The following is a 54,641-nucleotide window of genomic DNA, read 5'->3' as shown; positions in this document are numbered from 1 at the left end:
AGCGATGCGACTGAGCAGCTTCCAGCAACGGATTTGGCCATTAAATACTGCTGTCAATTCTGGATGGCTACCGACCGACTCCTCACCTGTGACAGCCTTTCCATCTCTGCCACGCAGAAGGGTTCCCTGTCACGCGGCTGCCTCCTGCACCTTTCCTGCTGGCACCGGGCAGGAGATGCTCACTGGGAGCAGGGGACTGCGGGACAAGCGGCTCCCGGCCCCAGTAACAAGAGAAAGGGACACTATACGGAGGCACCCAGCTCCCTCCCTGAGGAGCAGGAGGTTGTTTTATAGACAGCCCCCACCCCCTGAGGCGATAATGCTCAGAGACGAGCCCTGTGCAGGCATCTCCGAGCAAGTGGACATCTCGGGACTTATCTTCATTTATTCCCCAAAACCCAATATATCACAAGAAGGCGCAGTCTCGCGGGGCAGCATTGCTGTCGGATCAGGAGAACACTTAGCGGTTAAGAGAAAGCACACATGCAAGTAGGCCGTGTATAGTACCGAGTAATATTTATTTTGTATTTAATTTTCTTTGACTATAAAGTGATGAGCTGCACTTTAGACAGCGGCGCTCTCAATATGTGCAAGATGATATTGTTTATTTCTTCCCAAAAGCGAGCGGGGGAATCTTAATCATAGAAGTCATCAAATTCGTCTGCTTCTGTGCTGTGAGTTTGTGGGCGCAAAGCGGCCTCAATCTCGGAGCTGCTGTCGTCAGATTCGCCCCAGAAAGCTGAGGGTGAAGAGAGAAAAAAAAAAATTATGAAATCTTTTCCATGTTTATGTTGTTTATGTCACAGACACGATCACTGTACAGCTCTCCAGAGGCAGCTAGACACCACGGCTTATGGAGAAGGTCAGAGTTTTGAAGATCGCGAGACCTAGGTGTGCGTTTGCGATACGGCGTGCTGTCAACACGTCATCGTCTCCGATACCGGAGCTGCTGCGGCCAAACAGTGGGCTCATTCAGAGGTCCCACTTCATTGTTCCTCAAGGTAGCTTGAGAGAACATTTCCACTCCAAGCAATTTACTTGACCAGCTGCCGCCTGAATTACAGCTTTGTCTATTATGTTCCACGTTCTCCCTCTACTTGACCCTGTGGTGAAGTCACAATCGGAGCATGACGTCACAGAGTTGGCATAAAAACAGCGATGACGTCACGAATGAAAAATCACCGCTTCGAGATAGGCAACACTGACTTCGAAGAACTGCATGGCTTTAACAAACAGCTCTGAGAATTAGACAATTTCACTGAAATAAACAGAATCACATTCAAATTCGGAGTGCCTGAGAGATTCCTCAATATGGAAATTCATTTGACTTCTGGGGGGAAGTGAAAAGCACGGCACACGGGGAAGCGTCAGTCAAGCCCACAGTCGTTTACGGAGCTGCGCCGTCTGCCTGTTCCTACTGCTGTTTGTCCCAAGCCGGCACGAGAGCCGCGATGCCCCAAACGAGGCGGAAGGCTCAGAAACAGGGATTCAGGCGGCAGGAGGGAGGAAGGCTGTCATACCTCCTACGGAAATTTCAGCTCATGTTTGACTGAGGCACCGTTAATGCGTTCAGTGCTTTTGATGGCACGAGCTATATAAACATCTTATCTACAAATGCAGCAGCCGCATCTTTCATCCTATATCCCCGGCCCCCTGGACTGCAGGTCCGCGCTCGACCGGGAACATCAGAGCGGCGCTGGCTGCACCCTGCGCTCCCTCCCACACTCAACACCTGGGAAGAGGCCGAACGTGCTGAAAGGCTCCGAAAAACAAAACTCCCCAGCAGAGAAGGAAACGGGGCTGGGGATGTGAGAGAGGCCTTTCAAATGCACCAAAGCAGCCATCGTTTATGGCATCCCTAAATCAGCTCAGATGCCACACCTCTGAAACACGTTCTGTACCGTTCGGGGCTGCGTAGCACCTAAAGCTGAGCTCCAGGCAAAGAGCTGCCTGCTCCCGGCGCTGACTTCGCTTACGGGAGGCTCCGTTAGAGGTGACTGTCGGACACCAGTGGTCCTTACGGTGGTTAAAAGAGAAAAATGAAACGCAGGGGAGAATGAAAACATGCAGGGCCCAAACAGCAATTTAAAAGAAAGCCCGCTTGCTCACAGAAAAAAATTGTTCCAGATTTTTTTGTTCCAGGTGCACGGGCACCTTTGTGCGCCTATGTGTTGTAAGTGTGCAAACACACGTGCTGCTGCCCACCCATTCTGCAACCTGTATTTCAAAGGGAAGATCAAGAAAACGTCAGGTTTTTCCTTCTCCAGGTTTTCTCCTACCTGCCGTTCGCTACTGTTTGATTTAAACCCTGAAGCAAAGGTCACTACTCCTTCCACACCGTATGCACTATGAAACATGTCCAGAATTTGTCGTTGTCAACTTATTTGCTGGCTCCTGTGTTGAGACAGGGAAATGCCACGCTTTCCCATCTCCTTACACCTGTATTTTATACAGTTCCATAATGTTGTCCTTAGAGGTTTTCTACAATGTAAATTACACTTAGAAAGACGTCTATTTCAAATAGCATAACATTGGTTTCTTACCTTTGGATTTTATTGCAGTTACCATTCCCTTTCTGGTTTCAGCCCTGTAAAAGAGAAAGATTTCAAATAATCAGCACAATGTCACAAAATTAAAAGAATATAAGTCGACTTTTTTTTTTTTAAAAACTGTGAGGCGGTTTAAAAAAAAAAATCAGTAACTTCTGTAACTACTTTTTTTTTTTTTTAAGTAACTGTTTTGTCAAGGGTTTCTTCACCTTTATGTCTTCTAAAAGGTGGAGAAATTAACATGCAGCAGGGACACTGGTCCAGATGTTCAGGCAGCGCGAACTGGAGTCATTCCTTGGTAATGGCGCCGATTTACACCAGCAGTGAATTAAGGGTACAAAGGATCAGAGCTCTGTCTATCTTTTGCAGCCTTTCAGATAACGCAAAGAAAGTGAAGGAAAAAAAAATCCAAACAAAAATAAAAGCACCCCCCGCTGATGCTCACTGAACTTCTTCGTTCCCCTTCCTGCCAGCGTACTCCTCCCGCCCAGCTACGGGGTTCCCATAGCATCATCCCCGTCCCTATGTAAATGTGCGATGGCCCAGCTGCCTTTGATCTACCTTGATGTGTATGCAGTTGCGACTCTGTCCTGGTAAATGATTGCTCTTGTGTCCAGAGCATCACAGGGCCCTTTTGAATCTCTCAAACAAGCTGGAATCATTTTGATCTTTTGTGTGCAGCGCGTGTATTGTGTTGCTGCTGTGAAATAATCGCACGGGGGCAATGATGTAGGAGAATTAACTGTTATATTAACAGTCCTGCAATAAGCTCTAAAAATAAAGCTTCAGCTGATTTTAATAAGGAGGCTCAAATAGGAGATATTTGTGACATTACTGTGCAAGCTAGGAAAATATAAGCAAGTGTCAAGCTGCAATCTGAAGCTGTTGTCACAGTCAAAACAGGACCCGATCAGCTGTCAAAAATTTCATACAATTTGCTGTGTTTCATTTAAAGACACGGCAGCTAATACATAATTGCTTGAAGTGGAAAATATTCTAACTACTATTGTGGAGGCATTTGTGAAGGAGATACAAGGGAAAAAGGCGGAGATGATTCACTGCTTGTCTTACACCACCGTGTTCAGTAAGAATTTGGGATTGCGGCTGGAAAGCAAACTTGAAGCAGGGGGAAGTTTCATGATGTTACAGATACCTATGTTACAGGAACTTCTCCTTTTAAATAAGGGAAAGCTCATACTGTTCAAATCATACTCCTTTTCTACAAGCTGTGCATGCCATTAGCACTCCCTCTTTGCAGATATACAAAAAATCGCAGAAATAGAATATTAAACATAGCCAAAGTTCAACCAAGATACCAAACTGAGGCTTAAGTACTAGTAACAAGTAATAGTACTAGCAGAGTATTAACAGTGACATAACTACTTATTAACATATCGTTTAAGTAAAAAACTTTAAAACGTTAGCCTTCAAATGTTTATCTGACGTTTTGTTAGCGTGCCATCCAAACGCCTTTCCGTTTTATTCAGAGTCAAACCCTACGCTGCGTTACACTTCAACTTCTCACTCAAATACATTTCCTCGACAGTATTTCCAGCAAGTATTTTAAGTCAGAGCCTCTAGGTTGAGTCCTGCGATGTGCGGAACGCCCTTAACTCTTGCTCACTTTGGTGAGATTTCATGACCCTCAGCATTTCCCAGGAGGTGCTCCACGTATCCCAGGCTGAGCCCGTAAAAATGCGCTCAAGAGGATGCAGCTCTGGCGGCGGCATCGTTCTTCCCCTGGGTGTAGAGCGACAAACCACTTGTTGCTGAGCTACAGATTGAGAGGTGACTCCTGTGGCAGACTGCACAAGAACCATTTTATCTTCAAGTAGTTCAGTAAAACAAGATCAGGCAGCTGGCAGCTACCGCTTCCACTGCCTGCTGCTTCATCTCCCATTATCAAGACGGGAGGCGTACGGGGTTTCGTTATTCAGCCGTGCTAGGAGGTCCCTAGAAGTGATTTTTTTTTTTTTTTGCTCCACTTCTCTCTGCGGTTCAAGCCCGGATCAAACACGAGAGGGTTGGTCATTTCGGCCCAGGGCCTCTGCCGTGCCGAGGACCACCGTGCACAACGTGGGACCACCGGTGGAGGACTGCCCAGGTCTCGGGCGGCTCGGTCCTCTTGCACAGCTCGAGGAGCTGCGAGGTGCTCCAGGTCCGGCTGAAGGCCAGCGGTCTCACGGAGAAGTTGCGGTGGACAAGGACCACCGTGGCTGTAAGAAGGTCTGGAAACCTTCCGTCTTCTACCCCAGCTTCCCATGAAGAAGAAGGTCAATGCTGACAGGAGAGAGGGGAAGACAGATACTTCTATTCTACCAAAACCCACCCATTTGCTGGGGTTCATCTTCCCAGGGCTAATCCACCGCGCGTAGAATGGGATTCACTCCCAGAACGGCACAGAGTGGTAGCGCTGCGCCCTGGGGAGCTGGGCTTTAGTGTGACACAGCAGTCCGTAAAGAGAGACGGGGAGCAGGGTGTCAGCAAAGGCTCAGCACGAAAGCTGTCGGCACACGGAGAAACGCCTGGGGAGATAGGGAAAACGGAGCTAGGACATCCGAAAGGCCAGATGAGAAACCGCAGCTCCGCCAAACCAAGCCTGGAAAATGGTGCAAGATAGCTTTGTAACAGGGAATGAAATTCTTGAATTACCTCTGAAGCGTTAGCCAAGGCTGCCAAGATGCAAGACCACCTCTACGTTGCAAAACGTTTGTATTCAGAAATCGGCAAATTCAATCGGTAAAGTTATCATCTGGTATACCGAAGCACACAATAACCACACAGACCGCCGCAGAGAAATTTTAGGAGTATAAATGAAGTAAGGCCAGTTTCACTGCCTCGACTAATCCCCCGTCGTGACCCTTCGATATCCATTTACACATTTGCTTCTTCCCTAAAATAATTCCAAACTGAACCCAGGCTCTAACAAAGAAAAAACCCAAACCAGTTTAACTTCAAAGGGCCTTTTAATCTCTCCTTTACTCTGATGAAACAGGCTTTTTGTATGGAAGATGCTGCAACAATAAGAAAGGAAAAAGCTCCAAGAACGTATTTTTCCCTCCGTGAAGAAAATTAATATTGAGAGGGAAAATACCAGACCAACAAGAGCCAAGTTAATAGAGGTGGCTCACTGAAAAACAGCAGCAAATGTTTACCTTAGCCTGAGTATCTTTTTGCTATAGCACCTGTTGAACCTCTGTGTTTTAGTGTCAAGTGAAAAGAGACACCCCAATGCCAAGGGGGAAAAAAAAAAAGACACCCAACTGCACCCCCCCCAAAAAAGACACAAAAAGAAAACTACCCAAACATCAAGGCGGTGAAAAAAGCCCCAAACCCAACAAAAACCCACCCAAGCACCAAGAGAAAAAACCACCACCCACATGCCAGGTTTTATCAGAAAAACAAACAAAATGCAAAGTGCAGCGGCCTCAGGAACACTGACACTCCGGCTAATCTTGTCGGAGGCTCGAAGCCTGCGCGCCTCCATCCTGCACGCGCGTCGCCGAGGCAGCACGCCGCGGACAAACAACAAATCCAGCATTGCTTTTTCGCGGGGTGGTGCTTACTAAGCCTCAGCGAGAGAAGCGACGAAGCTTCTCCCCAGCAATACGTGAGGATGCCGAGTCGCAGATCCATCTTGAGAAAGCATTTTTCGAAAACAGCTAAAAGCCTCTTGTAGTAAGCGAGCCAGGCTGCTCAGCGGCAGTGCCTCCGACGTGACGGTCTCAGCCGGGTATCCCCTGTGATCGCACGCTTTCCTGCCGGTTCCTGCAGAAGCCTGACGGCTCTATCATTTTCTGCTGATTGTTTACCAGAAATTGGGCATCACAGAAGTATTCCCTGCCCTGGAAAGTCAGCATAGACTAACCAATCCATTCATCATGCCAGAACTGGAGTAATGATATTGAATTTAAGTAATTAGACTGCTAATAGGATGACCTTTATTTTAGGATACAAAGATCTATATCGAGCTACGTTTAAGACCATTCTCTGTTTAGATATACCGCACTGAAGAAAAAAAAAAAAACAAACCACCAAACCATTCTTGCCTCGAGAAACTGCTGACACAAAGACTGCATCACAGCGCTGTGACGAAGCTGTCTCGGAAGAGCGTAGGGCATCGCTGCAAAAATCAACTCTATTTCCTCTGTACTACAAGGGCAACGTATTTAGGTGGTGTTGCCTCTCCCCACAAACCATTCCCCACCAATATTCGTAGAGCATCGCCACTACAACATTACTATTTCTGCAACAGCTGGATTAAGGTTTGGGAAACAAAGCTCACGGAAATATCCGTAATGTCAGAAAAACATGCTTGAATTTACAGTCAGCTTCTTACAGAAGCGATGTGACAACTGAAAGTACGGCAGGAGGATAAAACAATCGGGTAGGGCCGGTTTCTGGGTGCATCTCTCAGGAGGTCTGGAAACACGCTGTGCCGCTGGATTTCCTGGTAAATGCATCTCCTGACCGCTCCCAGCCCCAAACCTTTGGAGTCTCTCCTCAGAGCCCCGGCCAACCCCGGCGGTTTCCCCCCCAGTCAGCGAAGCAATGTCAGGACTGGGTTTGAAAGGGGGGCTGCGGGGGGGACGCGCAGAGCCGGAGTGCCCTCCGATGGCCAGCCCGCCTCGGCACGGAGAGCGGCAGCAACGGGCCCGGTGTTAAACATCACCCCCGAGAATAATTAAGAGGATGAATTATAATCTGCCAACTTTTATTTGCATGTCATTACATCTGTGTTTGGTAAAGGCGGCTTTTGACTAAAAAACAGCCTTCAGAGACCAGAGCGGATTACTTCCAGAAGACAGATTAATCAAAGTTTAAAATACTTTACACTGTGTTTATGTCCTGGCAAATTAAAATTGTTCTTTGGTTCTCAGTTGATAACGCATCTTTAATCTCCAGATTATTTTGAAACGAGACAGCGCAAACAAGTCAAAGAAAAAAAAAAACCTGCTTGCATCAAAAATTCGGAATTACCCAGAAAGCTAGTGACCTCCACTGGCTGCATCCATCGCTACAGGACCACAAAATGCCACACACATCGCCTGCTGCCTGCTCTTGCCGAGAGATTCAGTCCTGACTTCTGATACCTTTTCCCCCAAGTAATTGTATAATTCAGTGCGCTCTTTTCTGCTGCAAAACGCTAACTCCTCAAACGAAAGTTGCATCTCCGTGCGTGTAAATATTCCCTCGGTCAAGTAAACGAAGCCAGGAAAAAGTAGTTTTATAGCTAAACGTAGAGCAGGACGATATTTGTGGGAGAAGAGGAAGCTCTGGCATGCACCTCCGAACAAAAGGGAACAAGTGGTCTTTACTCTGAGAGCAGCTTCCTATTAAGACTCACTCCTTCGTACATTATGCCTTTCATCCCCACTCAACCACAAAATGATTTTGCTGTAGGAAATACAATGGCAGAAAAAGATTTACATTGAAAGAATCTTTAATAATAAACTGTTGCAGATCTGCCTACTTCCCCATGATTTATAATACAATAAACATCGGATTCTATTAAGTCTCATGCACTGAAGACATGCACTGAAAAACCGAATATGAAAGCCCTCAATTCTTCCCGTCTCCAGTACCATAATAGTGAAATGAGCATGTATAAATGTGCTAAGAGTATCTCTTTGCATCTTTTATAGCTTGTGTGTATTAATCTGTAAAGCTTATTAAGAAAGTCATTGCTATGCAAAGCAGCACCCAATCTCTTTCTCTTGCTTTTCAACAGAGCGCAGTGTTTAGCCAATAGGACCGGTCCCCTGCCCCTCATTCCGCATTCATAACATGCAACATTTGCACAATGTATCTCTCAAAGGCTGCTGAATAGAAAGCCTTAATACTCATGTAAACAACTGCAAACCAATTACTTAATGAATCAGGCCCACACATAATGAGGTGCCAGACAAAGAGCTATAAATGCATTTTTGCGCCCGAGCCTCTGCTTTAAAGTAAAATCCCTCAGCTGTAGTTTGGGCTTAACTGGCACATCATAATTATTGTCTGGAGGACATCAGAGGAAGCCATTTTTTTTATTTAGGTCCAGCGGGGTCTTTTGCGAGGTCACTCATCAGCTCAGTGACAAAACGGAGCAAAGAAGAATTTATAAAAAGTACCACAGCAGCGCTACGCAGTTATGTTTATTCTCAAGTAGTGGGTTTCGAGACCACTTGTAAAAGCAATAAAGCCCGAGAAGTGACTGCAGTAAGTGGAGCGCTTAAATGCGAGCGGCGAAGAAATTGCACTGCGTCCTGGCCGCAAACAAGCGGCCGGCCGGCCTTTCCATTTCTCTGGCTTCCTCGCTACTTTTGCCGCTCTCCGTCTCTGCGGCGCGGATGCCAAGTGTCCAAAAGCAAGGGTTGTTAACAAGCTTCGTGTTTAGAAGGCTGCGTTATTTTTGACTCATTTAGAAAAACTAACTTTAAGCCGTTGTAAGAGATTTTTTTTTTTTGAAGCAGCATCTTCGTGTATCAGCGCATGAAGTGCGCTTGCTTCTCAGCACTGAAAGGCATGAAATTGTAGGGCAGAGTGAATTATTTTAAAGTCTATCACAAATAAGAATTTGAAAAAAAAAAACCAGCAAAAAAAAGGTACGCCATATGAACAGCATCTGAAAAATGCAGAAGTCGCCGAACACGTTATTAGCAAGCAGTGCAACATCCAAGGGGGAAAAAGCTTGGAGACTTCTCTTTTTTAAATTAAAAAAATAGTTCATTTTAAATTATACGTATTTTTATTCAGATGCTTAGCAGTGATCCTGTAAGCAAGTTCCTCAGGGCCCGATCCTTCTCTTCCTGCTGTCCTGGGCTTCAGTGAATGATTAAAATTTAACGTTTAAAAATTCATCTATAGGAGCACCCTTGCACTTCATAGCAGTAGGTAGGATGATTTGGAACATCATTCTCAAATAAAGTTTCAGAAAATTTAAAAAGAAAAAAAAGAAAAAAGAAAAAAAAGAGTTTGAGCATAAGACTGTAAGAATTAATCCTAAAGAAAAGCATGAATTGCCATTCATCAATATTGCATTCCGGCTTGGCTGTATTTACTGTACTTGAAGAATTACAGAAACACTGTGATTTTAACACAAAATGCAGGACAACACTTGCAAAATTGGAATTGTCTCTCGTATCAAAACTGACCTCATCAATAACAGCATTAAAAAAGCTACAGAAAGAGAGCGATGCCGTAGAAACAGAAGGAGTTAAAAATTTATCACAATGCTTTAAAGTCTCTTCCTGAGTGCTATTGATGGCAGTTTTCAGCCCAGGAGCCGCGCAGCAGCAGCACCCACTCGCTGGGCTGTTCTAACAAGAGCAGATAAGGATCTAAAGCCCGGCCAATATTTCATGAGATGGCTGTGTTATATCCTATTTTCTGCTGCTTCTTGACCACTAATTTGATTGCCGCTGTTTGATTACCGTGACATGCCAATGAAGAATACAAGGAACGTCCAACAGAACTGCTCAGGGACCCAAAGGGAACTGCTGCAATTTAAAAAAAAAAAACAAAAACAAAACAACAAAACAAAAAACCCCCCCAAACAACAAAACCAAACCAAAACAAAAACAAACCCCAAAAAACCCACTACAAAACAACTTTTTTTTCTGTCTTTTTTTTTTTTAAAAAAAGACAAGAACAAACTGTGCCCTTTAGGTACACGTAAGGCCATTAATTAAACATACTCAGTTTGAAAGCAAGAAAGGCATGTTATAAATACCCCAGTATCAAATATAAAAAACACCCCAAAGCCCGAGCCCATGAAAAGCGTTATCCAGTTACAGCTAGTTTACGTCTCGGATACACGGAGAAGAAACCCACCACTTTATTTCTTGAAGACTTTATGTTTTATGTCTGCCCCTCTCCTGACAACTCCTATTGTCTGGCCCCTGAGTAGCCCTACTGAGAGCAGCTGTAGGCGCTAATTTGTGGTTCACTGAGATGTCAATTGAGTCTTAAAATGAGAAAACAACAGCTGCAAAACAATACTTGGCTTTGGCACAAATATTTTCGAAGGTGTACCAAAGTTTAAGATGGGTTATGAGATAAACATAAATACCAACTTTAACCCTAGATCAAGTAAAAAATAAATCAGAGCTTCAGTCACTTTCTGCCGGCATTTCTCATTCTACAGAAGTATTTCAAATGTTACAGGATTTAACAACTTTACCTTGAGAAGGGAGGACTTCTTTCATTCGATGAAGAACTAGTTTCCGAATGCGTTTCTTGGCTTGCTTTTGCTTTGGAACTATTATGGCCACTGTCCCAACCTGTTAAGTAAAAACATGAAATATAAAATTTTCAAATAATGATGGCTGGACCTTACAACAGCGTGCAGTCCCTAGCAGCAACACGCTCTTATTTTCAAAGAGATGCACGGAACGGCCACACTCTTGGTTTGATGACAAAGTCTAGAGAGGAGCACGCACCACGCAGCGATGGTATCTGCCTCAAGATTCTTTGCTCACAATTAAGTGGAAATTAGTTAAAACCACAGAAAACAAGGCTCCCTCGCTATCAATTAAGTTATCTGATGATGATTTCTTGTGAATAGTGAAATTTTTGCATGTTTTACCTCACTAGAAAAAAGAGCAAACACTGAGATTCTCGTAAGAGCTGTATTGCATCATGGCAACTTCAAGCAAAACTTAAAGGATTTCTGGGGTCTTTTTACTCTTTTTTTTTTTTTTTTTTTAAATCCCTGAGTTCTCATTTACTTTAGTTAATCAGGAAGCAAGGTTATTTTTATTCTCGTTCCTCTTAAATGTAGATTATTTTGGATAGTTACAGTTCTCTTAATATTATTTGATACATCAGTATTTTCAACCATTCTCTTGAATTAGAGCTGCGTTTGGGAGACACAAATCTTGGGATTTTTATGACTTAAACAGCCAAACATTTCAAAATCTTTTACCCACGCTTTCCTTTCTTTCCTTTCCTCCCCGCTCTGTGTATCTCATTTCCATTCCATAGAGATTGATTTAAAAAAAAAAAAAAAAGGAGAGGTAAATGAATTCATTCACTGGAATTGTACAATTGCTCATCTTTGTACTCATTTCCAAAGAACATGATGCTCAAGTGCAAATCCCACTTTAAAAGGCTACTTTGCATATATATATATATATAGTACTGAAATCATAAACAAGCCCTGATTGTTACCAACTTCATTCCAACCCAGGACAACTTAGTATTTCTGTACATCTTGGACACTCTACTTTCTAACTGGCCCTGCAACGTTACCAGTCTGCTCCAGCAGATCGCACCACTCTGCGCTTGGATTTCGGCGGCACAAATCCTGCTCGGCCTCAGGCACTTCCAACAAAGAGGTGCGAGACGTCTGAGCAGCGCAGGAGATGGCAGAGCTCGGGCAGAGGTGCTGCGCTGCCAGCAGCGTGCTGCTTGCGGAACAAAGTCTGACCGCTTCCCAGAGAACGCACGGAGAAAAAAGAAATCAAGAATGGGAGGGGGAAAAAAAGAGAAAAGGAGAGGAAAAAAAAAAGGGGGACACCCCCGCCTTCCCGTGATGTACATGTGCAGAGGAGCAGAGACCTGCGGAGATCACAGAGGATGTCCTGGATGCAAGACTGACGGCAGCTCAGAGCTGCAGACTGAGCGACGTGGGCACGCACTGAGAAACCACTGACCACGAAGGAACGAGTATTCGCACTTGTTTGTACATTACTTTGGGAAAGTACAAAAGCTAATTTAATCAAGTCAGAACTCCCAGAAACTGCTTTGCACTCCAGCAGTGAAGCACTTAACATAGGGGCATTTTTTCAGGGCTCCTCATGCACGGATTCAAACTACAACACAACGTGGCCGAGATCACGTGCTCACTTCTTGCCTGGGGATAGAGCAGGCTTTGCTTCAGGAGGGCATCCCTCTGCCTCGAGAAAGCCTTGCACAAAGCGAGTTGTGCCTGGCTAACACAACACCACAGGCCACAGACTCTGCAAACGTTCAAAATCCAGTTACGTCTGCTCTCAGACACGGCTCTGGCGCATGGCTTGCTCCTTGTGTGAAGGAGAACGTGAAGCCAACGGCCTCCGCACAAATCCTCAGCTCTAACCACCCTTCCCATTTCAACCCTGCATGTGCAGAGCGACACATCCACCTCGTTACAATCTGTTAATGAACTGAACGCTTCTCCTCCTTCCCAACTGTAACAGGTAGAGAGTTTGCAGAGCGGATGGTAGCTTCAGAGCGTTAAGCACACCGCTTAAGCAGCTGCATCTGTGCCTCTCAAAGCCTTCCGTGTTTCAGGCTAAGCCTGAGAACCCCACCCTGAGCAGGGACCCGATACCTAGCTTGCTGTCGATGGGGTCCCCTGCAGCAGGAACGTATCTGCAAACTCAGGGCAGCGACACGGAGCCCGCCTTTCATCCAGGCGTAGCCACCGCACCTTCCCAGCTGGCACTTCAACGTCCAGGTCCTTGCCAGCTCTACCAAAACTCAAAGCGGGCCACTGTTGTCGTGCAGCTCTCCTTACGGCTTTTGCACGCACACCAGCCTCAAAAGACCATTCCCCCAAGCTTTCCGTCCCTGCGCTGGCTCCCCTTCCTTCACAACATCAAACAGTAACACAAACTACTTGTTCTTCACCTTTAAGACCCTTCAGAGCCCAGCTTTGCCCTACCTGTCAATTGCAACACAATGCTGGGCTATCAATCCCCACTTCTGCCTTAGTTACACCAGACTGCCTTGCCAATTAGTCCAGTCGTTCCCCTCGAGCATCTTTGTGCTGACTTACGCCCTACGTACCCTACAGAAATGGGATACCCTTCTAGGAACTCCTAAGCCCACCAGCTCGCCTCCCTGGAAAGCCTGCCGTGGCGATTCATCCGGGTTGCGGCACCCACGAAGCGTGTGACAACGCGTAACCGGTCAGCGTGCAGCGACTGCTGCTTTGTGTGCTGAGCAATCACCTGGCTCTTACCTCCTCTTACCCCACTCATCCGCTTAATCCCCGTGCCTTCAACAACACGTCCGCATTGTTAAGTTGGCAGAAAGGAAGAGTCTCGGTTACAGACGTGCAGCGCTGACAACAAAACCGGCCCAACCTGGGCGCACGGCAATACTTGCTTCACTGTTGTGAGAAAGCACAAGCGGATTGGTGCAACGTACAGGGCAGAGAAGAGAAGATACAAGAAATACGCTGCTAGGAGAGAAAACTCTTAAGCACTTCGCTCCCGATAGAACTGCATCGTGCCGTAAAACCCTCATGCACATCAGTGTATTTCCTTCATAAAACCAAATCGTGATGTTTAAGGTTAAACGCAACTTAGTTCAAAAAGACACTTTTATCCTGGGGGCTGCGTGGGTGTTTCTGTTGTTTGTTTTGCCAGAAGCATCTAACTTGCCATGCTGTAACAGCGAAGCGCACCCTCCCTGTCGCAGGCTGGGGACAGCGAGAGGCGTGCTGTGCTGAAACACAAATACACATTTTGCCGTGAGCACACAGCAAAACACGACAGCCCTGGCAAGAAAGATGCACCAAGTGGAGAAGGGGCAAAAAAAAAAAACCAAACCCCCCAAAAAGATCAGTTTAGATCACATCAGCAGCGTGCAGACGGAAACCCTTGGATAAAAGAATTGCCAGCGCCATAGAAATCATTCAGCAGGGAGCAGCGGCACTGGGAAGCAGAAGCGGAGGCGAGAGGAGGGCTGTGACAGTGCCGCTGGAGAGCAGTGGCTCCTGACCGCCGTCTCATCTCTTAACGCCTCCTGGGCCGTACACAGGCTCGCTAAAAAGCACCTCTCCCTTCCCGTCCGGATTTGGTAAATTCTTGCTACACCGGGTAAAAGACAGATGCCATCTGCTTGATGTTCTCTTCCTGAGCGGTTTTTGGAAGGAGCGGCCTCCCCACGTCACCAGCTCTCGTGCTCCAGAGACGCCCCAGAAGCAGCGTAGGCACGCAGGGGTGAAGCTGTCCGGACGGGGTACTTTGAGCATTTACTCAGTCTGAACGGCCAGCCCGTACTGCACAGACACGACTAAACAAGCTTGATAAAACTCAGTCTTTAAACTCAAACTAGGATGTTAATAATGGAAAGTTCTTAATCCAATCGTTCAGGCAATACTGCAGCAGAATGGGAGCTGGTGTGTCCCAGATGACACAGCTCTCCTCGTGCCGTTTTCCCTACGCGTTGTTCCTTCCACTCAGAACTAGCAAAGGATCTGCGATACCACTATTAATTGAAAACTCTCCACACTTTTCAACTTTGAATTAATTGTGCAGTCGGCATGGGTCAAAGCAGCTTTCATGTCAGCTTTTACCATTTTGTCCCGAACAAAACGGGTGTAGTTTTCTTCATTAGCCAACAATTCCAGGAAAAAACGCCATCATTGCATAAAGAACCACTAACATTTTGTTCTGTGGAACAGTTAAAGTGATCTTTAACCCAGAACGTACTGTACCAGCACAGAACGGAAAAGAAGATATTTTCTCCATGCGTTCCCCCTATGACCTAGGTTGCAGCATCTATCAATTTATAGCCAAACGTCTCAGTGGCTAAAAAAGTGATGTGATGTAATGTTCTGCAAATGAAGAGATAAGAAAGCTCTTGGCCTCGTACTTGCAACATTTATAGCTTGCTAATTGTACTACCTCTCTCACAGAGGAAGAAGCCCACACTTTTTAAACATCAAAACCAGCATTAAAGGCCTTCACTGCAGCTAGAGTCCCAGCACAGAAGTGTCATCCGCAGACACCAAATAGTCTTTCGACGAACAATCTCCAAGTGCTTGACTCTGCCTGACTGGAAATGGGAAAGGTAATTCATGAGGCTGCTGGTTTTGAAAAAGCAGACTGAGAAAAAAGAAATACCGCTGTGTTCGTGCATAGCCCATACACGTTGTGAGCAAAACTGAGATCTTTGACCTAAGCGACAAAGCACGTAAGCAAGCCGTGGAAGTAGCGTAGCGGGTGCTGCTCTACCGGGAGAGGAACAACAGCACTTTGTATGCCACCCAAAAGCTACGAAGAGCTATCACCCATTATTTCCAATAACAATCAATAATCCTGTATGCAAACGGAGGTAGTTGGAGGGCAAAAGACCCCAGTGCTTTCGCAGACCCAACCCAGACACGTATCTGCATCTTCCTCCTGTACGCAAGCGAGAGCCTACCCCAAAAGGGACTTTGCTTTGTCTGTGTGCTTTTATCACCAATAAAATAGTTAGCAGCTTGGGTATTTCAGCTGTCACTCGACTTCAAAGTCGATAATGCCTTGAAAGGAATATTATCAGGATCAGGGGATCCTGCAAGCTGTGGAGTTTTACAGTTACCTCGGCAGTAGTTATTGCATCCGCATTCAGAAGTCTTGGTAGGTCCGGGCTGCCATACTGCTAGGTCCTGCACCAAAATAGGCAACTAGCAATCGTTCCTGCCCAGAGGAACTTGAAATCTGAACAAGCTCCTCCACCACATTAACACCGATTACTGCGCTGATAATCTACAAAGAGCTACGCGGGATTAAAGGTGGGCCGTCGGCTGCCGTGCCACTGCCAGCACACAAACAGCCGCTGTGCACGCCTCCGCCTTGGGACCAGAGGTGTGAATGCTGGCTGTATACGGGCTCTTATATGCGCCGATTTCCCTCGCGATAAAGCAAAAAACTTGCATACAGAGAGAAGATAAAGGCTCCCTGCAAATCTGACAGAAGGATGTGCTCTTTGGAGAGCAAATAGATGGGGGGAAAAAAAACAATCTCCAAATTAAAACCTGAGCAGAACACTGCAGTAACCAGTATCCAGAAGTAGGTCAAATACCAACAAATATCTCCCTCCTTCCTTTAAATGGAAAAGAAAAAAAAAAACCAAAAACAAAAAACCCCTCTTATGATAGCATTGTACGTTGGTATATTATTCTCTCAAGAGCAGACACTTCGATGACCAGTGGACTCAGGAAATCCCAGTGGAGCAAACCATCCAGCGAGGATACTTCTAGAAGCTGCTGCCTCTGTTTAAAGATTGAAGAAGAATTTTCACCCAGAATTAATAACTATAAAAAGGCTCTGAGGTCTTTCAGGAACTTAAGCTGAGCAGTGTAAAATATCACCTACTGGAGTACGTAATCCAAACCAATTTAAGCAAAACGTGCGACCCTACGCTGTCCCAAGGTAGTTCCGTCAGACCGCAGCAGCGGCAGCGATTAATCACGTACAGATGAACTTTTTTTTCATAACAGCAGTTGCGAATGGGTTGATATCAAACGAAGCAAAAAGTTGGGCAGACTTATTAACGCCTTTATTAGTGCACTCCAAGTGGAACCTCGGGAACCTTTTAACTTCAAGCTCAAAGGAGGACCTCACCGGGAAGGACGCGTGGGCGTGGGAAAAGTGCTGGCAGGATTATTGGCTCATTAAAGGTGACCTAAAAAGGAAAGCAGAATTGGATTTGTGCTCTTTCATGTTCCCTTATGATATATAAAGAAGGGCTAATTTTTTTTTTTTCCTCCCCTTCTTAAGAGGGTTTTTCCTCCTTATTTCTACATTAGAGATTTTATACCTGGAGAGTAGTTGGAAGGTGACATTCAAGACGTTGTGAAAGTGAAGCCTGATGAGTGGAGAAGTAACGCCATTTTTATTCAAATGCTTTATAGCTTTAATGTCTATTTAAATCACAAGACATAAACGAAGGGTAGAGAGAGAATCTGGTTTTGTTAAAGATTTAACAAACCTGCCCCTTCAATAAAATCAGCAGTTTCCTACTCGTAAATGAGACTCTTAAACAGTCATCCAGCAAAACAAGAAATAATGGATTTTATCCTTTCTTTTTAGTCACGCATTATTCGCCTATCTCAGGAACTGCAAACAAGCCGAACAATTTCTTTCACATGTCTTCCCACAATAAAAACCAAAGCATCCATGAAGAAAACGAGAACGAGTCCACATATCCTCCTCTATCCTCATATAACCTGGTATAAAATGAGATTGCTATTAATAGCTAACTCCTCTCTGGGTGAGACCATACACAAACTATAATCCTTTTAAAGTCAATTATCACAACGTGGCCTTCCACAAGCTTCGGACGAGGCTCTAGGAAAGAAGCCATCTTCGTGCTACGAGCTGCGTTGCCCCCGCGCCCCCAAGTTGACTACGGGTTTGAAGAGCTCCCGTGGCCTGCCACGGATGGGAACAGCTCAGCAGATGTTTCACTCCAAGCCTCTGTTTAGAAGAGCTCCGGGTGAAGTCAGTCCTTGCACGAGCGGTTTCAGGTACCAACACAGGCTGTCTCTAAGGGACATCCAACACCATGCCAGCTACAACTCTAAAGCCCTTTTCCCCAAAGCCACGCAGCTATCTCCTTATATTTCTGGAATATTTACAGAATATTAAAATCAATATTTTGGTTCTTTTTTTCCTGTAACAGAAGTAAAAGAAAAATAAACCCAAACTACAGAAGCATTCGTAAGGTGTCATCACAGAAGACTGCTTGGAAGCACACCCACCCAGCTCTCACAACGAAGCCCATCAAAACTCAAAAGCCCCAAGGCTTCCAGTGTTTCAAACCAACACTTAATGCCCTTAAAGAATGCAGCAAGTACTGAAGAAAACAAAATTTGTATCCCTTAAGCTTAGAAAAAGTTGTACAGCAAAACGATCGCGTACAGAATGGACATTAAATATCCGTTCATCTCAAAACACAAAGCCAAACCCTCAAACAAGTCGTTTGAGCCCAAAAGACAACGCACAGAAACGCTGCCTCTATTTTAGGCACGGAACAATTTCAGAGCTCCAGGGCCACAGTCCACAGCAAATAATGATGAGCAAAAAAGGAAAAAAGCGACAGGCTGGAAGGGCGAGGAGCCAGAAGAGAACAAGAAGCCTGGAGAAGATCATGGGCTGAAGATGAATCGCATCTGAAAGGAGCAACTTTGCTTTCAAGTGAGATATGAAAAGCCTCACTCCTAGAGACCATGCGAACGCTGGCTACTGGAAACATGCTGCAACAAAACAGTAAATAAAGCAGACTCAGAAAGAACGGATTTTAAACTGAAGTTACTGGTTTCAGTGTTTAGGTTAGGGAGAGGTTCTCAGCATTTTTACAAATAGGAGGTATTACTGAATGGGCATGCAAATACTAAAGAAAGCTACGGGAGAAGTAGGGAAGGGGGATGTCCATCGCGGCTTGGCTTTTGACTAACTGACACCTAACACAGCAACCAGCCGCAGAGACCGTCGGGTCCCCGGCAGGAAAACCTGCAATAGAGAACTCCCTGACAAATTTGTACGCAAAATCATGGCTAAAACCAGCACTGGTAAGTCATACAATTCAGGGTGGGGAGAAAGAAACCAAAAGCATCGGCAGCTATGGAGATCCAAACTCAAGAGCCAGTATTCTCCTTAAAAAAAAAGTGTCAGTGACTGCGTTAGTTGGAGGGAGCCACCATTCCTGACGTTGTTGTTGCTGGCACTCTCTGCAGTTTAGGGAACTTAAACCCCAATCCTCAAATTTGAAGCCTCTTAAATTACCAACCAAAAAAAAAAAAATCAAGCTAATCCCAAGATTTGCAAAATTTCAGATTAATTTTCAAATAAGAAGTGTCTTTTATTTCATGAAACAGATTTAAGCGGTGTTTAATTCCTCTGAAAATTAATGCAATTCATGTTTTAAAATACATTGCCATGTGTGACTCAAGGACATTTTAAGAAGCAGGAAAATGGAAAGCATTCTACTCTCTAGAAAAAAAACAAACAAACCTAAGTTTTACTGGGCTAACATAGGAATATTATTGCTGCAGTATAATTCAGGAACACAAGAAGCACGTTTTTATATTTCAGCTGCAAATTAGGCTCAAAAAGCAGCAGAGGAAAACCTCTATAGAGAAATGAATTGCTCTCCGAAAGACAGGCTATTTTGAAGCCGTAAAAGAGCAGAAAAGCAACAGCGAGCGTTGCATAAGCAGATGCCCTCGCACCTTTCCGTCGGAGTACACACCTGCATAAATAAATATTTAGCTAAACATCAAAATTTATAAGGAAGCAGCCCACCACTTTACAAAATCAGGCAAAAGCAAATTGAGACTCATTGCAAAGAGCCCTGCCCTGAATACTAACGCGTTATTGATACCCCAGGACCGACAAGCAGCGACATCTCGGGATCCTAAGCAAGCCTCGTACATCTGCCGCGGGAGGATCTGAACGCGTCTTGATAAAACCTTATTGCTAAAAATTTTGTGTTATCAGGCAGCTTTTGTAACAGAGGCAAAGGCACGGCTTCCCGGCTAGCGGGGTTTTCCCCTGCGCTTATTCTAATGATACACATTCAATTACTCCAGAAAAGAAAAGAATCAAATCAGAAACATCTGTAGTTTGCCATATAATTACTGGATCTTCCCCATGGAGACTGACCTCTGTAACACCGATACCGGGACCTGAAAGGCTAAATGACAGGATATTCACATGGTTTAAAATGTATAACATGATTACAAGGAATTAAATAGGCGCCGTTATTTTCCATCTTGGTTTATGTTAACATAAGCGTGGACTTTATGATCTTACGTTTAATCTTTGCGCTCAGTATGTAGTAGCTGAATTTACTCACTATTAGTGGACCCAAACCACTAAAATGCCATGTTTTGATTATATAATAAAGTTGAATACTGGATTCGAGGTTAATATGCAGCCATTACTTTTACCTGTAATAGGAATCTTTTCGACCACGCTTTCTTCCTTGCTCTCATCTTCACACCCGCTTGTGACTTCTGGATGTGAACACACCATAATGAAACACATTTCAAAGTCGCAGTGATCAGACTGGTTTGTTTGCTTTTAAGCCCTACTCCCTTTAATTTCTCACTTTTGGTATCTCTTGTTTATTGATCTAAACTATCCATTACCATTCTTAAAAGAGGCGCCTACTGTGAACTTTCCTCGCATGCGAGGCTACCCTGCCTCTCTGTAGCTTCCAGAGAAAAGGACAAGCTAACCAAATGTCTTAAATAATTTAAGACCCGATGGGATTTAGGAAACAAACAACCCACAGTAACTCTGCGATCTCGTCCGGCAGCCCGACAGCAGCAGCGTATATCATACCGACCGCGGAAAATTAGCTTAAATCAAAGTCTCCGTCTCCTCCGCGGATAAAAGTCGCGTGAATTTAGGAGGCCTAAAGCAGTTTGTTTACATTTGCTGTGTAAAGAGCATTGCAACCTAATTGCCTGTCTCTTCCGGACTTTGATGTAAGGGATGCTCTGAGAGCAGACCGAGCGAGTTGCCGTCGCCGGTTATTACACCGGACTAATATATTACTTCCTTATCTAAAGAAATTAACTGGGTTTTCACAAACGCTTTCGCCTTCTAAGCTCTAAGAAACGGCACCGCACACCTTTCTCAGCATGAACCCTTTTATTTTTGACAATTTATTCTGCAGTCTGGCTTTACAATAAAAGGCAACGAATACATCCCACAATTTCTAAACGGCAGACGTTTTTTAAATGCATGCACACCTATAGATCCGTTTTTAATAACGGCCACAAAGCTTGCTTCTCTGCTCCTGCAGAAAAAAAACCCAGTCACAATAGGCATCACTCATTTTAAGAGGTAACAAGAATGACAAACGATACTGAGATATTTAGGAAAATCCCCTGAAGTTCATTACAAATACACATTAATTCGCCAGTCGCTATAATACAGTCCCCTGCAGATCTGGATAGAAAATACGTATATACAAAGAAGGACGCTAACTTTGAGCGCACAGCCGGACCTTTTAACACTTCTTACCTTGTTCTCCCGTGCCGGCGAGCCGGGGAGCGCGTTTCGCCTGCTTGATTTCCCCACCGTCGTTTGGGATCGATGGCAAGCTGTAAGATGATTCATTACTCTGAATAGATGACCTATCCCCACACTCTTCTGGAAGGGCCTCTCTCAACACCGGTAGAGCCTGCAGCATTAAAAAAAAAAAATAAAAATAGCCACAGCCCTCTTATCCTTCGTCTCGAGCATTTTCCAACATACATTTAGGCTAATCTATACTTCACAGTGTAATCTGTTTCCAGGGTGTTTTTGTTAGATGTTAAATGACCTCTGAGTTAAATCAGCGCTAGCTCAGGAATTGCATTCTGCCTTGAAGTAACACAAACTTTGAATTATTCTTTTAATCACCAGGTTTTCTGGAAATTCTCGGTATTCCCTGCCTCACGCGTGCAGGGTAGGCAAAACAGAAGGGTGTACGAAACATGCTGCAACAGCAACAGACTGAAAAGAAACCTCTCCATTTCAGGCACGCAGCAATAAGGCAAGTTAACCCACGGCGCTGGCGATAGCTGCGGCTTAAAACACCACCGAGACCGATGAACCTGAAGGCAGAGAACCCGATGCGCAGCTTGCCCAAGCTACCCTCAGCCGGGCACGGTTCCGATTTTAATCCGTGTTATTCCTGCACGTCCGTAAAGTTTCTTCTCTCCTGCCTGCGCAGGCAGCCCTCGGCAGCAGCAGCATTCAGGCCTCCGTAGTTAAACCTATTTTTGACGCAAAAAAATGAAGTTGGAAGCCAGTACCTTTATAGGGAGCCAAACGTTACCATCAATATGGCCGAGTTAAAAGCAGGCTTAAAATAAAGCAAGCACTTCTTAGGTTATCATCCACCTGTGTTAAAAGTACTGTGCGTGGCTTTATAAAGCTCTGTCTGAGACCAGGAGAAGTCATCCTTCCTGGCGTTTATTATTTCACAAAGAGGAGGAAAGGCTTTTTGGGCATCCCTCCTATCTCTTCTTTACTTGTAGGGTGCTCCTCTTGGTTTTATTTTGTAACACAAAATACAGACTTGAGTCTTTAAAATCTACTAGATATTCTGCTCTAATTATCTAATTGTTTAATAAAACAATAAGCCTTCAGCGATGAGGACCAACATCTCAGAGAGAACTCCAGCTTTTGTAACTTATTTTATATGTACTGACCTGAGAGTGTGGAACAGCTTCAAGCCAAAACATTTTGGACTCATGAGAAAATTTTATTCTCCTGCATCTGCCCCCTCCTCGTTAATCCGTATTTATTCAGGAGCCCGGAATGGCAACTTTTCAATCTTAAGCAAATAGGGGGTAATGGGAGTAATGGGGTAATGGGAGAGATCCACGAGAGAAGAGAAAAAAACTGATAGTAAGATGTAAGAGAATAGAAGACAGACATAATTTAGCGATAAGAGACGAGGAGAAGACAGGCAGGTGGACAGACAGACTCTGTGGACCACTGGAATGGGTGAGATGCTGAAGGCACGGAGATGCTGAAGGAGGAGAAGGTGGACCTGCTGCTGGTCGTCACCCAACCTCCGTGGACCACAAGCGCTGATAGGGATGGAGCCGGCAGACGCGACAGGTCTATCGGTCCGGTCAGGAGCTCAAAGCTCCCTCCTGCACCTCCACCCTGCTGCCCGGCTGTACGGTACCATCATCCAGCGGGGTTCCTGACAGATCTTTAAGCCCTCAGAGAAAGAAGTCATCAACATGGGCCAAAAATTCAAACTTTGGAGTCATAAATATTTAAGATGCTTAGGTGCAGGTTGCTTATGAGTTCACTACTACATTATACACATCTTTATGGTAAAGCACCTGTTCCTGTACATGCGTGTTGTGTAATTTGTATTGGTCCTGTTCTGTGCAACCTGCTTGGAAATAAGGCGTTTTAAAGTAGAGGATGCATCCTGGCATTACATTTAATTGACTGGATTCACTTAATAGGCAATATAAATGTTAAATGCATACGTGTGGGCCACAGTAACACGTAGCAATAAACAGATTATTACTGCGTATATTCACCCATAAAGCTTGCGTTATTGAGCTTTGACTTTGTAAAAGTTTTTACATGCAATTATAAATTTATGTATGGTATTTGTTTATCTGTCACCAGCGCAATGATACATTCCTTGCTCATCTCTTCTACTGGACTGAATGTTTTAAGGACAGAATACAAATTACTTATCTGCATACGGAAAAAGAAGTTACCTTGGCTATAACTGAAAGCGTACAACGGACTAAGATATTACATCTTCATTATTTGTTTCAAATGCTATTAAAACTAGAATACAGCACAGCGGTTCAAACTGCTTTCTAATTTCTCATTAAAAATTAGAGGAAAAATGTTTTTTGCAAATATTTTTTGGAGCAGAGCACGGGGCCAACTCGTTACCGGCAGACTGCCTGGCAGACTGCCCGGTTCCCACCGCAGGGGCGGTGCAGAAGCAGCTGGGATGTCACCCCGGTGCCAGTGTCCCAGCTCTCCGGGCACGGCTGCAGCCCCAGGGCTGGAGGCAGCAGGGATCGGAGCCCTGCCCTCCCCGCACGGCTGGCTGCTCTGAGTTTGCAGCAAAAGAAGTCAGGGTACTCACGGGTCTACCAAACATCAACTTTTTTTTTGTTTGTTTGTTTGAAAGAGTTAGTTTATAACCTTTAACATTTAAAAAAATGAGCATGCTACTATTTGTAAAATGCTCTGCGTATTCAGTGTACCAAACATAACTCTGTTTTAAAAAAAAAAATTAAAATACATCATTCATGATAAAAAGCTACTAAGCCACAGAGAAAGACAGATGATATAAGCCCTGTGATAAATTCGCACCACAGCAAACGTGTGAGCTTGTTTAAATAAATAACTGGTTTGAAGGGTGGAAAACAGATGCCCTCCTGGAGACCTGAAAGAGACTGTTTTCTTCGTGGGATGAAGTGCTGTACGCATTTGCCCCAAGACAACTGCAGAACCTGTATTCTCTCCTCACCCACCTCCTCGCTGTCTCCAAGGCTGATTAATGAACGCAGACTGCTTCTCGTTCCCTTTAAAGCCCTGGATCGCGTTAGTGGCACAGGGCCCGTCTCGCCTCAACGGTGCAAATTAGTCTCTAGGTGTCATTGATTTAGATATTATTAGATGCAAGTGCCAACCTGGTCGTCCTGCGCCTTCTTGCTGGAAACCAGCAGGCTTTCAAACATCTCCGCCACTTCTTCCGTGAGCCGAACCTGGTGCTTTTTCAAGAAGAAGGCATGGTTGCTCAAGCAAGTGTGCAGCACGTCCACGTCCCGCTGCTGGTCTGGCCTGAGAAACAAACCCAAGCGCCGTTAGTGCGACAGCCCACGTACGCGAGACTCACACAGGTGCCACGCTGTTCATTTATCTGGAGAAGCGGGTCAACATGCAGTGGGAAAAGCCATCACACATTTGGTCCTTAATTCCCACTTTTTCTTTTAAAAGCGTCTAAGTGGAAAACGTAAGAAGTCACTCGTGACTTCTGCAAATGTGGGGAGGATGAGCAAGGGCGATCATCATCATGTCTGTCCCCTGGGTCTGTCCTGAGACTCAGGATCAGGAGACATTAAACCTTTTCTGCAGCCCCTAGTCTCAGCCTTGGGCAGACCTCACTTACGCCACCAGGCACTCTGCTGGGCACCCACTTCCCCAGGCTTGTCTTCTTTTATTTTCAGAATCCTTTTTATTATTTTTGAGCAAAAGTGGCTTTTCTTTTAACACAGAAAATATAAATACTGCAATCTTGTTTGCCAAAGATGTTTGTTTTTCCAGTTGCTCCAGTGAAGTTTCACAAACAGAGGAGTGAATTCCAATTAACTCCACAAGTGTTTGTCCCTAAGAAACCATTCAGGAAATACAACGACGTATTAGTGCTCACAGGCATATCAGCCTCGAAAGGAGAACCAGGTATAGTTAAATAGACCATTCTTCAGCGCTCACAAGTGCCCTGATCCTGCTAGCACTTGAGCATTGCTGAGCCTGTAACAGGGAGGAAGGTCTAGACAGAAGCTAAGTAAGAAAGAATGGAAATTGTTTTCATTACTGTATTAGAGACACCTAAAAAAAAAAAAAAATCAATTCTCGCTTGTCCTTGTGGCATACGCACAGGAAAGAAAAAAAACCCATTTTGAATAATTGTGGTTTATTGTTTTTAAAGGCTATATGCATCTTCTGCTTCACAGAAAAATAATTTGCTTCTCAAAATTACATTCCCCATCTTTACGTGCCTGAGACTCGCATTGAAGATCACAAAAATTACTGGCTAAGAGGTCTCTGAAGTTAATACGTTTCTTTCCCTGCTGGAGCAGCCTGGGGTGGGAGATGCTGTGGCCTGGGCAAGACGGGGGGACCTGGCCTGAGTGCTGCCTGGCGGAATAAGATTCACTATCAGTGAATGAAAAGGAAAATAAATGAATTTGCTTAATGTTCTCATTTCGAGTCACATGGCTGCTGCCAAGATGCATAAAGATCAGCACTCAGACGTCTTTATTTTCCAGTGCAATCAGAGGTCTGGCCCCGGGTCTGCTTTCTCTGCACCAGAGGCGCAGAGCAGACTTGGAGAGGAAAGAAAAGAATGTTAATCACACCCACACGCAAGTTTTGTGTCTGCGATACCTGGTTTGCTTTTCATCCACCGCTCTACCTTTAGCATCGAGTGTTTTCTCAGGTAGGAGGCATCCATTCAGCGCGCTCTGTAATAAAGCCCGAAGCTGATGAAGGACGACTGCTTCGCATGCTTCAAGGTCATCTTCTTTCAGACTGCCGGCCCGATTACAAAAGCTACAAAATAAAGCAGGTATTACATGCAACGTTTATTTAAAGCCCTGACAGCCAGCATTGGTTTGGAGGCAGAATCACTTCTCCTAGCTAACAGGATAACCGGTGGGACAGCCCAGAGGGACAAACATCCGTGATGCTCTCTGCGAAAGACGCAGAACAGGACAGGGAGGTCAAACCCAGCGCTTAGGAAACGCCAGGTTTAATCTCACACCTTTGCTTTTTGACAGGGAGAGAGGAACCCTGCGCACGTCCGCTCGGTGAAACCACTTCTTGGCCAGGCAGCCCCGGCCGTGCCGTGGCCAAAGCGGTTGTGTCGCAGGAACCCATCTCCAATGGCAGGCTGCAGGGGCCAGGTCGGTTTGGCAACCCTTCCTCCTAATTCCCTAGAAATCCTCTCGCCATCAAGTGCTTATGAGAATCCTAGTTTATGGAGGCTGACATATAATTTTAAATAAAATTACAAAGCCATTCCCAGTTGTTGTAATTAAGAGCCCGTGCTGCGGAGGGACAGCGAGGGCTCTCTGACCTCGGTTTTGTTAACATGTGGGTTTTGGTGATTCTCTTTGCTCTTTTACCTTGAAGAAGAAATAATTTTTCTCATTATTGTTTTCTACCTCAGTAAATTGTATTAGCATTACTAGCTAAGGGGATGCTCTCATTCTTGGAAATAAGTATTTACTTCACCTAAGGGATCTGTGGAGCAAGGCTGCAAAAAGTGCTACATTTAGGAAAGAGTATTTGTGGGAGTAATTTGCGTATGCGATTCTCAGTGCCATATTTCAGCTCTCCAATGATATTAAAACAGTGGAAGGGGAGGGAGGCCTCTTAGCAACTGGCAATATTTGCTTGCAGGAGCCCGCTTGCTCTTTGCGCCAGTCATTTGTCACCGCAAGAGCGAGGACCCCCAGCTCAAATCTCAACGGGCTCCTGCAAAGCTGCTCGGTAACAGCCTCTTGCCATCGCTCACCTGAATTCAGCTAGAAGCGTGTAAGCAATCAACAGCAAAATTGTAATGAGCATTACGCTGGATGCGTGGCAGCAAGCAAACAAGAATACAGGGGATGGGGTTAAGGTGTAGGCAGCACTGCCTGCCTCCCCGGTTCCTGCCCACTCTGCGAGGGCAGCGGAGAGGGGAGATAGCTCGCAGGGAAGTGGCATTAACCTGAGCAGCTCCGCCGTCCCCATCGTCCCCACGTGCTCGCCCTGGTACAGCGCCCGGTGCCGGGGGCTTGTCCTCACCACCATGGCTTCTATCAACTGCAGTGCACAGGAGAGTCCCGCCAGCATCCCGCCGTGCCTGCGGATGGACAGCAAACAGGGCTTGAAGCGACCTGAGTCGCGACAGGTATTTTAAATGCATTCCCATCACACCAGTTAGAAAAATAAACACCCTCATTTGAGCTTTTCGGAGCAAACAACAGCAAAAACCACGGCGCTTGAGCTCTGTAGGAAAAAAAAAAAGCAGCACACGAGCAAAGAAACTATCCAAAAATCAGCCCGGGGCCTGAGACGCTGCATTGAAATTAGCCCTGCACTGAGTAGTTTAATTCCTTCACCTCCACAATCGAAATAAATCTGGTGACCACCTACAGGTATGGGGACATAACTGGGACCTCAGAGGGGTTTTGATGAAGCTGCACCTCTATAATGATGCAAATTAGGACTTAAACATTGAAACAATACAGCAGGCTAATCCTTGAACAGAGGTGTAAATGGCTATTCAGGTCCAGGCTGGCTGCCTGCTTTGTTGGGGACTTTCCAGGCCAGGTCTCCACCAGCAATGCCCCAGCTGGGCCTGCGCCCGCAGAGCCCCACAGGCAAAATAAAGATTTTTTTTTTCTTTTTTTTTTTTTCTTTTTTTCTTTTTTTCTGGCCGTATGTAGAAGCTGACATATTTATACAGTTAACCTTGGTTTACGCTCCCTCAAGTGAAAAGCTCTGTGCGCAAAAACTTGCATCATTTTCGCAATCACGTTAAGCTGTACCGAAAGCTGTGTTTTCCATTGGACTGTTGGGCAACAGCGAACAATTAAGTGGGAGCTGCCGTGCATTTAGTCGAGTTTCCTAGACATTTAATAAGCAAAACAATACCAGGGAGATCACATATGCAGTTAAACAGTGCTTTTTCTTTTCCCCCAGTCTTACAAACCCTGTATTTTAGCGGCCGGCTCGTTTCCCATTGTTTTCCTCCCGCTGGGTGGTCCTTCCAGGGTGCCACTCGAGAGGGATACAATAATAAAAAGGGAAGGGGAAGGAAGGGACACCAACATAAAGAAAAACAAAATGTATGACAATCTGCAGCAGGCTACGGATCAGAGGTCAGCAAACAAGAGGTCCTTCTCTTTTACAGGTTGCTTCCTGGAAACAGTCTGATTAAGCTGACAGCTTGAATTATGTGTTACATTTTGTAATGCACAATCCATCTGTGCTAAGTCCTCTTCAATGCAGCTGAAGCAGCACAGGCATAAGCTCTGCCTTTTTCCACCCCCTCAGCACAGGCCTTAAAATAGTCATCATCTTTCTCTGCGCTAATTCTCAGAGACCCTCTCCCCCCCCCGCCACTCCCCGGGTTTAAGCCCTTAAAGAAAGGGCCGGGTGCTGTAAGGAATGGTAAGAGGATACGGAGCCTTTCACCTCCGGTTCAGCAGCTCAGACCGGCAACAAGCAGCCGAGGACCAGAGCTATCGGGTGGCTTCACCTGGCGGGAGGGGAGATCGGGTGCCTTTACGGTGCTGCTCGAACAAGCCAGGCAAGCCCCCCCTCACCAGCGGGCTCCTGGGCTGCGAGACCTGATCGGAAAAATACACAGCGCAGGCTCTCATGTGGGTCTGAGCTGGCAGGACGAGTCTGAAAACGCACGGGTACGGCCTCTGATCAAGGCACCCACCCAGCAGCGCTCGGAAACACAGAAGTTACTTGCCAAAAATCATGATTTTTAATGACTAAGGTAGCAAAATTGCAGCACCCTACTGTGAACGGCAACCAAGGCGCAAACCTTATGCTAAATAACCTTTCATAGCAACATCACCTTTCTTTGGTCAACAACTGAATGATGTTATCATGATAACCGTTCTTCTAGCTGGAGAAGGCAGTTTGAAACTAGGCTGAACTCACCCAGAGGTAAAATATGACCTGCAAACACTTACTGTGGGGAAAAAACCCAAAACTTTTTTTTAAAAAAAGAGAATGGTATGGCTGCAGTAAGATAGGAAAGGCATTTTCTCCAAAAACATAAACTTGTGACTTCCTGACACGCAACAACGGTTTTGTTTTGCCTCTCGAGTAAGCTGTGGCCTCTGCACACGAGAGCTCCTTTCAACTCCATCGCTTCTACTAATTTCAAACACCACACCAAAAGCGTACGAATGGCCCAAAGACGACAGACGAGGGAATGGCACTTCGTCCGGACGCCACAGCAGCGACACTGCTGCATTGGGAAAGTCCAAGCTACAGATATTTCAATTTAAGACGACAAATATGCATAGTTTTACATAATTTCAGCATATTTCTTCAGCCAGCATGGGAATTTCAGAAGAGAAAAGACACACGGACTGAAGGGACATCGCAAGACCTGCGATATTATTCATTTTGTGAATCTGTGGCATGATATATTCAGACCAAAAGAAGTTGCATTCTCACAGTTTGTGTAATTTATATAATTGAAAATGGTGTCCTAATAACTTGGAAACTTTTCCCCAAGATTTTCAGCTCATGAATTATTTTGCAAGCCTCGAGCGTGCACGCTGAATTTCACGTGCATTGGAAAGATGGACTTGGAAAGCCCACCTGGTTATAAGCACAACAACGGAAAGGCTGCTTATCCCTCCACAAGATCTTCCATGCCTGCCGTTGTATCTGCGTTTTAATTTTCAGGTAAAACAAATTAAAATTTGTATCTTTTCTGCAGAAACAGCTAACAGTGGCGATCCCGCTTCCATGGCCTTGAGAAAAACGGAGGTATTCAGCTTGGCATAATGCGAGAGGAAACCTCCATGTTCTGGTTTCGGTCGTGCTCCGGAGATAATGCGAGCAGTGAAACCTTTTGTAAAATTTGGCTGGGCTTCGAGAGCATTGCACGATATTTTCATTAGTTTACGAACAGCGAGGCATCACTAGCATTGACAGGGAGAGAACAAAAGGTTAAATTACCATCGCTCAGCTATGACTTCTCTAGCAAAGGCAGGCACTCTATGCAACTTCCCTACAAAGTGTTATGATTAACAGGTGTTATACAAAAGAAAAACTGGGTAAAAGCTATTTAGATGTAAATTAGATGATGTTTCCATAGCAAGCAACAGTCTGATGCAAACGTGAAATGATAAAGTTACAGAAGTGTATATTGATGGCCACTAGTTTCTGCTCAACGGTCATCTATTAAAAACACAAACTAATATTGAAATCAGTACCTAAGACAACATGACCATGAATGTAGGAAGAATAGATGCGTTAAGCAGATTAAAAAGCTGCAAACAACCAAAAAGGAAAAAAAAAAACACAACCAAAAAAACAACCGGCAAAAGAGTACTCCTCATTCTCCAGGGGTAAAAATGCTGGTTTCTTTTATACGTGGTCTCTCCCCAACGTACAGCCACCACCTGACCACCCTGTATCTAGTTCACCACTCCAGCTAGCAGCATTTTGCACGTGAATAGTGCCCGCACAAGGTAGGGAGACCCAAGGGGAGCAGCACCCGCTGGAACACAGCACGTGCCTGCAGAAAAGGCTTTCTTCAGTATTTCTGTTGTGACTGGGAGCAGGAAAACACTGGTGAGGAAGGAGAAGGGTACTGAGGATACAGAGGACAAGGAAACAGAAGCGTACCGCTAAGGGAGAGCGGGCAGGAGAAAGGCAGCAGTCACAAAATGGCGGGGTCAGGGAGTGGTAGGATGGCCGGGGCGAAGGGGGATGTGGAGATGAAGCGCTGCAGAGGGAACCGGCAGCAAACAGACTTTCAGAAGTACTAACAGACAGGAGATAAAGATGGGGGGGATGCTCCTGCAGCAACGCGGCACAACAAGGTGGGGACCCAGGAAGGGATGACAGCGGTTGGCATGGGGCTATTAGAGCACAGCGAGGGAGGAAAGCCAGCCCTCCCGTGTGACCTGGGCAAACCCCGTGGACCATCTCGTAGTGGGTATTGCCCCGCCGGGATGGGGATGCGCTTCCCTGTCTTACGAGGGCATCGCAAGGCCGAAAATCCAGCTGTGACTGATATCACAGCTGATACTCTGGTATTGCAGTTGTTGGCAATAGAACCCCACCACTTTCATACGGTTGCGAAGGACAAGTCGTGCATCTCTGTGTTGCGCTTTCCTCATTCTCTCTGCTATTTCCAAACGAAACGCTGAAGAAATTTGTCCAACTGGGAACTTTAATCCACACAAAATACTCTGTTTAGTAAGTTATAGGTACTATTAAATAAACTTGTTGAAATAAGATTTGCTTACATTTAAAGAATGTCTGTTGCATTTTAACAACAAACTTATTTACCTTCTCCAAGTCTTGACCTGAATGAGTTACCTGAAGCCATTTAACCACTAGCACAGAGGTAGCGAGATACTAAATAAGAAGTTTGCCCACTTGTGGCAACTTCAGAGCTTTAGTGCAACGTATCAGCCAAGCTGTGAAAACTGCCTCAAGGGCATATGCTAACGAACGAGTACTGGCAGAGAGAAAACACATAAGGACATACCCATCCGGTGCTGAGCTGACCGAGGGCTCCTCCTGCGCCGCAGGAGGGTTTGGTGGTTGCAGCGAGGAGCCCTCCGCAGCGCGGGCATCCCTGCCCTGCTCCCAGCCGGCCGCTGGTGAGGCCATTCCCTGCGGCACGCTGGGAGGGCTCGGCATCACCTCCTCGGCACTCGCCGGGACTGGGAGCTCAACGCTGCTCTCCCAGCTCGCCTCCTTACAAGTCCACCAGTTGCTCAGGCTAGGCTTTGGTCCTGTAAAAATAATAATAATAAAAAAAAGTTATTCCCCAAACATTAGCAGGATGACGGAGTACATCGTAGCGTAGGGAATTAAACTAAGATTGCCTAGGGTGTTTGTTTACCTCTTTCACTTAACAGGCGTGAACGAACATCCCTCTGCTCTCCCTTTGCTTTGGGTTTCCCTGCCCACGGCCCTGTGTCCTTCTACGCTCCTCTCGCAAGGGGGAGTCTGGGGAGGCTCCAGCCTCCACGCTCACGCCTTTTGGGTTTGCAGCTCCCGGCGGGTGGGAGACAAACCTGGCATTCCTCAAAAACCATCACCGGCATGAAGACCAGCTACTTCACTAAATCATCTCTGGAGGAACAATGAAACAGAAAAGCTGGAAAAAGCTCTTCTTAGGGGAAAAAAGTGCGCCTGAAGAGGCTACTATCATACACATTTTTTAAACCTTGCAGAAGAAATACATGCCTGGGGGCTTTTAAACTCTGCACGTTAATTGCCTTCTCTAAAAGAGGAGAGTATGGGGGCTGAATTGTGCTTCTAAGACAACAGATACATGCTACTTATCTTTTTATAGAACGCCAAAAGTTAATGAACCAGCTAGTGCTGTAACAAATTAGTATTGCTACAGAAATCCCCAGTTTTCCATAAAATTCACCATGGGTTTAAATTAACCAGCGTTCCCACACCTGCTAACGCTACAGCACCCAGCATTTCTGCTCGTCTTGGTCATGGAGTTTCACTGGAACTGAATCACTTAAGGTTTATGCCAAACAGTAGCTGATGCCAGGATGGGCTCTCTTAGCCTTGTTTCCAAATTTGTGAAGCAAGTATGTGCAACAGAAATGTCACTCCTTTACCTGCTGGGAAATGAGGAGAGGAACAGAGTTTTTTTCCTCCAGTTTGGGCTGGGGGGAGAAAGGGGCTGTTTTCTTGCTTCGTTAACCTGGGGGAAATGGGATTTGTTCCTTCCTACATTCTGTGCTGCTGCTGCCGAGCGGCGGCCAGGGAGCAGCAGGAGAGGTTGGCGAGCACCGCTCTGCACCGAACCGGCAGTAGAGCCCGGCGCGCGCTCGCTTCTGGTACGGCACAGCCAAGCGTCTTCATCAGCTCCCATCATCTGCAGTGTGGAAGGTCAAGTTTAGGAGAGCTGGAACAAGCCAGTCCCCTCCACACATTCAAACCTGGACCGCATTAGCCTGTTCACTTCACAACACGCATTTGGCAGCAGACAGACATAAAAAGCCCCCCAGGCGGTCTGAGGTGATTACTGCGCTGTTTGACAAAAAGCTCATTTTGATTTTGAACCCTACTGTACAGTTTCTCTGAAGGCAGAGATACTGCATTCCAGAAATTAAATGGGTATTTCTTTCCCAGACACGATGCTGGCCACCTCAGCCTTCCCCGCGGGGAGGAACCAGCGCTCTGCAGAGCCGCAGGCAGAGCCCAGGGCTAACGTAAGCCAGGCTGGACTGGTCTCCTTCCAGCGCCAGTAAGGACAGGTTTTCATTAAAACAGAGAAGTGGCAAATGCATCAGATGAAAGAAAATGAGAGGGAAATAAATTCCTTAGAGAAAGAAAAAGGAATGGAAAAAAAACCTCAAGAAAGAAGATGCCAGAAAAACCCCAAGAAGGAGTACAGAAGAGCATCTGATGGGGATGCCAGCTTTCCTCTATAAAGAAACCCACAATCATAATAGGAGAGCAGGAGTCCCTGCATCATTAGGGTTGCCACCAGTTTCCGTTATAAATAGCTCCATTTTAGCTATTGTTACGGGGCTTGGAAAACTAGTTTAAGTTGAAAATTGCTATGTTAACTGGCAAGGCAGGGGAGAGTATTTCTGCAAGGTCTTAAAAAAGGAATAACTGTTACTTAGCGACAAATCTTTGTCACCGTGACTTCAAAAAACAAGTCCATTAGCTTACTTCAAAGTAACTGACCAACCCAGTAAAACAGGAGAGAACACATTTTGCCAAGATGGGGAAAAAAAAAAAAGGAAAAAAAAAAAAAGAGGAATGAGAAGTTGGAATGCAGCCTTCGAGGGCAGCGTGTCTCATCCCAGAGCAAGAGCATCTCGTCTGGGAGGGTCTGCACCACCTTTCTCAGGAAAGTCCAGAACAAGGCAGACAACCACCAACAAGCAGGAGTTAATCCAGCCGCATACGGGGACGTACCGATCTTCACTCTACATTGCTGAATCCCGTTTTTGGAAATGGATGAACTATTGTGCACAAGCGTCTGAGGGAGAAGGAAATCAACCCGAAACAGAAGTGACATACTCTTCCAGTGAAGTAGGTTCACATTAAACCTCTTAAAATGAGGCTCAGACTACTTCAAGACAACCACGGGCACAGCAGTGAAGAAATCTTCACTTCTCTAATAGTGAGCCTGAACAAGATCAGCCCCCAGCAAGTCCTTGCCTGTCCAGATGAGCAGCCTGGGAGGAAATGGAGTCAAAAGAAAAAATGAGAGAGAGAAAAAATAAAATAAAGAGTGCCACCATGCTTCAGCCACAGTGCCACAGGCGTAGGAGAAACCAGCAGCCGTGGGCATTGCTCTGGTTGGGATGAGCGTGCTGCAGCGCTGGCCAGAGGCACACAGGCACGCATCCCACCGTACCTGGGACGCTTCCCTGTGGCTGTTCCTCCTCGGGGGTGGCTGGTTTGGGATCAGATGCTGAGGAGATGAGCTGCTCCTCGGAGCCTTCGTCACCGGCAGCCAGGTCCCCGCGTCTCGCTGCTCCCTCCAATGATGCATCACTCTCTAAATCAGCGCTTCTGCTCTCTGGATCAAGTCCTTCAAGCGATGGAGAGGACGAAGGCGGGTCGGGTGCCAAGCGGCTCTCTGTGGGCTGGGGGGGTTTCTGCCGCGTGCCCAAACCTCCGGCGGCCGAGACGGCTGATGTGTGGCGGCCCATAAAGAACGTTGCTGGATGATACAGTCCTCTTGGCACGGCTGTCTTGGTGCCGATTCCTGCATCTCTTCCAACCCACGGCATCTGAAAAAACACAGGTGGGGGACGGCTTAAGGAAACAAACAGGCAGTGTGTTGCAAATGGAGCTTCTAGAGGATGGCATGTTGGTTTCTGGAGGGAAAAGTGTCACAGAAGTCAAGTATTTTCTACAGTATTATTATTACACAAACAGTTGGCATGCATTTCTTGCGTCCTAGCGTGAAAACAAGGGCCTGGACCTCAACTGAAGCTCCGTGAGCCAAAACAACCGGTGGCAAAAGCACACTGCACCCCCAACCCGACTAAAAGGGACTGAAATACCTGAAGAACTCAAACTAATCTAAACGGTAACTGGTTTTTACAAATAGGCAAACCTTTAAGACTAGATTCCTGCAAAGGCTTTTAAGACCCTGGACCAAAGTACGACATTTAGAGCTATCCACCAAAGTCACTGAAAATGCCTTGAAGTTACTGACTCTGAGCAACCTCCTCCTGCCTCTCTTCTCATGGTCTTCTCTAGAAGGCAATGGGATGAGGAAGGGTCCCCAGAGAGTCTGGAACATACATCTGCCATCGCTTACTTGTCTGTATGTCCAGCTTTGCTCACAGCATGTCAACAAAGCAAATAAGAATAAGGCAAAAATCACTGTATTCATAGTCTTCCTTCTGCTCTTTCCTGTCTGTTAAATCACACCAAAGAGGAAGAACGACTACTCAGCTAACACCACGTAGATGAAATCGCGTTTTCCACAAGGCAACTTTGGGCACTGAGCAGAAACATTTTAAATGGCACTTTCCTCCAAGAACTGTTGAACTTGCATAAAAATAGTTCCAAGAGTATAACCACTCTGCTTCTAAATCCCAGTGTTTTAATACTTGCCTTTTTTTCTTTGCAAACCTACTCAATCAGAACAATTTAGGAGGAGTGGCTACTGCCACCGCTACTACTAAAAGGTCACCGCCAGTTTATGCAAAGCCAAAATTAGCTGTCGTAATACCATTGTTCATACTAAGCAGGGCTTACTTTTCAGCCCCAAATCACAGCAGGACAATTTACAGTCACCTCCACACCTCTCTCCTCTCTTTCATTGCCTGACCCCTTCCTACCACACAAAGTCAGCTGCCAAGCCCAGCTTAAAGGAAACAAAGGCATCTTGTCTAGCCTGTGACCAAGTTTCATTAAAAAAGCTCAAATTCCACGTAACAAGAAGCAGAACAAAAAGCCATGAAGTTATTTTAAGAAGGAGTAAAGGTTTGCTACTCAGATTAATTTCACAGCTTATTCCATCACCACTGCTCTCGGGTTCCTCCTAATTACTTTTCGGGTCTTGGATTTGCTGCTTTAAAATGCATCTAGCAAGTACTTTATGGATTTAGCAGCTCCTGGATGTAGTGTTCCAAAACGAATGCAATTCAAACAGGTACAAGTGCTTGGCAGAGTCATAGCAGACGCACATCTCTAACAAGCTCCTCTTTGATAGCAGAAAAAAAAAAACCCCAATCTCTTCACCGCCTTTGCATTCTCAAAGCAAAAGTATGACAGATACCGTTGGTCTAGGTACTGTTTTTACCACCAAAACAGTAAAAACATGTAGATGACTTACCTAAACCAGTCAACAAAACTACTGAACTTCACATCACTCCAGCTGGGAGTTAAATGAAGTGTCTGCACAAAGCACACTTACAATCCTCTTTTTGGTTGTGGAGTGCGGGCTCCCCACTTCTTCCTCCAGTAACAAATGCAATCTTTTTTTATTATCATTAAAGTGTTTTGAAGAGAACAAAGGTAAGAAGAAAAAAATCCCTTCCATTAGGACTTCGCAGAAGGGCCCAGCCTCCCCCAGCAGCAGACGACCACGTGAAAGCTCGGGAGGCAAAGTCGAGCCAGCGGCTTGTCTCTTCCAGGCGCCAGGCGTTACTCTCGCCTGGTGACACCCCCTTTCTCAGGGAAGGACGCTCTGCCACCCACAGGTGTCCCTGGGAGGTGCCCTACGTCCAACAGGCACGGCAGCGCCAAGATGCACAAGTCCAAAAACCTTCAGAAGGCTTCGAGAAAGTGCTTCGAAGTTCAAGAAGCCAGACTTCGCTGCACAAAGGTTTCAGAAGCCCAGGTTATACAGTTCTGCCAGGCGAGGAGGACCTCTTCAGTACAGGACCTCTCCTCCAACTTGCAACGCTGGACTGCCGTTACACTGGGCTTCAAAAGACTGGTGCTCAAGTCCTTGCCATGGAGAATCATGGTTTTCTAGGCAAACACTGTTTGGGTGTATGATTTCTGAGCTTAAGAGCTCCCATAAAAATTGAGAGTCCAAAAGGGTGCCTATCCCATGGCTCAGAGAAGTACCAGCTACTCACACTGGTGTTTCAGGGGCACTGGGATACTGACCATCTCTAGAAGATTGGTTCTGTGATTGCCCTTCTCGGTCTCCAAGATGCATCACTGACCAGGTTATCACACGATCACTGGCATCCTGACTAGCCTGAAGGAAACTGTTACGATACCAGGGCTGGTAAATAAAACCAGTTCCAAGCTGTGTTGATCTGCATCCTGGATATACCACCTGCTAACGGCATGTGCTCGCTATGACTGACTCGGTGCCACATCGCTGAGAACAAACTCTCGTATTTTGGACATAAGAATAAGCAGATTTTAAGTGAGGTGAAGGTGCTGGGAAACGGGAACAATCAGTCCGAAGAAAAATGGAGTTACAGAGTAAGATCTGAGACACAGCACACAGACAAGGCAAAAGGATGCACAATTTAGTTGAAGTTACCTTTGTATTTAAGAAGGGAGATGAGAAGGAGAAAGAAGGGGACAGGGGATGAAAGAGTCCACAGCCAAGCTATTAACTGTAATTCAACATAAAGTGACATATTTGGGTACGCACCAAGTTCTTGTACTGTCCAAAACCTGCTAACAGTTTTTAAAAAACCAAGTCACACCGTGAGCCTTTGATGTTCTAGTACTTATGTAAACTTTTCCATAGGTTAGAAATCACGTCTCCTACACCGACTGCTTTTAACTGAAGAATCTAGCATTCAAAAATAAACTCACCTTTTCACATACATCTGAATTAAAAATGTAATTCGCAAACTGCTGGAGGCCTGTTCATATAGGTCAAGGTTGCTCAGGTTCATTGCTTTGTATATTACAGTTTAAAGAATGCTCTAAATTCAAGGTTTTTAACTTTTTAATCTATGGGGAAAACTTCCTATAAACTCAGATTAACGACTGCTAATGCACTGAAGAAAGAAAACCGAAAACCTTCCTCCTACTATAAAAACAAAATAGTGTGGCCTCTGTTTCTTTTCTGATAAGAGTCTTAAATACCAAACATTTAACTGCATAATAACATTTACTGGCAGCCAGGCAGCCTGCTTAGCAGATATATAAAGCAGGTAAAAGGAGAAAAAGTTAATTTCTTGGCTGAGTGATTCCATCGGTAGCTATAGGGCAAACTAGAAAGTCTTTTAGTAAAGTAGCAGTTGATTCTTCTATCAATCTGCAGCACACATACTCTTCCAAGGAATGCATTAAATATGAAAATCATATCCCGTTATCATCTGTTTCCAGCTTTCAGCCCAGTAAGCTTTTCTTAATGAATGCTGTAGCCTAAGGGACAAGCATGCTGTTGGCTTTTCTGAATAATGGAGTGATGCTACCATTTTTGCTTATTACAATATCGACTAGCTGAGGGGGTTTCACACATAGTCACAAGTGACTACTCTTGCCAGCATGCTCCAAGTTATTACAAGATGTTTTTAGACATTTCATCTAAAAGAGCTTTACTGCTTTTAGTGAAGAAAACAGCTATGGTCTTGAACTGTATCATTTATATGGAGATAGGAGGAGGGATTAGAAGCCTGCATTACTGCAGATATATAGCAGAATATATTTAAGTATTCCTTGTCAGTCTTTTTGTCTGTTACTTAGATATGCAATCTCTTTTTGCTTCTTCTGAGAAAAGGTCAAAACGCACAAAATTATAAATACACCATATGAATCGACTGCTGCATTTTTTAAAATATCATTCATTAAGAATATTTCCTCCTCGGTCAAGACCATTTTCACACTATTCGGCACAGGAATTATAAAAACCTACACAAAGATGAATATAAACAGAGTTCTCCCCGCTTTTTAATTCTACTTCTTTGGTTGAAATAATTGCACTTTTTGCGCAGGTTATTGTACTTTGCTCGGGCACTAAACAATATTTCACACTACAAATGCCACAACAAAAATCCCCCCCGCAAAGACTGCTTCGCAATGCCCGCCTCTTCATGCAGCAGCTCAGAGGAAAGCACATCAATGTAATAAAACACATTTCCCCCCCCACTTCTTTCGCATTACCTGCTCGTTGTATTCTTCTTCCTTGTCACCTTCTGCTGACAAGTTACCCTCTTGAAGTGATAGCGCGCTTTTAATTTCTCTTCCATACCATGCCTAAATGTGAACAAATCCATTACGTAAAATGGAAGGCCAAAAAAAGCCCCAACACAAATCAACAACTACTACTTTGCAAATTGTGCACTTTTAAATGTAATGTCCTAGCAGCATTTTTTACTTGGACTATATTTAAAAAGCCAGAGATTCCATTTTCTCCTAATTTTTCCACTCCCCTGAAAAAAATGACGTGGCCTGTACACAATCTTCTGCAGGTTTTTAATACACATGTATTCATTCATGTAATTTAGAATCCTACAAAATAGCAGTAACTTGTTGACTCCAATTTATTTCATCCCAACTAGTATTTGTAACGCCAAATTATTTCTGCTGTATCCAGACAATGACTCCGCTGCTTTGGGATGAAATGAGCTTTAGAATTTGTTTTTGTTTTACACACGTCACCTTACAACTCATTGAGCTACTATAAGGAAAAATATATGGCAGATGTTATAAAGAGCAACGCAGCACGAAAGGCAACTTGCTGTAGTGTTACTCACAAACAACTGCATAAACCGTCTTCACCTCCACTACATTGTTTAATTGACCAAATGTAATGCATTCATAGTAGGACTACTGCTTAAAAGCCAAGCACATGCAGCACCTATAATTAATCCTGTTTGTTAGTAATTGTAAACCCCAATAACAAGTTACATCGGCCCTGAATGAAAGCACTTCAATACCTATTCTGCATCAGGTAATATGCATGAAAATAAATCGTCAAAACAATTAACTTAACCAGCTCTGCACTTCACTCCAATGGTGCATTCAGCAAGTCTGCTATTTCCCAGGTAATAGAAGCTGTTCATAAAATTGTAAACATGAAATTTTAAGAAACAAAAACTAACTACATGAGAATTAAAGATGCTCAAAATAAACTCAAATGTAACTCCTGGATTTTCCTGAAAGCTTAAGTGAATTTACTTATACTCCCCAAAATTACTGAACAAATTGCAGACACACAAACACAGGGGAAAAAAGCGACTCTTCCAGAAACAAAAGAAGTTTTGTCAGCTACAGCCACATAATAAACTGTGCACATAGTTATGATAAAGCACTCCTAAAAGGCATTCTGTCTCTATGAAAAAAAAGAGAAAATAGTAATAATTTCTTTCTGTGTACTTCCGCGATAGATTAAATGATTACATGCTCCATAATTCTTACACAATCCACAACAAGGGGACTTTTCATAACTGTAACATAGAGGATATGTAATCTGCGCTTTGTTCAACAGCTCAGAAAAAAATAAGTCTAACCTGGCAAAAATAAAATGGATGGCATAGCAACATCAAAATGGAAGCAACGAACGAAAACTCTGCATGCAGATCAACCCATGGCACAACTGTGACTCACACCAGTATGCTGTAACAACCTACCACTAGTCAAACTGGTGTACATTAGGGTTGCTCAGGAAAAAAAAAAGAAAAAAAAAAATCCTTAAAAACAACAGGGGGAACCTAGCATCACAACATAGCCCCAGTCCTGCTCTGCTTTAAATAAAAATAAAATAAATAAAAAAAAAAGAAGAAGAGGAGGGGGCGGGAATCACGCACACAGCCCCAAGGACAGTCTCTAAACTGTATGTTACTAAGCTGAAGCAAGGAAAAGATGCTCTGCGAATGTCACCAGACCCAACAGGCTTAAAAGAATCACCGGGCACTAGCTGGGCTACAGTTGTGCGAGGAATTTATTACTGTGGGTATGCAACCATGGGATGTTAGCCAGCCCATTGGTTTATCGGAGCGGAAATCAACTGCTACCCTAAGAGACAGCTACATCTTTTCCAGGGAGCTTCCTTACCTGCAAAGGCAGGGAGATCAGCTAACAACCCCCCCAGGTCACCTGCTCGGGACGCTGAAGTCAAGGACAGCACCTCCCAAATCGGAAACGGACACGCAAACCCACGGGCCTTTCAGCCGGAGCATTAATCTGCACAAACGGCTCTCATCACCCCATCTCAAATACCATACATGAAAATCATCCAACGTGAGCAGAGAAAAGCAGAGATGGGGGCTATGTACTTTGACAGGAACAACGGCAGGCAGGGTTAATACATTGCAAGTTACAGCTAACGTGGGGAGAGTTGTCTGGGGCCACCTAGTTGCTGTTGTTCTTAATAAAAAAAGCAAGGAGATTTTCAATGAAATCAAAGACAACTAATTTTAAAACAATAAAGTTTGGGGGTTTTGTTTGTTGGTTGGGTTGGTTTTTTTAGCCAGAAGACAAAATTACTATATAGGGCTTGTTGTCACGTTCTACTGATTTGACAAAAAGCTTATGAGGATTCAAAAAGGACTAGACACTGCATTAACATTAACATCCATAGTGAAAAGGACCCAAGATTTTTAGAAAGGACAAAGGCTCACACTTCAGGTCATACATTTATCTACTGAAAGAAAGGAACTTTTTCTAACGTAGGAACTGCATACAAAGGGTTTCTTGCTCTTTACTGTGATGCAGCTAGTGAAAGCCAAACCAGACAGTAGGAAAAAAATACAAAATAAAGTACATTGCTGCTTCTACATCCCTGCTTCAGGCTAAGCTCTAATAACGCTTCCTAGTGCGGTGTTTCCAGAGCATACGAAAAGTTTCAAAAAATATTTTAAAGTAAGGTTTGCTCGTTTGTTTTTGAACTTCTACATCATTTTACACTTTTTCCCCTTCCGCTCCCCCTGTTTTTATGTTGCAGTCTGATTCTTTCCTCCTCTTAGCTTTTTTCAGAAGTGCTTATGTATTTCTTTTCACATACTTGCTGTATCTGAGCACCTCAGCCACCCCACACTTTTCTTTCAGTCCTGTACCACTGTCATCCAAGGGTGCTGCTGCACGTGCACATTTGCTAGAACCTGGACCCAGGCTTTTTAGACACCTCCTTTTAAGAGGATCACAGTCTAAGTTTTTTTTAAGAGGATCACAGTATAAGTTTTACTGTCTCAGATCAAGCTGTGTGTACCCCTGAACAAAAGCGTGGGGGAAACAGTACACTCTGAGAGCACTGTTCCTGTTTTAATTCAAACTGCATTTCAGAGAAATATAAAACAATCACAACTGAGTTCTAGACAGCCACACAAAGGTAAGTGTTATGTCAGTACCACATCATAGGGGCTTAAAATGCCTCAACTAATTTGTTTCCTTCCCTCCTTTCTTCCAGCAAGGGGAGCGGCAGGAGGACAGAAATAGCCCCTGCCAAATATTTCTGAAGAATGCTACTGCTCTTAGAAAGCAGGTACAAACACATTTCCCTCCCAGATTTCAGCTCCCTAAAAATCTGACTCCATATATTAGTGGCATGAGCATGTCACAATTTTATTTTTTTAAATCTGAGATCATTACCAAACTATATCACTTTGCAGCATCCCCAATTGTTCTTCAGTGAATAGCAAGACAACATATTAATAGTATGATTCAAAAATCCTCAAACCTTGGCTTTTTCTTATAGTAGTCTATTAAATTGAAAGCACTTCAGTCATGAGTTATGATTAAAAAAATCCTGTCTATTATATAACCTTAAATATGGGTCCTGATCAAGTTTGTTTCAAACATTAAGATAAGACGTGCAGAAATCTCTTTACTAGTATAGAAGAGTTTCATCTTCTTTCTGCACTAATTATAAAAAAAGCAATACAAATGTAACTCTCCGACCTACAAATAGCATTACTGGTACATAGCCATAAGGAAAAGACTGAAGCCATTTACCCCAATAGGGCTAAACAGGAAAAGCAAACAGTCTGTTCACAGTTGCAAATGAGGGTCTGAAAGACTGGAAAATTAAGAGAATCATCAAATTTTACTTCAGCGTGAAAAAAAAAAATCATAGCAATTCAGGCCTAGTGGTAACTGATCTTTTTATCTCAACACAAATGAAACCACTATAAATGCTTTTTTGACTTCCACAACTTCTTTTTCTCCCGTACTATTTTAAGACGTTAAGGTAGATGGACTACATACTGCAGGTACAGAAATCCCCATTTAATTATCAGTTCTAGTCATCATGGGGAGAGAGACTCCAGTAGCGGCCTGCCAGACGACAAATGCTTTTCTCCAAACAGAAAACACTGCGGAGTCAAGCTGACTTTTCACAACTGTTTCCGCAATGAGAATTACAGACCAAAACAACTGAAACAGGCAGAACAAATAGCAGAGGGTGGCGAATGCAGTTGTTGAATGCTCACTTTCATTTGTCCTCATGAGAGCTTTTATTCCTTCTTTTAAAATGTTATGACCGTGCATATTCTCTACCTGTTGCGATAATTTTAAAGAAATTAGTCATTTAAAAACAGAACAGGCATGTATTAGTTCGACAGCCTCTTTCATAAGGATAATTCATCCCAGCATGAGTTCTCAAACTGATGACATTCAGTGAAGTCAGTAATAAGACCCCTTTTACAAATGTAGACCTTTGAGCTGACAGCAGTCAAGGCTATGAGGGGAGAAAGGAAAAGTACCACATTTGCAGACATCTTTGGTAACAAAGATACTACAAGAAGACAGCAAGAAGTGTATTCTGTGGGGTATTGGCTCTTTTAAAAGTGGTCATTTGGTACTAACACGCTCCTACCATGTCAGTTATGACACACAACTCAAGTACACAAGGTGATGAAACACTCCTTCGGCTTTACTTTACCAGCCCAGAAGGAAAGTTCAAAATTTCCGACTCTGAAGGCACATGAATCAAATTTCTCTGAGTACCTGCAAAAATGTTACCAAAAGCAAAGATCTGAGAGATGCAAAAGGATACTGGAGGAAGCAGTTTTTTCTCTTACCACTGTTCAAGTATTGCTAGTTGACTGTTTAGTAACATAACTAAGTGTGACCTCATTTTAGCTCAGATTTAGTCCAGATAGCTCAAACACAGTAATTTGTTGTAACAGAAGATATTTACTCTTGCACTTCCTCTGCTGATGAAGACAGAGCAATGAGCAGGGGCAAGACTAACTATGGCTATTTTGGGCGTTCACATCAGCAAAATTAAAAGTATGTCCTGAAATGACTTCCATGAAATACATGTGGGTACTTTTAAGTAATAAAAGCCTTACTGAAATACAGTTTTATAATGAAGTCTTCATGAAAATATTACAACTCAAGTCTTTTTTTTGTCCTAACCTAGATACCGCTGGTTTATTATCTTATCACTAACACTCCAAACACGATCCATTTCCACATTTTTTTGATCTCAGCTCTCCCTCGCTTCCAAGAGACTCAGAAGCACAGGACACTTTACTGCAGACAAAATGTAGAGTTCTGTGAAGTGTTGTGGACTACCTCTGCAGCTACAGTAGGGTCTGTTACATCATATATTAGCAGAGTTTGGCTTCATTTCAAACTCCCAAACATTACCGCTTTAAGCACTCCAAAACATATGATGAGGTTTCACTAACATCTGAAGCCTTGATGTGCATAATACTCAGACAAAACCCATTTAGCAACCCTGTAATAACAGTAAACACTAACATATTAAGTCTTATAGAAAGTTACTTCCATCTTCTGAATCATCTCTGAACTTGAAGTTTTCATATGAGCTTCAAATTGGTCGAATTCCTTTAAAAACGTCTGGTTTCGCAGAAGAGCTCCTTTTTGTCGTTCATCTATTTCTTTCAAGTATTTTTTCAGCTTCATGTATTTTAGTTTCATTCTACAGGGGAAAAAGAAACTGCACTTAAAGAGTATGAAAATAAAACAAACGCATCTATTACAATCACTTTTCTTCAGACACATCCATACTAACACTTACATAGGAGTTGCCCCCCCCAAACCCCCAAAAAGGAGCAGACACATTCTTCTGCACAACTGTCCAAAGCTACATTATACAACTGATAGGATGTCTGCTATATAACTTCAGGTTTAAACAGGGGGTTTGGTGTTCAAAAGGATAAGTATATTTATATCTTGTAAATCTGGCTTAAATGGATTATTTTTTAGTCACTTATATCACATTAAATCAAAATGAAAATTGTATTTAGAAGAACGTGCTCTGAAAGTCATACAAATTGTAACATTAAGGCTGCGGTTTCACAACTGCTTTAAGCCAACCTAAATCCATGCTGCCACCAAAAGGGGCATCTCACTCCAAGCCTTTCCTTTTTGTGCCAATACTATCTGCTATGTGGCCACATGGCAAATTAGGCCAAGAGTAATCCAGCTGAAAATCCATCTAAACCAGTTGTCACCTACCCAAAACACAGACTCACTTTCAGCCAGACCTATTTTCTTATCTGATTACAGGGCAGCCACACAAGCGTTAGCACCAATAAAGGAAAACGTGAACCAGGGGCAGTCAGGAGCATCTTTTGGTCGCAGTCTGCCTACAGGTCTGCTTAAATCGGTAGTGAAATTGCAACCTAAATCCCCCAAGCTGCCAATATGTCCAGAGAATCTTCAGTTCAAAACCTGTTAGATTAAAATAAATCAAATAAAAACATAAAACAAAGTACATGTGATGTTTCCTCACCTGTTCAGGCATTTTTTTCTTTAATTTACATCTTCATTTTTTAATCTAGAAGCCCTCTTTCAGAAAAGGAGTTCCTAAGGGATTGGCCATTACTGCACCTACCCCTCAGTGCCTTGAGCCAAGATAGAAAAGGCACCTCTATGAGCTTTACAAAACACATTTGAGGAAAGGAACACTGGATGAGACACCTTTCAGCCCTCTTAATATTGGAGCTTGTTTTGGTTTTTTGTTTAGGTTTGGTTTTTGGGGGTTGGTTGTTCACCACCCCCCCCCCCAGACTGTATATGCAATTTACATTAAATAGATAATGCAGAAACAATCCAAGGAGCAGGACCAGAACCTAGAATATCCTCTAGGACTTCCTAAAACTTTCAGACTTTAAGACCCTAGGACCTTCTAGCACCAACTATGCTACAGTGATTTTGTAGAAGTTGCGTAAAAACCAACTTGCATGTTAGTTATTACTAAGATAATAACATTTCAGTGTTAATAGAATAAGGTAGTTATGTTATTGCCGAAGCTATTTCATCAATAACTTAGAGACATGAATCTTACATTATACTTAACATATGAATATAAATTTATTGGTATAAAAAACCTTCAAGATAACATTCTAAAAACATTCCATGATCCCTAAGTCTTTGTAACTAAAATAATCTATAAGAAGCTTTTAAATAGGCTTACAGGTATGCATCGGACTTTCTGTATTCCATTAGTTTTCTTTCTAATTCCAGCCTTTTGGCTTCACTGGAAGAAAACAAACAGCATATGGTAAGATAAAACTATTTCACAATTTAAATTCTCAAAATGCAAGAAATAAAGCATTTTACAGAGCATAACCTTTTCAGAGCAGAGAGCACATTTTTGCTAGATTAGTAGCCTTACAGATTGATCTGCCAGCCAAGCTTATCACAAAAAAACCCCCCACCAAACCCTCAAAGCTTTTACTTTTCTCTTTGTTCTTCACTGGAAGAGCTAGGTTGTTTTAAAGGGAAAAGACGCCTGAACATGTATACATCCACACAAGACCCACCAAAAAGCCGGAGACTTCTGCCCAGCTTAAGTTGCTGTTTCAAGCCCCTTCTCCAGCAGCCCCAGGAAGGGCTCTAAACCCCGAGGCTGGCAGTTCATGAGCCCATCTCCCCCTTTCTTCCCCACTCCAAGTCCCAGAGCAGACCACTTCCAATGCAGGAAATACTTAGCTGAACTTGTTCAAATGGACAGCTCCCCACAACTTCTCACAGGAATGCATCAACACATTAAAATAGATTTCCAAAAAATCCCAACTCTTTCCCGGCTTACAGACCCAATGTGCCATCCAAGTATTTTATTTAACGATTTGAACTTAAAATCAAGTACATATTTCACACTTACGCATTAAAGCCAAGTACATCTAGAGATATACTAGCACTACCTGCCAGAACTCACTAAAGGGTAACAGATATAAATAACCATCAAAAACATTTATGGTTGTGAAAATGCGATGGGGCCATCTGTATCTGCCAAAGGCAATGCAAGGGTATAGGCCCATGGGGATGATCAGACTGCTTAAGAACAAATTCTGTACCTCACCTACAATCTATTTAAAAGAGAATCTATTTTCAGGAAGAGAAAAGAGTAAAGCTGATATTATTTAATAATTACAAATTGCATCTGAAGATGAGCAACCATCCCATGAGCCAAAAAAAAAAAAATCAATTGATAAGACAGAGGCTTCCAGTAGATTCATATTACAAACCCCGCAACAATCAAAGCAAGTACCTCAAGCCGCTTATTTAAAAAAATAATCTCTACTTCTTATTAGCCAGGAAGGCTGTACCTGTGCGAGTGATATGGGCAGATACATGACATTGCATGCACCCATATGGCTAGGCATGCTTACGTATGGATTCGTGCACTCCCCTGCAACCGTGTCCATGTCATAGGCACACACATTTGCCTCCTCCCAGTTACCCTGCACAGGGGAAAGCAAGGAAAAAAAACCCTTTCTGCTTCTTAGTCTGAGAGATCAAGGCATCCATTTTACCCATCTGATCCTGCCACTGTCTGAAACAAGATTAGGTTTTCATGTCATGTATGCAATTTAAAAGCCACGCTTCATCTGGGATCTCATCCTTTCAATTTCCTTTTACATGATGGACAGCTAAGCAAAAGCAGATTTCAAGATCTTGTTTTTACACTTCTAGAAGTAATTTTCATGACTCAATGAAGAACACTGATATCCTGATGGATGTAAAAGCCGGTGGATGCGAACAGCCATTGGCTCCAATCCTACTTCTCATTCTCTGATACCACAAGTAGCACATCACATTCCTTAGCTCCTGAAAGATCGCTTCCTTTCTACCAGCGTGGTTTTTCAGTATCCCATTCATTAGCCTGTGCTACAGCTACTTAGACAGCACATGAATGTATAAGTAAGGTCTTCTCAAGGCAAGACAAAGCAGTATAAAAAACATCAGGTAAGAGCCTCTCAGTGTTTGAGTATCATCATTACGGATGCCTAAAATGGTTACTGCACAGCTTGTAGTGTTTTGCAGCGCAGCTCCGTCCAAGCACTGAATCGGAGGCAATCAAGACTTTACTCGTAGATTTGCTTGCCCAGGTTCTGGCAAGGTTCCAGCACAGTTTCTTTGTGTCAGCGACAGAAGCGAAGCTTGAAGCAGTACAGGGATCACTCTGGCCACTCCATTGCACCACCACCTCCTTTTTTACATGGAAACACAAAGCGCTCTGACTGATAATTTTATTTGTTTCAGTTTTCTGTTAGGTTAAAATGCTGCAAACAGTCAGTTATCAACTTTTTTCCTTAAATGGGCAAAAATAGCACACTTCAGAACTTTTTAAGGATCCAGGTGGCTCATTTTCAAACAACCCTGAATCTTCAGTCTACAGAGAAAGTGTGTTAGTTTGGGATTTGAGAGCAGAATTAAATTCCCTCGTCAGCCACAAGCTCTCTCTAATCTCTGGCATTTCACCAGGCATCGATCTGTAGTGATATTTGATCCCTCACCTCCCATTTAAACCAGCAGGACTGAGACACCTCAATATTTTTTGAGATACCGGGCCTTAGTCTCTTTGTGCTTCAGTTCCACATCCATAATGTAGGAACAACAGTACTCCTGTCATGATACCCTGTTGAGATAAGTACATAGAAAATTGTGCAACACTTGGGCACAACGCAATCTTCCCATAAAAGTAAGAAATGTTATTTTTACAGTTGTTTTTCTGCACCAATCTGACATTAAATCAACTGTTGAGCACCGAGCTGCATCCACCTCACTAGCCTGGAGCCTGCTCAAGCCTTAGCCAACTGGGCTGGTCCCCTGGGCGGATTAGAGGGGGCCCGTTTAGCACCACCTTCTACATACAGCTGATACCAGCAGATATTTCTGAAACTAATAATCCCACCTGGTTTACATTCTCTGCTCAGGACATCTCAGTATTTGTAGACGTTTACTGCAAATCACCCTTAGCGAGAAGCATCTGGCCTCGCTGTCTGAAAAGCGAAGCTAATTGCAACGTTAGTCACAGTGTTAAGTACAGCACTTAACTATATAATTTATTTACTTCATCGCCCACACCGCTGAAACACTGCCTTTCTCACCAGCAACCACTGAAGATTAAGTGCTGAGTAATCACAACATGGTCAGGTCTGTATAAAACACAGAAGGTAAGCTCTCTGCCCCATTTCACTGATTATCTTAGACACCTCAAACCTAACTCTTTATAATTTTGCACACAACACAGATACCACTGACCTGTGTGCAGAGACCTATGCGTGCAGTAATTTTTATATTTAGACTGGACAAAGTACCAGCATTAGGAAATACAATATGGCCAATAAAGTCTAACATGTAATTTAAGGTACAGTTACGGGGTTTTTTGCACAAGTCTCAAGGCAGTCCACGCTGACTGTTTATCAGAAGCTTACGATCTGGTGGCGAATTTCTCAAGCACTTCAGAATTCAAGTATTTAAAGAAAAAACAGATTTATGAGAACAGGCGGAAAAGCAATATTCATGAGAACTCCCTTCTAGTTCACCAAGAGTCAGATGGGGGACATAACCGAGCAGCAGCTTCCTCCACCATATTCAAGCTCTTGCACATACGGCTTCTCAGCAGCGGCTCATTGTTTGCTCAAGCACAACTGCGAACTGAAAGCAGGACTGCAGTCAGGAGTGAAACAGCTGTCGGGTACTTCAGGTCTTAGAACAGGCGACTTGAAATTAGATCAGTGCAGAATTCCAAAGCGGGATTTAAAAAGCTGAAATGCTCCAGTGATTTAACGGAAGTTTTTATATTCTACACTTTAAAAAGTTGTTTAGATAAAAGGTATCACTTCGAGAAATTCTGAAGAGGCAACAGCCTCTGCAGCACCATTCCCAGAGGCAACAGCAGCATACAACTGGCAGTCTGGCATAAAAATTACTCCTTGTTTGTCAACACCACCAAGTACAAATACATCTTTTATTTTATATTTTAAAGTACGTACAACAGAAGTGTGCCAGGCGGAAAAGGTCTATTTATTATCACAAGACCTGTTAAGCTGGGTCTCGCACGGAAGCACAGCTTACGCAATCATGCTGTCTCTCTGCCTGCCTGTCATTCCCCTTCCCCAAATAACTCCTGAATCTTTTGGTGCAACTGAATCAGACAGAGGAGCTGACGTCTGAAATGTACTACGTTCCCAGAGGTTTCAGAGGGGCTGAAGAGGGGTAGGCCATTTGTGCAGTGTGAGCTCAGCCCCAGCTCAGACCAGAGAGAAGCCACAAAAGAGGTGACTAAACTTCACGCAGACCGGGCTCTCGGGGGGCACAGGACATCTCTACTCCTAACACGAGGGATATCTGCACACAAAGACGCAGTTTAAAGCAACACGCAGTCTAGAACACTCAGATTTTAATCCGCCCTCTCCCTTCACTCTCTAATGCCGCAATTTAGATAAAGTGTCTTCCCTATCTAGGGCCCCCATCTTTAATAATTTCTATACAATAAAAGTATACTTTGTATATCCAGTCTTTTAAACAGCAAATTATTCCTGTTTTGTTTGCCAGAGGTCTTCCAGAACAGGATATTAGTGAAGATATACACAGCATTTTTGTCAAAGCACTATCTACATGCAAGTTTAGATTCTCACGGCCACGGTGTTATTATTTCTGCTAATACTGTATGTTTGAGATGCTAGCATGAGACCCAGAAATCAAAGTCTTCGGTATTAGACAGAAAACAGGTACTGCTTAAAAAGCAACTTCATAACAGTACAGCATAAATGATCTCGAGAGACTTCCTCTGGCCAGGAAAAAAGTGCTAATTGACACCAATTACTGTGGTTACGGCAGTGAGTGACAGGCCGGGAGCATCGCTAATTGCGCACAGCTTCAGAGGAACTGACCGGTGATCGAGATCCCTCCGGCCAAAGCCCCTTCAGAAAGCTTGCACCACCACAGACACTCGCTTTTTTCCTGAAGTCAGATCCCCCTGAAGCACCCACAAACTGAAACACCTAAAATAATTTTTTTTAAAGATTAAAAAGATGCCCGTAGGAGAAACACCCGTACGTGTCCACTCATCAACTAGCCAGCTCTGAAATACCAGCATCTATATTATTTGCTTGTTTGCTTAAATTAACAAGTAGTTTTGTAAGTGTCGCCAGAAGCGGTTCAGGAGAACTTCTCAGACAGGCCGTAACAGGTCTACAGCGCTTTCAGAAGTCACCCAATATGCTAATACAGAAGTCATACAGCACAATGACTGAAAACATCGAAGTCAGGTGTTACCAGTAAGCCAGCTTTAAGTAGCCCCCCCCAAATACGTAATCAGCCGAAAGATGATGACGAAGCAGAAGGAGGTGACAGAAGTGCTGGGGAGACACTGCTGGGGACCTTGGACTATTCCCCCCCCCCCTCCCCGCAGAGGGCCCCCAGCTGTAAACATCCCAAAAGCACCCCATGAACCCCATCTCATTTGTCCCGGAGCGCAGCACTGTGGCATTCCCGGGAAGGCGAGAGTCCACCTTTCCCACCCCCCCACCCTCCGCCCCGGCAGAGATCCGTGAGCCGCCCTTCGGGGCACACGGCGGCTTACCCCCTCGGGAGAACGGCGTGAGGGCCGGCGGCACCGCCGGGGCACCAGCCGCGACGGTAGAGGCTGAGAGGAAAGCCCGCGGGTGCCTCCCGGCCCCTTCCCGACGGCAGAGCCCGGCCGCGGTGAGGAGGGTGAGGGGGACGAGGCCCACCGCAGGCCTGCAGAGGCCTGGCGGGCGGGCCGGGCCTGACTGGCAGGCCGGCTCCGGCGGAGTCGCTCCCGGGGAGCGGAGCCTAGCGGAGGGGCTGTGTGTGTGTGTGTGTGGCGGGGGGGGGTTTCTCCTCACCTGTCGCGGAGGCGCCTCAGGAGGCTGCCGAGCCCCTCGCAGCAGGCGCGGCCGGGCCGGGGAGAACCGGGGCCCGCCGCCGGGCCGGCCCCGCTCATTGCCGCGCTGTTTACGCCGGTGGCCAAAGCGACGGCTCCCGCCGTGCACCGCGACGGCCCCGCCCCGGAAGCCCCCCCTCCGCGCGTTGCCATGGGGACGGGCGGTCTTCCGCCGTCCTGAGGCGCGGGCTGGGACCGCGGCGTCCCGGTTTCCCGCCCTGCCGGACAACGGCTTTCTATAGGCGTGTACGTATAGATACGTACAGGCGCATGTATACCCGCACACACCCCCATAGCAGGGAGGCACCCGTGGGACTGCGGCCCGCCGAGTTCCTCCCCGCTGCCCTGACCAGGCCTCGCCCGGCCGGTGGGGTCCCGGGCCCGCGGGGACGGGGACGGCGCTGAGCCACCCCGTAGGCGCAGCGGGGCGATGCCGGCCTGTCCGCAGCCAGCGAGCACGGGGAGACCCGAAACGGGCGGGGGTCTGGGCAGGGAGCGCGGGGTGCCGGGCCTGCTCCCCTCCGCCGAGCGCCGGGGAGGGGATGGGGCCGCCTCAGCGTTCCTCAGAGGCCGCCCCGGGGCCAGCCTGTATGGCATTTTTAAGCCTTTATGGCATTTTTAAGCTTTTAAAGGCATTCTTAAGCCTTTATGGCATTTTTAAGCCTTTAGTGGCTTAAAACACGGCAGGGGGCTAATGAGAGCATTGCCAGCGCGGGAGAAGGCAGGCACGCATCTAAGAGCTGTGAGAGGGCTCCCCGCCGTTGCATTGGAACTCTGTGGCATAAGTTTGGGGACTGTTGAGATTTAAAGCATTTATTCCTAAATTATTACTTCATCTGATAATGTAGTAGTATTAAATCTGTTAATTTAGGTATTACCACAGCAGTTAAAATGGCTGTGGTGCCCGGTCAAGTCTCCAGACTGGTGTTGAGGAGAACTGGGGCCCAGCCTGTTCGGTAACCTGGGGCGAGGCAGTCATCTCCGTGTCTCTGGAAAAGCGGGGAAATGGGGACTTTGCAAGGTGCTAGGACATTAATTCCAAAAATAATTGGGAGCTGCTGAACAGGGCCCCCCTTTAATAGTTGGTTTTACTGAGTTTATTGCTCACTATGTTTTTCAGGAAAAAACTAACCAGAAAATGCAAATGTCTTCTTTCCATTTGTATAGAAATCAAACATCTCAATACAATTCCCGATTCCTCCTCCTCCTCTGAATTGCCACTTTGTGTAGCTGGCAGAGCTTCTTGATGTCCTCTCACCAAAATCCATCGGTCACTGGAAAAAGCCACACCGCCTTCAGTGAGCACCGGACCAGCCCTGACAAACCCTGCATTTACAGCTCCAGCTGGTGAAAGAAGTAGAAAAGAAAAACACTTTTTTTTTGTTTTCAGATAAAAACTTGGATCCCTTTGAAAGGAGGTTGCGAAATTAGTGGTTAAATTCCAGTGCCCCAATAAACAAAGTTCAAATACTGCCAGGGTATTTGAATTTAAGGAGAAGAAATGCTACATCAATAGACAAAACTGCGGATAGCTATGAAACGCTTAAGCATAATTGGAACAGCAATCAGTATGCAATTAGTATGAGATCATCATTGTAATTACCCTTCCTTAGAACTTCTGTCCAACAACTGCCACGTGAAAGCATCAGCTGTAGTTGCGAGGTAGTAACGGCACGGCTGAGGACACGGCTCAAGCCAGGTACCGGCGCCGGGAAGTTCGGGAGGCTCAAGAGCATGCAGACGAGCTTTCGGGCTCCTGCGGGTCGGGGTTCCTCTGCCAGGTTTCGGTGTCATGCGACAAGTGTTCCTCGTGTTTTTCAACACCCTCAGCCTCAAACTCGGATAAACCAAATTTAAATGTAAAGCAAAAAGCTTTGCTGAATTGATGTAGCGGTACTTAACAGTCCCCAAATTAGCTTCTGTCACTTGAATAACCATAGCTGCTGTCTGGCTTAGCCTTTGCATATCCGCTATAAATAAATGGCTCAGTAAGATATGGACGGCTTTAGCTCATGTAAGAGCTTACCTACTCAAGAAAATGCATAGGCAAAGGATTTTGCAGATTTGGGAGCCTTTTATTATTGAATTCACATAAAACGCACTCATAATAAAAGACGTACTGTTCTTTCGCACTCTCCTGTTTACTGAAGGCAAAGACGTGTTATGGAGAGCTCCATCACAGCGCGAGTTCGCATCTTCACAAGAACTGACAGGTGAAATCTGGGTCTGAGCTTGCCTAAATTTCCAGAGTTGGGCATTTTTTTTCCCCAGATCCTAACTTTGCAGCCCAGGTCCACCACAGCTTGCCCTTTCCTTTAAAAATGGGGGGGGGGAAACAACGGAGCTTTAGCGTCCCGGCTGCAGACATGATCCCCCTGCCCTCCTTGAGAGTTA

The 54,641-nt window shown here is 44.7% G+C and overlaps 1 protein-coding gene across 1 annotated transcript; it reads right to left on the bottom strand.

Moving 5' to 3' along the window:
- Positions 1-509: 509 nt before the first annotated feature.
- On the bottom strand, positions 510-52,307 carry KIZ (kizuna centrosomal protein). Its single transcript, XM_050893017.1, has 14 exons — positions 52,210-52,307; positions 46,524-46,586; positions 44,867-45,023; positions 39,299-39,391; positions 34,614-34,992; positions 31,755-32,004; positions 27,225-27,359; positions 25,898-26,062; positions 24,421-24,571; positions 21,272-21,431; positions 20,188-20,253; positions 10,717-10,816; positions 2,544-2,587; positions 510-739 (listed from the first exon to the last, which is right to left on the bottom strand). The coding sequence occupies exons 1-14, from the start codon at positions 52,305-52,307 to the stop codon at positions 636-638; spliced, it is 1,965 nt and encodes a 654-aa protein (XP_050748974.1). The 3' UTR covers positions 510-635.
- Positions 52,308-54,641: the final 2,334 nt, after the last annotated feature.

Source organism: Gymnogyps californianus, chromosome 3 (genome assembly GCF_018139145.2).
Source record: "Gymnogyps californianus isolate 813 chromosome 3, ASM1813914v2, whole genome shotgun sequence".
NCBI lineage: Eukaryota > Metazoa > Chordata > Aves > Accipitriformes > Cathartidae > Gymnogyps > Gymnogyps californianus.
This window is presented reverse-complemented; position numbering and strand designations above follow the sequence as displayed.

Excerpts from the sequence above, each read along its gene's own strand:
- KIZ (XM_050893017.1), bottom strand. The coding sequence starts at position 52,307 with ATGAGCGGGGCCGGCCCGGCGGCGGGCCCCGGTTCTCCCCGGCCCGGC. Across the intron at positions 46,587-52,209 it reads CTGAGGCGCCTCCGCGACAG|TGAAGCCAAAAGGCTGGAAT; the intron begins GTGAGGAGAAAC and ends GTTTTCTTCCAG. Across the intron at positions 21,432-24,420 it reads AGAAGGCGCAGGACGACCAG|GCTCTACCGGTGTTGAGAGA; the intron begins GTTGGCACTTGC and ends TTAATGCTGCAG.